At 34.4% G+C, this 66,580-nt stretch overlaps 3 protein-coding genes and 1 pseudogene across 4 annotated transcripts; 2 read left to right on the forward strand and 2 right to left on the reverse strand.

Annotated features, from left to right (window-relative positions):
- Nucleotides 1–3,545: 3,545 nt before the first annotated feature.
- LOC133184810 (uncharacterized) lies at nucleotides 3,546–32,890 on the reverse strand. The gene is made up of 34 exons (XM_061319886.1): nucleotides 32,158–32,890; nucleotides 31,577–31,682; nucleotides 30,098–31,191; nucleotides 29,639–29,810; nucleotides 29,305–29,478; nucleotides 28,422–28,564; nucleotides 27,940–28,050; nucleotides 27,376–27,681; nucleotides 26,922–27,092; nucleotides 26,228–26,308; nucleotides 25,680–25,803; nucleotides 23,411–23,526; nucleotides 22,387–22,489; nucleotides 21,939–22,117; nucleotides 21,740–21,853; nucleotides 21,246–21,416; nucleotides 20,255–20,365; nucleotides 18,948–19,079; nucleotides 18,480–18,675; nucleotides 17,679–17,808; nucleotides 16,999–17,168; nucleotides 16,278–16,357; nucleotides 15,684–15,878; nucleotides 12,887–13,020; nucleotides 12,417–12,452; nucleotides 12,070–12,154; nucleotides 9,929–10,126; nucleotides 7,900–8,037; nucleotides 6,979–7,124; nucleotides 5,933–6,056; nucleotides 5,091–5,210; nucleotides 4,662–4,808; nucleotides 4,159–4,400; nucleotides 3,546–4,066 (listed from the first exon to the last, which is right to left on the reverse strand). The coding sequence occupies exons 1-34, from the start codon at nucleotides 32,620–32,622 to the stop codon at nucleotides 3,916–3,918; spliced, it is 6,165 nt and encodes a 2,054-aa protein (XP_061175870.1). The 5' UTR covers nucleotides 32,623–32,890; the 3' UTR covers nucleotides 3,546–3,915.
- A 4,385-nt stretch (nucleotides 32,891–37,275) lies between these two features.
- On the reverse strand, nucleotides 37,276–39,396 carry LOC133184922 (uncharacterized). Its single transcript, XM_061319990.1, has 3 exons — nucleotides 39,260–39,396; nucleotides 38,752–38,882; nucleotides 37,276–37,848 (listed from the first exon to the last, which is right to left on the reverse strand). The coding sequence occupies exons 1-3, from the start codon at nucleotides 39,276–39,278 to the stop codon at nucleotides 37,294–37,296; spliced, it is 705 nt and encodes a 234-aa protein (XP_061175974.1). The 5' UTR covers nucleotides 39,279–39,396; the 3' UTR covers nucleotides 37,276–37,293.
- A 204-nt stretch (nucleotides 39,397–39,600) lies between these two features.
- LOC133184805 (tumor suppressor candidate 2-like) lies at nucleotides 39,601–48,022 on the forward strand. 2 transcript variants are annotated; one of them, XM_061319883.1, is made up of 3 exons: nucleotides 39,601–39,826; nucleotides 42,386–42,494; nucleotides 47,059–48,022. In XM_061319883.1, the coding sequence occupies exons 1-3, from the start codon at nucleotides 39,687–39,689 to the stop codon at nucleotides 47,134–47,136; spliced, it is 327 nt and encodes a 108-aa protein (XP_061175867.1). In that variant the 5' UTR covers nucleotides 39,601–39,686; the 3' UTR covers nucleotides 47,137–48,022. The 2 variants fall into 2 exon arrangements, with proteins under 2 accessions (XP_061175867.1, XP_061175868.1); XM_061319884.1 differs by lacking the exon at nucleotides 47,059–48,022 and adding an exon at nucleotides 43,455–43,499.
- A 5,377-nt stretch (nucleotides 48,023–53,399) lies between these two features.
- Nucleotides 53,400–66,580, forward strand: part of LOC133184807 (uncharacterized) — a 14,268-nt pseudogene continuing 1,087 nt past the window's right edge.

Raw genomic sequence — 66,580 nt, forward strand, 5'->3', positions numbered from 1 at the left:
AAATGTATGAAAACAACAAGAAACAAGAGGCCCATGGGCCACATCGCTCACCTGAGTAACTTTGGCCATTCTGTTCTTTACCAGATTTCCCCCCTTTTAATATACCTATTGTGGCCCCGCCCAACCCCCGGGGGTCAAAATTTGAACAATTTAGAATCTACACTACCTCAGGATGCTTCTAAATATGTCTCAGCTTTATTGGTCGAGTGGTTCTTGAAAAGAAGATTTTTTAAGATTTTTCTTATATATTTCAATGTAAAACTTGGATTCCCTATTGTGTCCCACCCTACCCCCAGGGGTCAAGATTTGAACAATTTATAATCTACAGGATGCTTCAATATAAGTTTCAGCTTTTCTGGCCCAGTGGTTCTTGAGAAGAAGATTTTTAAAGATTTTTCTTATGTATTTCAATGTAAAACTTGGATTCCCTATTGTGGCCCCGCCCTACCCCCGGGGGTCATGATTTAAACAATTTAGAATCTACACTACCCCAGGATGCTTCCACATAACTTTCAGCTTTTCTGGCCCAGTGGTTCATGAGAAGAAGATTTGTAAAGATTTTTCTTATGTATTTCAATGTAAAACTTGGATTCCCTACTGTGGCCCTGCCCTACCCCGGGGGGTCATGATTTGAATAGTTTATAATCTACACTACCCCAGGATGCTTTCAAATAAGTTTCAGCTTTTCTGGCCCAGTGGTTCTTGAGAAGAAGATTTTTTAAGATTTTTCCTATATATTTCAATGTAAAACTTGGATTCCCTATTGTGGCCCCGCCCTACCCCCAGGGGTCATGATTTGAATAGTTTATAATCTACACTACCCCAGGATGCTTTCAAATAAGTTTCAGCTTTTCTGGCCCAGTGGTTCTTGAGAAGAAGATTTTTTAAGATTTTTCCTATATATTTCAATGTAAAACTTGGATTCCCTATTGTGGCCCCGCCCTACCCCCTGGGGTCATGATTTGAACAATTTAGAATCTACACTACCCCAGGATGATTCAATATAAGTTTCAGTATTTCTGGCCCAGTGGTTCTTGAGAAGAAGATTTTTTAAGATTTTTCCTATATATTTCAATGTAAAACTTGGATTCCCTATTGTGGCCCCGCCCTACCCCCGGGGGTCATGATTTGAACAATTTAGAATCTACACTACCCCAGGATGCTTCCATATAAGTTTAAGCTTTTCTGCCCCTGTGGTTCTTGAGAAGAAGATTTTTAAAGATTTTTCTTATGTATTTCAATGTAAAACTTGGATTCCCTATTGTGGCCCCGCCCTACCCCCGGGGGTCATGATTTGAACAATTTAGAATCTACATTACCCCAGGATGCTTCCATTTAAGTTTCAGTATTTCTGGCCCAGTGGTTCTTGAGAAGAAGATTTTTTAAGATTTTTCCTATATATTTCAATGTAAAACTTGGATTCCCTATTGTGGCCCCGCCCTACCCCCGGGGGTCATGATTTGAACAATTTAGATTCTACACTACCCCAGCATGCTTCCATATAAGTTTCAGTATTTCTGGCCCAGTGGTTCTTGAGAAGAAGATTTTTTAAGATTTTTCCTATATATTTCAATGTAAAACTTGGATTCCCTATTGTGGCCCCGCCCTACCCCCAGGGGTCATGATTTGAACAATTTAGAATCTACACTACCCCAGGATGATTCAATATAAGTTTCAGTATTTCTGGCCCAGTGGTTCTTGAGAAGAAGATTTTTTAAGATTTTTCCTATATATTTCAATGTAAAACTTGGATTCCCTATTGTGGCCCCGCCCTACCCCCGGGGGTCATGATTTGAACAATTTAGAATCTACACTACCCCAGGATGCTTCCATATAAGTTTAAGCTTTTCTGCCCCTGTGGTTCTTGAGAAGAAGATTTTTAAAGATTTTTCTTATGTATTTCAATGTAAAACTTGGATTCCCTATTGTGGCCCCGCCCTACCCCCGGGGGTCATGATTTGAACAATTTAGAATCTACACTATCCCAGGATGCTTCCACATAAGTTTCAGCTTTTCTAGCCCAGTGGTTCTTGAGAAGAAGATTTTTTAATGAACCCACCCTATTTTTGTCTTTTCTTGATTATCTCCCCTTGTAAGGGGACTTGGCCCTTTATTTTAACAATTTACACTCCCCTTCACCCAAGGATACTTTGTACCAAGTTTGGTTAAAATTGGCCCAGTGGTTCTTGAGAAGAAGTTGAAAATGTGAAAAGTTTACAGACGGACGGACGACGGACAACGGGTGATCAGAAAAGCTCACTTGAGCTTTCAGCTCAGCTGAGCTAAAAACAGATATAGTGTGGATGTGTATATGTACATATATGATAATTAGTATTATCAATATAAAGAATGAAAAAAAAAAAACAACAAACAAACAAGCAATGATCAAAAACTGTTGTAAACAAAAAATGTCAATTTGGCATTGCCTGAATAAATATATTGGTCATGTATACTTGCTATAAATTTCAAAATATGCTTCCGTTAATGTAACTTGCACTTAGACATTATATCACAGTTGAATAATGAAAATAAAAAAATATTAATACATCCAAAATGATTGTCTTACTGTGCCACAACTTCCAAATTTTCATCAACAGAATTTCATATAATTAAGACATTATCACAGCAGAAAAATCTGAGACAGTGAATCAAATATATATATGTACAATCATTATCTAATAAAACAATAAAAATATTTAAAAGTTCCTGAAAAAAGTCAGGAACGTATATACCCACCTTTGTTAAGAAAATCAAAATGTAATACTTTTTCTAATTGATTTCTCTGCAAACCATCTATCTATGATTGGTATCCTACATACATATTTACCCCCCCCCCCCCCCCCCAAAAAAGTGGTAAATAGATAGAAAAAGAATAGAAATAAATTTAAAAAAAAAAATCCATACAATAGTGTAAGATGAACACCCACTTTGTATATTACAAAGAAGATCTAAATATAGAACTCAATTCATTGGAGTATTTCTCTTGTAAAACATGAAACACAAAAGCACAAAAACATTAAATGACTGGACAAAATATTGTTCAGAAAAGTTGACATGACTAATCAAACATACTAAATTAAAACTGCCATCTAAGCTACCATTTTTTCCCCAGAAAATCATATTTCAGAATCCTCATTATTAATCTTTAAGATGTTCAAAAACCATGGTGCATACAACGCAGGAAAATACATGTACTTGGAATGACTGAGCAGAACTTGTACATGAAACCCTCTTCAATACACAGAATCAAATTACAGTGTTTTCCTGTGCCATTGTCTCACAGCTGGGTAAACTATTAATAATTAACCAATTTGCAATTTTTTTAAATATGAGAATGAACAGTTAGTAGTTTGTTGGGTTATTCAACCTGTCTTTTTATTTTTTTTAATCATTTTTTTTTTCATACATATTAATTGGGCATTATGAATATGCATCACCCTGTCAATATTTGTCAACATATACAATCTACCTAGAGTAAATTTTAATCAAGTTTAAATATTGATATGTACATGTATATACATGTATAAGAAATAAGGGTAAACAAAATGTCTTAAAGTGAAAAAAAAGGGAAAAAGTAACAGTCATCTACATTTATAATTAAACATGAATCTCAAAGCTTTATCTTACATATTCTCAAATTTAAGAGTCTAAGCTACATACATGTAAATGTTTGGATGCTAGGGAGATTGAATGAAATTGTCTGTTAACATATCCATTACATTTGTTTGTTTATGGTTGAGCAAGCATGACACGTAACAACAGAAAGGTTTACACATCACACGGATAAGGTTAAGATATAAATTACAACAAACAAGGACTGCCTTTGGTTAAGTTCTGTTAAAACAGGCCTTCCTTCCATTTTAAAGGCACTTCCCCTGGATTTGTTTAAGGCAAGTGTTCTCCCCCCCCCCCCCCTCAAGGCACTGCCTCGAGGGCCTGCTTTGCTGCCTTGGTGTCTGGATGATCCTCAGACAGGAAGGCCTGGTAAATGTTGCAGGCCTCCTGGAACTGAAACTTGGCCTTAGCATAGTAGTTAGTGGCAAAGTAAAAGGTTCCAAGGTTGTATCTAAAAAAGAAAAAAGTTATGGGTATCTTTCATTCTCTTTTGATCTTTAGACATAAAAGGAAGTTCTCTGTCGAGTTATATGTTAAACCCACCTGACTGTTGCCACATCAACATGAGCAGATCCGTACGTATCCAACAACATAGCCAGACTGCTCTCGTACAATTCCCCTGCCAGTTTGTCGTTCTTGTCATCGTACACCATTCCTATCGACCCCAGGATACGGGCCACCCTGGGGTGATTTACGCCAACCTCACTGCGAGTCAGCTTCAGATCCTGGAGATAGTATGCCAGGGCTTCATCTACACGACTCTGTGTGTATCCCAACACTCCCAACTGTTAAAGTACAAAATTTATTCCTTTACAATTAACTCTCATAAAATTGACAGCTCTTACATTGAATGGTGCAATCTATTACAATGTGTCAAAATATTAAATATGGTTAAACATAAAACACCTTTATTAATAACACAAATGTACACAATAATTATTCCACATTTTGGATTGATAAATTATAGGATTGTTTTATTAAGTCCATTCATTAAAGTAAGAAATCTAATTTTGCATTTCAAGATTCATTTATGAAGAATTTAATACCTTGTTAAGAATGGCTGCCACAAAATGATGCTGTCTTCCCAACACCTCTGTTGCCAGCTCCAGGGCTCGTATCAAAAGTTTCTTAGACTGTGGCATGTCATTTTTGAGGTTCATAACAGCAGCCAATCCCAAAAGGCCTTCACACAACTGTCAAAGATAAAAAATAAAGTAATTTTTTATCACTAGTACATTATGCATTTTTCAGCTGTTTGAGAGAAGAAGCTGAAAATGTTTACAACATATAGACGACACAACAGGTCTCAATTACGATGCACAATCAAGGACAAAATCCAACACAGTAAGATAAACCAGACCATAGTCCTCAGGTGACCTAAAAGCACTATTTAAAAACCACTGGAAGTTAAAACACACAATGACATTTATGTTCCTTATGTTACAAAAGTTTACTGAATAAACTAAAACATTTACCTGTAGTTTTTGTGAGGGAGTAACAGCTCTGTTTTGTCTAGCAATGGCATCTTCATAATAATAGCGACTGGCATCTAGTTCCATCAGCTTCTCACAGATCAAACCCAACTTCTGCAAAGCCTACAATGACAATATTAAATATAACTATTGGTTATTATTCAAGGAAAGATCCTGGATGAGTTCAAAGCTGGAAATAAGTGGATGCCATTGCATTGTCCCAATTAATTAAGTGTGGAGTAAAATTCTTCCCCGTCTATATCTTGGACAACCCAGCATAGTTTATTTAGAAGCATCTACTTCAAAATGAAAGCTTGCAGATGCAAAGATGGTAGAGTAAATTGAGGATGAATTACAACTTGAAACATCTGGAGATATGGAATTTGCCTGCTCCTTTACTACATGGAGATGAATTTTGTAGGATTTCATCTTATTATCTTAATACTGATAATGCTACTGAAATGATAATTAATACGATTAAAGCACAGTAATCCTTGGAATACATTTCACTTCTCTCATTTTGTGGTACAATGCATTATGGGGTGGAAGGGGTAGGGGAAAGAGTTAAGAGAATCAATAATTAAGCCAAGCTGAATTTTGTATTCTCTCTCGATAACTGATGAGTGGCCTGCAATATGACAGGTTTTTCCTAAGACTCTCTTCCTGAAATGGTGGACAAACAAACTTGGATAAGAAAACTCTCTTCTGATTTCCTTTTAGATTAAGCTAAATGGATGACTTTAGCTAAAATACCAGAACTTTACCAGCAACATGTATCAACGTGAATGCTGGTCAGCTGGCTTTTATGTAATAAGTGATGTTGTAATACTGTATTTACTACTTACATTCAGTACTTCTGGGTGCCTGGTCCGATACTTCCACTTTTGTGCGAAGGCACTGTACACCACCGTCGTATAGTCTTCCTTGTATCTGGCTTCTATGACGGTAACAAGCATCTCATACACTTTTCTACAATGGAACACACAATGGACATTAGTATTTTTTCACTAAGTTTATTTTCTAAGACATTTATCTTTAACTTTGCTTTCCCAAAAGGCAATTAACCACTAAGAAACTTTAACACATAAAACAGTTGTATTTTTAGCTGATTTTCACAGCAAATAAACGAACTGTGCAAAATTTTGCACAGTTTATTTATTTGGTGTGAAGTTTTTGAATAACAGCTTGACTCTTACAAATAAAGATTCCTAATGAAATAGAAAGGGAAGACAAAGTTTATTACAAGTTCACAAAGGACAAGGTAGGCTAAGACTCCTATTTGGCCCCTAATTTAGAGTGTCTCTTTTAGTTCATAATCAAAAACTTTTTGTCATCCCGGTTTCAAAATTAATATTTATTTAAGTGATGGGAAACCAAGTCAAAAGAAGGTCATAAAATTTGTCAACTTTCAAATTTTCTCATCTTTATTCCAATTTTTATCAATATTTAGGAGCATTTTGTTTCAGAAAACACAGAGCACAAGCGTGCCTGTCTACCAAATTTACATATTTCATGCACTACATGTAGTATCAAGTAAATCTTGTGTATGAAGATCTCAGACAGGCAAGCTTGCACTCCAAATTTCCTGAAGGAAGAGCATATTCGGAAAATGTTTGAATTTGTCACCTTTTTGAGGCCTTCCTGTATACTTTGAATTAAAATCTATGCTGGTTTTAAAACAAGCATTATTTAAAGATTTTAATTGCAAATAATCAAAATTTTATCTGCATTTTGATTTTTCCATTCAACAGGGTCAAAATTCATCCGTAACCATACCTTGTTTTGTTCAAATGTTGCTAAAATGATTCTGCTTCATAGTAAAGTTTAAAACCTGCAGGTGTTTATTTTGGGACTAGACTTATATATTATATATAATATATATTTATCTTACCTGGCAGCCTTATAGAGTCCAAGATCCACAAAAAATCCTCCCAGGTCATCCAGAAGGGCGGAGTAGTTCTCAGTCCCTCGCTCAGATTCGGGGATCTCTGACAGTTTCTTAAAATATTCCTCTTCCACTAGCGTGTAATCTCCTAACTGGTAAACAATACCATAACTGTACAAAACTGTTATATGTGATTGTATCAAAATCTGACAAAGGTTTTAAAAATCAAAACAATATCTGACTAAATACAGTTGAAGTTCGGTATCTCGAACACTGATATCTCGAATACCTATTTTTGTAATGTACCCCCTGTTTCTAATCTTTTTGAAAGCTCTGTAATAGCATAATTCATGTCGACCAAATTTGAACTTATATAAGGACAAAATTTTTTTTAAAGATACACTTTTGACAGTGGTTCACTGTTGGCATCATTGTGAATTTGTGAACCATTATTATTCATAAAACCACAAGTAAAAACACTGAAAATATTTCTGGAAGTAGTTTTGAGTGTAATGCATTGTACTCTAAATTAAATCATGTATCTGTTCAGAATATTAAGGATGCATAACACAAACAAAAAAAAATTGATGCATGGATTGGTATACATGTATATTTTTTGACTTATTTTAAATAGAAATGACATAAATAATAGATTCCCAAAATATAAAGCAATTGTTAGATTCTTTGATGTTCAAATATGCAACTTGTGTCATTTGCTATATAAGTCTATAAAAAATTTTGCACACCTTTTATGACATATTGCAAAATCTTACAAAATTTTCACACTTACTTTGGCAAACATTATTCAAGTTATCTAAATGAGCATAAATCTAATATATTGCTGATTTCTGAAAAAAAGTCTGTGTTATTTATCCTTAATATAAAAATTCTTTTCACAGAGAATATCTGAATAAGAAATAGTCTTACCAGCTGCCAGGATTTGATGAGTTCAAATGTCCTATCTTCATCCTTAATCAGCCTCTGGAACACATCAAAGTTACCAATGGTCTCCTTAAGCCTGTCTAGTTCGCCTGCCTTGGCCAGAAGGAAGGGGAGCTCATCCACCTGTGGAAGATACAGAGAGGGCTTCAGTTTTAGACCACACATACACCTTTAACCCTGTCTGACTGGTTAATCAGAGTCATGGTTAAGGTCTAGCCAACAAACTTATCAAGATAAACAAAACTTTTCTTAAGACTGATTTAATGTCACTCACTTGTATGCCATGTACAGTAAAATAAAACTTGGTTATGAAAACTCACTTATCAGGAATTCTAGGGAATCTTTTATGAATCCTGTAGGAGACTTTGCAATATGTTTCTTATACTGTAAACCAACTTTTATTCCCATGTGAGAAATATTCGTGAGTTTCGCAACCTACTTTAACTCATGAATATTAATCGCCGCGAACAATTTATTTTGCTTTGTATTTGTAGAGAATGTTTTTCAGCCGCAAAAATTAATCATTGCAGATCGATTTCAAACTGATGAATCACAAATAAAGGATGACGCAAATAATAATTGGTTTACAGTATGCTATTGAATATCAAGGGTTTTGGTTATAAAGAAGCAAAATTTGAAGTCCCTGTGACTGCCTTTTCACAAAGTTTTACTGTATAATATTAAAAATTAATTGATAGCTTGGACTTTCTGTAAGCAGTGACATGCTTTACATTGCATCACTTCTGAAATACATTGATGAATGCTGTACATTTTGGATCTTATAAAAGTGTTAGTATTAGAGTGGTCATATATTTTTCTTGGAATTCAGTTCCTGCATGCAACATTTTCTACTATAAATATATTAAAATTAATATATTATCTACCGTAGTTGCTCATCAGAAACACCAGAGTCCAAACTATTGATGAAAATAGAAATGTTCTATTTCTCTAGCATACTAAAACTACCAAAATTAATTTTATAACCAATTTTTCTGCCACTTATGACTGTCCAAAAACAGTAAGTACACTGGTTCACTGAACACTCTTTATGGTCAGACCCTCCAGTAGAGCTGTCCAGTTTTAGACTCAAACATAACTTTTATCTACAAGTGTAGACATTAGTATTCTTCAGATAATTCACGTACCACCCTGTCTGTTAGCTCCTTGGTAGAGAAGTAGTTTGCCAGCTTGAGATAGGTGGCTTTCTTCAGATAATTCACTTACCACCCTGTCTGTTAGCTCCTTGGTAGAGAAGTAGTTTGCCAGCTTGAGATAGGTGGCTTTCTTCAGATAATTCACTTACCACCCTGTCTGTTAGCTCCTTGGTAGAGAAGTAGTTTGCCAGCTTGAGATAGGTGGCTTTCTTCAGATAATTCACTTACCACCCTGTCCGTTAGCTCCTTGGTAGAGAAGTAGTTTGCCAGCTTGAGATAGGTGGCTTTCTTCAGATAATTCACTTACCACCCTGTCTGTTAGCTCCTTGGTAGAGAAGTAGTTTGCCAGCTTGAGATAGGTGGCTTTCTTCAGATAATTCACTTACCACCCTGTCTGTTAGCTCCTTGGTAGAGAAGTAGTTTGCCAGCTTGAGATAGGTGGCTTTCTTCAGATAATTCACTTACCACCCTGTCCGTCAGCTCCTTGGTAGAGAAGTAGTTTGCCAGCTTGAGATAGGTGGCTTTCTTCAGATAATTCACTTACCACCCTGTCTGTTAGCTCCTTGGTAGAGAAGTAGTTTGCCAGCTTGAGATAGGTGGCTTTCTTCAGATAATTCACTTACCACCCTGTCCGTCAGCTCCTTGGTAGAGAAGTAGTTTGCCAGCTTGAGATAGGTGGCTTTCTTCAGATAATTCACTTACCACCCTGTCCGTTAGCTCCTTGGTAGAGAAGTAGTTTGCCAGCTTGAGATAGGTGGCTTTCTTCCAATAATTCACTTACCACCCTGTCCGTTAGCTCCTTGGTAGAGAAGTAGTTTGCCAGCTTGAGATAGGTGGCTTTCTTCAGATAATTCACTTACCACCCTGTCTGTTAGCTCCTTGGTAGAGAAGTAGTTTGCCAGCTTGAGATAGGTGGCTTTCTTCTCTTCTGCTGTACTGAGGTATTTTCTTTCCACTGCCTGTCGTAGATGGTCGTGGAAGAAATTGAGGATCCCGTCCTTGTTTACGAGGCTGTCAGATAGGGACATGTAGAATGGGGACCACACTGCCATGGGGACCTAGATAAATTGTTAACAAAATTACTCATCAAAGCAAACAATAAGGACATTACTGTTTCACAAGGATATAAAAAATCTTTTAAACAAGAGGCCCAAGGGCCTTAACAGGGTACAATACAACAATTTAGAGGATCCATAAACTGATAAATGAAGCTTTGTTGCCCAAAAGCAAGAAAAAAATAGTATGATTAGCATCAACAAAATAATTTGGTCTAGTATCTATCTGTCCTCCATTTATCACTATTACCATGCAGACTATTAACAAAATGTCTATTTTTTAACCCCATATTATACTGTATATCCGGTTTTTTGTGATGATCTAATTTTCGCATTTTTTGCAATCATTTTTAATTAGCAAAAAATAAAACATGCAGAAATTATATTGGATATTGTGTGCCATAAAAATGTTACTGTTTTTTTTTTATTTTTTTTTTAAATTGCAGAAAATAAATTACGCAAAATAAAAACTTTACAAATCTACCCTTTTTTCACAAAATTTGCAACACATGAAAAAAAAAACAGATATACGGTAACTTCTCACATTGGCCTCTCTTGGTTCTTTGAAGAATATTTAAGAAGATAAGTTTTTTGTCTCATTTTTATTCATCCATTATGTCCAAGTCTGCCTGATCATTAAAACTAAGAAAGTACTTTTTGTATTATACAATAAATATTCTTGCATAATTCTTGTATTCTATTAACCTTTCAAATACATTGTTTACAGTAATTAATTATGAAAGGTTAATGGCAAAGGGGAATAACTTTGCTCAGCAGAATACAAGTTTATAGAGCCCTGGCCAGGACCAGAACACTTGACTAAATGGTCCAGGTGTTCAAAATTCTGGTAAAAATACCTTTGCATATTAAAACTTTTACTCTGTCACCCTTTCACCAGAACATCTGACCCAGGGAAGAAGCACCCTTGCTCATCATAACTATACACTTGTTTCTATACACTATACACAGTAGTAGAAAAGAAATATTTTGAAAGAAATTATGCATTTTCACTAAATGGGACCATGAAATAGATACTGATACGTAGCCGCCATCTTGGTGGTCAACCTGGTAATTTTTCCTCTTTGTCTTACCAAATCTAAGAGGGTGTATCAGAAATATTTGGGGAAAAAACTTTATAGAATAAAAATTATGAAATAAAGGAGGCTTTAACAAATGTATTTTTTCAGAAAAACAATGCTTCCTACCCCACAATGGCCAGTATAAAAAGTTAAAGTTGGTTGAATAATGAAGGAATATGAGCATGTTGACCTCCAATATGGTGGCCAACGGGAAATAACTCTTGCTAATTTGGGCCTACTGAAAACTATCTATTCATAAATTTTGTTCCCCTTCACCCATAGATGCTATATGCCAAATTTGGTTGAAATTGGTTAAGTGGTTTCAGAGAAAAAAGCTAAAAATGTTCAAATGTTAACACACGATGCATGCCGATGGATGAAAACGGATAGCATTTAGGTCACCTGAGTAACTCAGGTGACCTAAAAAGAAGACAGGAAGTTCTTCAGTGAATACAACCACCACTTAAAGGCAGTTTTTATGTCAAATATACATTATTTGCATTTAAATTAATCTCAGTGTGACAGATGGCTTTTAGTCTTATGCAGCAGGCATAATAATTAATCTTCAAAAGTTATTGTTTTGCCCACTCATTCTTAAAAAGTTTGAAATCTATCCACATCACCCAAGCACCTATCTGTGTGGCATACAAAATCAACATTGAGATCAAAATATACCTTACTACCTGCTGAAATAATATACCAAATTTGAACACTACATATATATGAAAATCATGAAATAAGTTATTAGGATAAAACATAAAAATTGTGGATGGATGTGTAGATATAGACAGACAGAGATTACTAAAGGGCACCCACAAATCTTTGCAGGGCTCTAATTATCTTAGATCTGACAGGAGTGAACAGTACCTCAAGGAGTTCCACCAGCTCATTTTCAGACATTCCTCTGTTAGAACACCAAATAGCAGTAGTTGTTTCACGAATCATGTTTGTTCTGAAAACAGAAAATATGATTCATTGCCATGAACCTGGTTATTGTGAGCATCCACTGATGGTTCAAAAGAGCCATCAATTAAACAGACTTGAATTTAAACTATATGGGAATTCTTACATATTAATTTCACTTCATCTTTTAATGCCATTTAAGAAGCTGACTAAAGATTATTTCTGTACCATCTTATGCAAGTAAAAATTTCACATCCCATTGTTGCCAGATAAATGTGCTAGGGGTACATTACTCATATATATAGCATTACCTTTGTTTTTTCTTCAACAGAATTCCAACTCCAGATCTGAAAATTTATAAATATTTCAAACTGTCAACATTAAAAATTCTTAGAGCTAATAGTATTAAACACTATCAAAGTCTAAAAGGAAATATCAGTAACACTGAAGGTATTTTCATTATTTTTTTTCAACAGAACCATTATATCTAAAAAGCTATCTTCCTCAATATATTTGATTAAAATTTAAAAACATCTGGTACATTGCGATACAATTAAATTGATTAATGATACCAAAATAAAACTGAAAATTTACTTTTATCATAAATTTTTGAAACTACAATAAAAAATCAAAGAAGTGAACAATCAAAGTACAAAATATAATCAATCATGAGTAAAATTTTAATATTTTACTGAATTATAAAAAGCCCATCATATGCCCTAACTTTACAATATTCTATTAGTAAGACTAATATATAGAGAAACATGGATGGAAGACTTACGTTGATGTATCATCCAAATTAAAGTCCGACTCCAGACGCTCCAGAATTTTTGTGAACAGTACACCTGGGCTGTCTGCTTGAAGATAGTCCTGGATCTTCTGCGTCAACATTCGGAAGTTACCATACATTCTCACCTACAAAACAAGAAGTTACCATACATTCTCACCTACAAAACAAGAAGTATCTGGGTTAGAGAGGACAGTTTTGGAAGACTATATAGTCATTCATGTCAAAGTTGCAAGCACTATATATTATTAAATAATCGAACAAATTTGATGATAACTTTGAAAAAAAAAGACATGGGCATATTAAACTTAGTTTTTTCTGTTTTGTTTCAATAATAAAAATGTCTACTATAATTGAAATTCTCTGTTTCTAGTGTTCAGAAACATACCTGCAGCATTTCAATGCAAAATGTAACCAGAAGTCTCTGATGAGACTGTAGCTCTACTGGTCTGTACATATACATGTAACAAAGAAAAAGTAGCACTTGGATTCAAAACTTTGCAACATGCAGCAATAAATAGAATTATATATCTTCATATAGTCTACTTGTGTGCCAAGTTAAATTGAAATCAAATAAAAACTGAAGGAGGAGTAGCGTTTTAAAAGAAATTCACAGAAATTTCTATTTTTTGTAACCATGGCAACATCGTTCATCGAAATAAAAAACTGATGCTCTGAATTATGTATCATAGTGTAGTCTACTTGTGTGCCAAGTTATATTGAAACCAGACCAAAACTGTAGGAGGAATTTCATTTTGAAGGAATTTCACAGAAATTTCTATTTTTAGTAACCATGGCAACATCGTTCATAGAAGTCAAAAACCGATGCAATAAATTATGTATCTTAGTGTAGTCTACTCTTGTGCCAAGTTATATTGAAACCAGACCAAAACTGTAGGAGGAGTAGCATTTTAAAGGAATTTCACAGAAATTTCTATTTTTAGTAACCATGGCAACACCGCTCATCCAAATCAAAAACCGATGCAATAAATTATGAATCTTAATAGAGTCTACTTGTATGCCAAATCACATTGAAATCAGACCAAAACTGTAGTAGGAGTAGCGTTTTAAAGGAATTTCAAAGAAATTTCTATTTTTAGTAACCATGGCAACACCGCTCATCTAAATCAAAAACCGATGCACTAGATTATGTATCTTAGTGTAGTCTACTTGTGTGCCAAGTTATATTGAAATCAGACCAAAACTATATGAGGAGTAGCATTTTAAAGGAATTTCACAGAAATTTCTATTTTTAGTAACCATGGCAACACCGCTCATCCAAATCAAAAACCGATGCACTAGATTATGTATCTTAGTATAGTCTACTTGTGTGCCAAGTTATATTGAAATCAGACCAAAACTGTATGAGGAGTAGTGTTTTAAAGGAATTTCACAGAAATTTCTATTTTTAGTAACCATGGCAACACCACTCATCTAAATCAAAAACCGATGCACTAAATTATGTATCTTAGTGTAGTCTACTTGTGTGCCAAGTTATATTGAAACCAGACCAAAACTGTAGGAGGAATTTCATTTTGAAGGAATTTCACAGAAATTTCTATTTTTAGTAACCATGGCAACATCGTTCATAGAAGTCAAAAACCGATGCACTGAATTATGTATCTTAGTGTAGTCTACCTGTGTGCCAAGTTATATTGAAATCAGACCAAAACTGTAGGAGGAGTAGCATTTTGAAAAATTGTTTACAGACAGACGGACAGACAGACAGACAGACAGACAGACGGACGGACGCCGGACACCTTACTATCGCATAAGCTCTTCTGGTCTCTGACCAGTAGAGCTAAAAATTACAAAAAAAAAAAAAATGTAAAAAAAATGAAAAAAAAGAACTCCTGATGGTGGTTCATTCCACATGAATATCAGACGTGACGTTCCATGTGACAGACCCTAATAGTAACAAGTGGTCAATACAGTGGATTGTTGGTCTGTGGACCTTACTCATCTAACAGAGATCATAGATACAGTGGATTGTTGACCTTACCTCATCTCACAGAGATCATAGATACTGTGGATTGTTGGTCTATGGATCTCACCTCATGTAACAGAGATCCTAGATACAGACCTTACCTCATCTAACAGAGATCATACACTGTAGATACTTTGGATTGTTGGACAGTGGACCTTACCTCGTCTAACAGAGATCGTAGATACTGTGGATTGTTGGACAATGGACCTTACCTCATCTAACAAAGATCGTAGATACTGTGGATTGTTGGACAGTGGATCTTACCTCATCTAACAGAGATCGTAGATACTGTGGATTGTTGGTCTGTGGACCTTACCTCATCTAACAGAGATCGTAGATACTGTGGATTGTTGGTCTGTGGACCTTACCTCATCTAACAGAGATCGTAGATACTGTGGATTGTTGGTCTGTGGACCTTACCTCATCTACCAGAGATCGTAGATACATGTACATGTACAGTGGATTGTTGGTCAGTAGATCTTACCTCGTCTAACAGAGATCATACAGTGCATTGTTGACCTTACCTCGTCTAACAGAGATCGTAGATACAGTGGATTGTTGACCTTACCTCATCTGCCAGAGATCGTAGATACAGTGGATTGTTCATCTTACCTTGCCTAACAGAGATCATAGATACAGCGGATTGTTGGACAGTGGATCTTACCTCATCTAACAGAGATCGTAGATACAGTGGATTGTGGGTCTGTGGATCTTACCTCGTCTATCAGAGATCGTAGATACAGTGGGTTGTTGACCTTACCTCGTCTAACAGAGATCGTAGATACAGAGGATTGTTGATCTTACCTCGTCTAACAGAGATCGTAGATACAGGGGATTGTTGGTCTGTGGAGCTTCTACTATCATCTCCTTCTGTTCCTGACTGAGTGTTTTACCATAAATTCCCTCCAGGTACCCTGTGATAATCTCCATCTTCTGAGAATTCTCCAGGGGGGATACCTTCATTGTTGGCCAACCAAAGTTAAGCACAGAGTCCATTGCCTACAAAAAGCTGAACTTTATGAAAAGTTGATTTTACTATCAAATCATTTAAACAAATTAGAACAAAAAAAATAAAATCGAAAAATCAGTAAAACATGAAAAAAATTGAGAAACGTCATATATGCACCCCCTTGTGGCAATATTAAAAAGGGAACATTTAGAATTCTGTTATGATAGTGAAAATAAATGGTCATCTACTTGTCAGGGCAAACTTAAAAGAAAATTCTTATCTTTTCCAAAAATGAAATTGTTACAGCAATTTCTTATTAATTTAAAATACAATCTGAAAAAAAATGTTTATAACCTATTGTAATTAATCAAGAAGGAGAAGAAACTAATAGCAGAAAAATTAATGAAGTCAAATATTATTTTGGACAAAAAAAGGTAAGGGGAACTTACTCTTCCTGGTAAAGTTGACAACAAAATGAAAATATTCTTTGGCAGATTTCCAGGTATCCATAACAAATTGTGCTCCACACCTTAAAATACAAACTAATTCTCACCTCTTCGATATACATGTAGATTGTAACAACATTTAGGCTACATAAAATTGAAATTACAGTTCTCTGACCCACAAGGATCCATTTTGAGGTAGCCGCATTGCAATTTAAATAAAAAATTTAATAAAATAAAAAGTTGGTCATGCAGAGACCAAATTTCGCCCTCATTTTCATAGTTTCACACTTTATTTTCATTTCCGGTAACCATTTAATACAAATTGAGGACATCTACAGCCATTCAACATGGTAACTTTATTTGCAAAAAAATGAAAAATATGCACATATTTAATAGTTTTGTGAGATGTTAAGTATATTTACACTCTACAGAAATACTCCAGTGTAACTATGAACTTCAAGGAAGAATTTTCATCAATATTTTACAGAAAATTCTGGAATAAAAAAATGCCTCTCACATCTAATTTATCAAGGGAAAAAAGTCTCCTGTCTGCATCTGTTTTAAAAAAAATTGTCCTTAGAACCATCATATGTATTTTACTTAGTCTTAATTACACACTTTTATCCTACTGAATAAGAAGTTAAAACAAGCTTTATTTTACCATTTTAAAATTTGCACATCCTCTTTAAAAATTCAAATGATAACCTGATGGACTGATACTGACCATCCTCTTTGGAGCCATCGTCCAGCTGGTTGAGGGCATCCAGGACAATGACACACTTCTGTCTGGTACTACAGATCTTCAACCATTTACCCAGTTCTCTCACCAAGGTCGTGTCCGAGTTAGGAATGTCAAGGTCAAGGTGAAAGAAAATCTTCATTTCCTCGTACAATCTGTCAAAATACAACCCTGTCTTTGTGTTCTAGTCTTTACAAAAAAGAAGCAAAGTTGAACAAAGTTGACTACTTTCATTTAAATGCCATCAGCTCAGTATGTGATTTTATGAACTTTGAAAACTCTATCTAAATGCATATTAGAACAATGGCCTATCTTATAAATGACATTTAGTGACTAAGATTAGTACTTTTAGCAAATCTTGTAGGGACATATTATACTTATTCTTTTATTTCAAATGACTTGCGCATTACACTGAAGTAGATTTAAGCAACTTTTAAATAACCAGTGTATTCATTTAACTTCTTTATAATTCTAAGCAACAGATAGGTCATCCAATTAACATTAAGTGACTGTTATGTGACCCTCTTGTAATTTTCAATCCCTGATTCAATAGTTTCCCAAATTTCAGCTGATATAATTCCTCTTTTTGTTATTTTTTCTTTAGCAAAGGTAACCAGTATAACAACTCCTTAAGTAATCTTTAGTAACAGTAACTTGCATGTTACCTCCTTAGTAATTTTAAGTAACTGGAACTTTCTGCAGAACTTCCAATAAAGTGAACAAAAATGAAGGCATCTGGGTATTTATTCTGAGTTCTTTTCACCCAGTTGGCTACCAGAGCAGATTTTCCACAGCCTGAAATTCAATAAAGAATACAATAATGACAATATGTAACTTAATTATGAACAGTTGAATTTTCCCTCAATTTCAAATTTACTGCTTACTGATTATTCATTATCTAATTTCACCACAGTGAATAGTTCAAAGACTTATTTAAGGAATGTTTTTTATATGATCGAGTTATTGGTAAGTAAATCACATAGACTTGTCACGTAGGCATATTTCATGAAGCACACTTACCCTTCATGAAAAATAGGCCTACATGCAAGTCTGTGTGACTAAACACCAATAATTCACACTAAACTTAAAAACATTCCTTATTTTACATTTTATATGTTCAAAAGCACCAAAAATATACTCAATGGTTGAATTATTTGCTGTCCTATATCGTTACATTTTTATTTACGTCTCTGTAGCTCATTGTGACATCACTTTAGTGCTAGTTTCTCCGTGCATATTTCTACACATACATGTAAGTATACATGTAAATGGCATTCAAATCAATTTCACAGTTGACTTAGTAGCAAATGTAAATATTTTGTCATGAAAACAGCAAAAAATAAAATTGCAGGAAAAATGAGGTTGTATACAGTATGACCTACATTTTTTCTAGACTGAATACATTCTGACAGTTGAAATTGCTAGGATTTTTAGAGAAAATCAGGCATCAAGATAAATTTCTTTACCAGACTCTCCCAGTAGTACCATAGGCTGATTAATTCCCTTCTCCATATTGCTATCAATCTCTGTAAAATATTCCTCTCTCCCTATGTAAACCTGACAGCGGACATCAGCAAATGCTTGGTGAGCCTCTCTTTCACGTTCAAGAGGAGTTAACTCTGACCCAATGGGAAAATCTTCATCAATGCATACTTGTAAATCCTGCATAAATATAACATTGTTTACAGAAAGTAGCATAGTGGAATAACATAATAATAATTACATCAGTGCTTCCCCCCCCCCCCCCCCCCATTACCAAAAGAGAGTATGAATTGAGTATACAGAAACATAGAAGATGGAAGATTTCTATGTATATTATTTTATAGACTTTTGATGAAAATCTGCTTTGCTGCATTGATTGTGACAATTTGAAGTCCACTGTATTTATTTTAATGATTACTTATTCACAGAGAACTCATTTAGGGTGTATAGACCTCTTTGATCATTTGGGAAACTTCAGTTGGTTGAGAGAAGGTTCGGATGTTGGCTTTTTCTCCCAGTTGTTCCACCATGTTTCTCAAGGCCATCTGTCTCTCCATATGCCACTCAGATTCTGATTTGAATTTCTAAATTGAGTACAAATATTTTTAATATTATAATTTAAATATCATACACTCTCGCAGACATTTCCTCCATACAATTAACTACATTGCAAGTTAAAAAATCATTCACATCACAAAGGACTTCAAGGTTATTTTTCAGATTTTTTTCTCTGGATATTTTTGTTGATGTTTTTGCTCTTAAATAGCATTTTGGTCTCTTTTAAAATTTAAAAAAAAAAAAAAACAACTTCAAGACAAACAGTAGAGATAGGAATTTTAAAAAGATTAAAATTTACATAAGGAATTCTTTTTATTGGAGTAAGGGAATGGAAGGATAGCTTACCCTTAATTTATGAACCTATATAAAGCTTGTAAGCTATTTATTGGTACATGTAAATGGGTTTTTCCCCCCATTCATACAGCTGCATGTATTTTTGTTCTCTAGGATCAGCCTAGAGATTGTATTCCCATTTCAACCTTTTAATGAAAATCTGACAATGCAACTTAGAGTTGTCTTTCTTCAAATGCAAAATTAAATTATGAAAGGGCTTTTCTGATATGATGCATCATTCATAGAAATAAAAAAAAAAAATCCTGTATTTTTCAATAGAAGCTTTTGCAAGCCTTTCTAACTCTTCCTTGTTAAAAAAAAATACCCACTTTATAAATAATCAGCAAAAATCATTGACATTTGTTCAGATATCTTCTAAGAACTGTTAGCTGAAGGAGGGAAATCCATTCTAGCCTATATACAGATGCATAAAAATTTAATTGATTCAAATCTATCCAAGGATACACTACATAAAATTTCATTAAAAATCTCTTCACAACTTTTAGAGATTTAGACATTTTCTGCTGACAGAGAGATGAACAGACAAAACTTAACACCCCCACCCCCACCCCTTTTCATTGACAGAGGTTATTATTTTTACCCTATAGAGAAATTCAACAAAATCTGACATGCAATGTAAATTCTCTTTGGTGAGTAAACCCTGTTTTTCAGTTCCTTCCAGAAATTTAGAATGAGAAATGTGCAAAATACAAGGGAGAGGGGTTGGGGAATCCCTATTCATCTAAATCTAACATATTGCTCTGAATATTCTCAGATTTCACTGCAGATTCAATATCTGAAATATCTTTAATTTGGATGTTTTATCAAACCTTACTGGTACTGTCTATCATTGCCTCTTAAACATTACCTTGTATTCTTTCTCCTCCATGTTCCCCATTTGTACTGGGTCTCTGAGGTAGAAGAAGCTCCTCTTAGTATTCATCTCTATGTTATTTAAAACTCCATGTAGGACCTCCAGCTACAAAAGATTATAAAGCATTAATTCTCATACTGATAGAATGCATATATTTATTGTACAAGCTAGATGCTGCTTAAGTTTAGTACATCAGTATATTAAGTTCAACATAAGAGCAATTTTTTATAAAAGGCATAAAATAACATAAAATAATAGATTCAAGTGAACCTCGATTATCATACATGTACCTAAAACACTTACAAATTCATGTATACAAGTGCCTTATTTTTTTTTACCTGATCTTTAATTATGGGATTGTTCTTAACCTGATTATCTTAGTCTTTCAGTTCTTGGTAAAAGTAAATGACTGAACCTTTTATTAGAGTGATACTGATGTTGAATCTATGCTAATTAATTCATCCATTTTAAGAAGTCATCCACAATTCCAGCCTTATCTGAGAAGTTTTCAACTGAAGAACACTGATGAAGAATTGATGCTCTCCTAATATGGGCTGGTCTCACCTGAATACACAACCACTACTGATGCTAAATTTCCCACTCACTCACTCCATCGATACATTGTCTGAGTGTCACTGGTGTCGTATCAATGATATACACCGATATCTTACCTGAGTGACACTGGTGCTGTATTATTGCTATACACAGATATCTTACCTGAGTGACACTGGTGCTGTATTATTGCTATACACAGATATCTTACCTGAGTGACACTGGTGTTGTATTATTGCTATACACCGATATCTTACCTGAGTGACACTGCTGCTGTATCATTGCTATACACCGATATCTTACCTGAGTGACACTGACACTGGTGTTGTATCAATGATATACACCGATATCTTACCTGAGTGACACTGGTGTTGTATTATTGCTATACACGGATATCTTACTTGAATGACACTGGTGTTGTATTACTGCTTACCTGAGTGACACTGGTGTTGTATCGATGCTCATCAATCCACTTTAGAGATGGGTAATTCTCTACAGCATAATCGTAGGTCTTGGAAAGCAGCTCATCATTTGAATCACTCTTCTGACTCCATCCAAACCTCTCTCCCATCAGACACAGGAAGTATGGACGGCAGCGCTCAATCTGTTTGAATACAATTCAAAATCCTTGCTTTAACATTCCAAAACCATAATTCAATATACGTTGAACATTGAAAATAATAAATTGAGGATTAAGGATTATTGATTTTAAGCTGGAATCTGAATGCTAGACCCACTGCCATTCTGCTCCACTGGAGCCTCAGTAGCAAGTTAACTAAAATTTTTGCTTAATAGCTACACTACATGTTTCAATTCTAATAGCAAACTACATGCTTTACATCATTTTAAATAAAGTTTATTGAGGCACTCTAAAGTGTATTATAATTTACAGAAAGGTGCATGAATTCTTATGAATTAAGTAGGTACCTCTTTCAAACAGATAGCAATAGTTTTTCCATCTGATGATTGTTCGGAGGATATCCCCCATCTCAGGTCCACATAAGTAAAGAAAACACCCCTTTCTGCACAAATCCGATTAATCTAAAAAGAATAAAAACAAATAATGAACACTTAAGTTTATGAACATAAGTGCAGAGTTTATCTTGAATTAGCCATGATTCCTAACCTCTCTGAAACTTTTTTTGATTATTTCCTCTCTTTCTCGAGAAAAATCCTTGAAGGTGCTCGACACAAAGACACGAATCTCTCTCTTCTTACGCTTGGCCCTTGGCTTCCGAACTTGAACAGCTGATGCTGGGCTTAATTCCACTTGCTTTTCAAACTTTTCATCAAATTTGGGTACAACTGTTAACAATGTAACATTCCCTTATTAGATAGGACATTAAGGTATTTGAAGCGACATTACAAACATAAGACATTTGACCACACTGGCATTACCAGTCTAACCCATTTGAATCTGAGTTCTACTCTACAATGGCTACACACTTAAAGAAGGAAAGGCTGATGAAATCATTTTAGTGAGCTGTCCATCAAAATGATTATCTTCCCACCCCCTCCCCGTGAAATCATGTATTTGAGCTGTCAATCAAAACTTTTATCTCCACCCCCTTTACCTTCCTCCTCTAGATATTCCTCCAGTAATTCCTTGTTGTCTTTTAACACTTTTCCTACCAGGCTGTCCACAGTGTTGGTCAATTTTGAGGTATCTTCTGAATCCTTAAAAATGAATCATTCAACTTTTTATCTTCCAATCCTCAAAAAGAATCATTCAACTTTTTATCTTTTAATCCTCAAAAATGAATCATTCTACTTTTTATCTTCCAATCTTCAAAAATGAATCATTCTACTTTTTATTTTGAGGTATCTATCTTCAAAATCCTTAAAAATAGACCATGCCTGCCACCCATTAGGGATGTGTATTGTGAGAAAAAAGTATCACAGTGTATCACAATATTTTAAAAAAATATCACAATATATTAATATTCATGTATCAATTTTTTTTAATTTACAGGTTTCTCCATAATTTTTTTTTTTGGGGGGGGGGGGGGGTAATTAAGAGAAGAAAATGTAGATATCATCAGCATTCTTTTTTCAAAAAAACTTATTCTATGTCTCAAGTATTTTCAGAGGCTAAGTTTTAACCTTTTTTCCTTTTAATTTATAAAAAAGAAGACATTGAACTTTTCTTCTGGCTTTTAATGAGTTTTATCATTTTTATTTACACAAATACTCTAATTTTACTGAATGCATCATATTGACTCCTTCTGTATTGATAAATCTTTACATTGTTACATCCCTACTGCCCAATCTCATCCACTGTTGTGAATAAAATATTGTTTAGATAGAAATTTTAGGCACACTTGCACTGCAATATTCTCTGTCCACATTAGTTTCTTTTCTTTTTTATTTTAATAAATGAGCTTTTTATTCAACACAAAGACACATTTGCACATCAGATATTTTCCTGCATACTGAAATAATAAAAGATTTTCAATATTGTAAAATTCCATATATGATCAATTTTTACCTGAATCTTTAAGACAAACAGGAAGACAGAAAAGACAGACACACAGACAAAGTGATCACTGCTGTGCTCTGCAGGTGACAGAAAGTTAGAGAGTGTGTGCAATTGCTTACCAGTTCAATATCTTCAAACTTGTCCCCCTGGGCTGGTTTGGCCTCTCGTTTGACACGGACGACTGAGCTAGAAATAATTGGTCCATAATGGCCTCCCCAATACTTGTCATCCTTTCCTGTAAAATGTAAAAATTCAATTAAACGATGCACTTCTTCTCAAGGAAATAAAATTAATAAAACATTCAGAACATAATTTGATATGTAGATTCAGAGACCAACAGATTTGTTCTGTCTGCACTGCCTGACATGTGACTCAGTGACTTTGCCTTTTTTCACACACATACAAAAACATGGTTGGGGGATTAGGGGACTTTGGCACTAATTATGCCCTTCTTTGCAAAACCTAATCCACCTTTGAGTACAATATAAATTTAAATACTTCGTCACCAGTATAAATATATTTCATGTTTGAAAATCATCTAAAACTTTTTCCTGAAATCTACTTTTCAAATGCAGAAAATTTTGGAATTAACCAATCAGAATAAAATGAAAAAAAAACATAGCAAGTAAAAATTCCAACAAGATGATGTCCCCATCTCTTCCCAACCACTCTCACCTTTCTGCTTCCTGTTCTCAAAAAGAAGATAATCAAAGAAATTTTCCTATGTATTCCAATGTAAAACTCATCCTCCCTGTGAATAGTTGCGATACAGTATACAAAAAAGATGTGTTTGTTAAACTAAATTCAAACTACGATGCCCCTTGTAATGATGTGCTGCAGCTCATGGCCAAGGTTAAAGTTTTTCAAATGTAAATTAAACTTCGAGGTCAAGAGGTGAAAAATGTTGGTAACCAAAGAAAGATTTTATCACCAGGAATACACATGTGAAATAAGAAAGCCCCAGCACTAACAATTCAGAAGTACAGGTGACTCTTGATGGCTCAAACTCCAATCTCTCGAAGTGAGCCTCCAGTCCCTTTTTTCCTTCTATATAACTAAGCAAATTTACTTCTGATCTCTCAAACTTCCGATCTCTCGAAGTTCTCTATCTCTCGAACCAAGACCTGGGTCCTGTTACACCACGCTGACAGTTGCTTTTCAGGTTTCATGTTATCATGAAATGAGAACAAATAAATATTGAAACTTAAAGAGATCAATTGATTTATTCAAAATACGATCATTGTTGTTAAAATCAAGTGAATTACCTGTACAATGCGAATGAAACATGCAATGACATTATCAACATATACTTCTGGTATTTATAACGGTAGAGCAAGGATGATCGGAACTGAAAATTATGGATTTATTCACTTTCTATCCCTTGAACCCCTCGATCTCTCAAACTTTTCTTGCAGTCCCTTGAACTTCGAGAGATCTCGAGTCACCTGTATAAACTTTTTAAAATGTTGGTCAAGGTCTGGAGTTAAAATATGTTGGTAAGACCCAAAAAAGAGTCTTGTCAAAGGGAATAAACAATTAAAATAGGAGAGCCCTGGCACCAATCATTCAGAAGTTATGCTCAAGATTAAAGTTTGGTTAAAGTTTTTCAAAAGTAGGTCAAATTCCAAGGTCAGGGTCAGGAGGTAAAAATGTTGGTAACCAAAGAAAATTCTTCTCACAAGCTTAAGGAAAATGCAAGTAAAATACGAAAGCACTACCACTAACTGTTTAAAAAGTTATGGCCAAGGTTAAAATCTTTCAAAAGTAGGTCAAACTCCAAGGTCAAGGCTATGAGATCAAAAATTGTTGGTACATAAAGAAAGGTCTTTTCATAAAGAATACACATGTGAAATATGTGGCCCTATAACCAATTGTTCAAAAGTTTTGGGAAAGGTTAAAGTTTCTCAAAAGTAGATCAAACTCCAAGGTCAAGGTCAGATCAAAAATGTTGATATCCAAAGAAAGGTTTTGCCACAAGAAATTCACATATTAAATAGTCCTAGTACCAATCCTTCAAAAGTTATGGCCAAGGTTAAACTTTAGCAAAAGTTTTTCAAAGGTAAGTCAAACTCCAAGGTCATCAAGAGGTAAAAAAAATGTTGATACATAAAAAAAGGTCTTGACAAGAAACACACATCTGAAATCCTTAGCTCCAAACATTCAAAAGTTATGGGCAAGGTTAAAGTTTTTGTGGATAAACAGACACACGGACAGACAGACAGCTAGACAGAGGGGCAGGCCAAAAACTACATGTATATGCTCCCCAATTTTCGATGCAGGGGGCATAAAAATATATGTACCTGGTTATAACATGCCAATATCATCTTTTCCTAACTTTCCTGTTAGTATCAAACCACAGAGTTAATTTTCTGTTTCAGGAATTCTCACCTGAACTTTCTATGGAGACAATTCTTGCTCCAGGTCCATAGTCTTTGAATGTTGTTCCTACTTGTTCCCATTTGTTGTTACGGTATATTCTACCAGTTTCTGGCAAATTGTAACGCTGCATTACCTAATTAAAAAAAACACATACATGTATTTAGTTTTACCTCCTAAAGCAAAGTCATATGTTTCATTTCATGCAATTTTTAAAATTTTAAACAAATTACTGATACACAAGGGTTATCCATAAAATTAGTTGACAACTCTTATTTTTTCCCTTTTGCTTTTATTATTTTTTTAATAACAAATTTTACATGTAGATTTTAAGGTTGTAGTCTGCAGAAAAAGGGATGATCTATAAAAAAAAATGTTTTCATGTTGTATCAGCTGTCAACCACTATCTCACTGAGAGCTTGAACTCTTTCAATAGATAAAATCTCAGCCATACATTTTTGTAGATTTAAAAGGGAGAAAATCTAAAAGTTTTGGTTATTAAAAATTCTAAGTGAAAAAGAGAGGGAGAGACAGAGAGAAAGAGAGAAAGAGAGACTTACATTGCCATCTCCATCCATAACAAGAGCTGTCATTTTGTAATGCCCCCCGCCACATACTCCTTCCCGGTACCATTCAGTAACCTGTCAACAAACAATGGTCAGAGAAAGTCTTGTATACAGGTCACTGAATAATTTACATATTACTTAAGAGAAAGTCTTTGGACTTAAGTCCAAAACTTCTTCATCATCCTATAGCCTGTATCTCTAATTGTGAGAGGAACACAAACAGCAATTTTATTCCAACTTAAGCAACATTTACTTCCTATTTCCAACTTTAAATATGCTAATAGTTATGCAATGAAAAGTTATTAGCTTAAACATTTCATTAAACTGCCTGTTGTGATGACATCAACTTCAAATGGAATTGCATCAAGATTTATTAAAACATACAGGCATCTCAGGTGAGAACATACCTGTATCTCATGTGTAAAGTATACCTGTATGTTGAGTGTAGAGTATACCTGTATCTCAGGTGAGAACATACCTGTATCTCAGGTTCAGAACAAACCTGTATATCAGGTGAGAACAGACATGTATCTCAGGTTCAGAACAAACCTGCATCTCAGGTGAGAACATACTTGTATTTCAGGTGAGAACATACCTGTATCTCAGGTTAGAACATACCTGTATCTCAGGTGAGAACATACCTGTATCTCAGGTGAGAACAGTTCTGTATCTCAGGTGCAGAACATACCTGTATCTCAGGTGCTGTATCAAGATACTCCTCAGAGAAGTGCTGGGTAAGGTCCACCTCCTGGTACTTGGTACACCACATGTGGGAGGTTACAAAAGCTTTCTCTGCATTGTATCCCCCCTCAATTATTTTCCAATCTCCTGAAAAGTTCCAGAAGGACAGCTGTCCCTCCTGTGGAGCACAATTTTTTTTTAAAAATAATGAAAAGTGTTTAATATGTAAATGCTGATTACCTTTTTGTTTGTAAAATACTGATTTATGATGTATGGTACAAATGTATATTGCAAATATAAATTCTGTCCTCTTTCCTTAATTTGACAAGATATTCTTGGTAATTTAATTCAAAACAATTATGAAAAAATGAAAGGAAAGCCAGATTCATAATGACAATTTCCACTACAAAATCTTAATCATTTAAAAAAAAAAGTAAATATCAGAGTATTGTGAAACCTACTTCACCACTGGAGTTTTTAATCAGGTTTTGAGACCACCCCACAATCTCCATTTCCTTCCTCATGACTGTCCTCATTACAGGTTCCACCTTGTCCATCAACCGTGACTTCTCCTCGCTCTCCTTCTTCAGCTCCTCCTCTGACCTGCTGGGGTCTTTGTAAGCCTTGTTTAGCAGAGCGAAGCCTGCAATGGGGGCATCTGTGTTCAACACAAAGTTGTTGTTCTGAACGGTGACCTGGATGTCTGCATGGAAAGCTGTCAGTCCTTGACCACCGACGTCGGGCACTTTGTCTCCAAACTTGGCCACCTGAATGGAACAATCTTATTAATAACGCAAAATACTCTGATAAAATTTTTTTAAAAATTGGCCAAAGGAATCCATCTTAATTAGGTTGTTGTGCAAAAATATTTTAAATCATTAAATGTAAATATATCAGCAGTATTGACAACAGTATTATCAGTGTCTAGAAAGACAGCAAGTTCGTTTTCTTTATAATTATGCATTCTACACAAATTTGAAATTCTGAATAAAATTACTGTACATTACAGTGCTTTTGTTCCAAACCTGATTGTTTATGGATTTTCCATTAAATGAGATAGAGTGTGACTTGTAGCCTTTCCCAACATAATGAAGCCTTAGGGTGTATTCACCATCAGGAACATCTAATGTCTTCACCTGCATACATACAATGAAAGGTTCACAAAATTCATCATTTATCATATCAAAGACATCAGACAAGACTTACCGATACAGTATAAACAGAAATTCTATCAAGCATGCACACAGCCTCAAACATTAAAAACATGATCTAGGAATTTGACCGTATATGCTAGGCCCATGACTCTTCAAGTGCTCTGCATAAAAATAATAAATCTAACCTCACTTTATCACCTGTAAATGTGATACAGAAAGAAGTAAATTTCTTACTAATTCCTATCACAAATTTTTGCTAGGGATGAAAGACATTTGTTTGAAAATATGCTTTTAAAATGTGTGTGTGTGGAGGGGGGGGGGGGGGGGGGGGGGGGGGAGGGGGTTATACTTACAGTATAGATAACTTTTTGTTCATCAATGGGCTCTGTGTATTTAGTTCTCACTGAAGCATACAAGAAGCCATCATGAGTGTTGTTGATCAGCTCCAAAATGTTGACCAAGTTATGATTTTTCCCATAAGCCAAACATCTTGATCCTGCAAAACAAATGCATTGGTTATTAAAAATCAACTTCAAAAATGCTAATGCTAATGACAATCATATTAAATTCACATACGTGCATACATGTATTACATGTATATGTTATTTCTAGTCTTTTCTCATTTTCAGTCTCAACAATTAGCTCTGGACACTGGTCCTGCCCCTTTTCCAAACTGTTGACTCATGCAATTATTTTCATTACATTTTCTTTCCAAACAACAGACAAGAGTGTAGGAAGTGTGCTTTACTGAATATCATTAAATGATCAGGAATTTGAATGCTCTCTGATTGGTCTAAACTTCCTTTACTGAGGTTTACCTCAGAGTGAGTTCACCTCAAAAGGAAGTTCCGGGAGGTTTAATCGGTTTCTCCCTCTTGAGTTGTCAAATCGGACAATTTTCAACCATAGATTCGGTCTACTCGTGACTATACAGACCTGGTCAGGTATTGTGTAACCTGAGCCTTCAGCCTTGGTCAACCAATACCTGACCAGGTCCATATAGTCACGAATAGACCTCATCAAAAGTCAATAATTGTATAGTAATACAATCAAACCTCGTCATCGCTCTATGGGACTGATAAAAAAACTGAGATATCAGAGGATTCGAGATATCCAGGGTAAAAAATTTAAAGAAAAAGGGGTTAGGATTTCCAATCATTTTGACATATCCATGGTATTCAAGATAAAGATACAGAAGTTCAACTGTATGTTCATAATTATAGAAGAAACACCCACCACAGTTGAAATCATATGTGAAGCTGGCAAACTGTCTGTGTTCACTGGTGTATGTGATGTCATTCACTGCTGTGTAAGTGGGGCCTCCACAGTTCAGGGCGTAGTGGACCAAGTCCTTCTGGACCTCCAGTTGTCTGGGGGAGCCATCCAAATGGACACATTCTTCTGTACCCACTGTAAAATTAAAATTTTCAATGAAAGAGATATGTGAATATCGGAATCAAGCATTTAGACCTATTTCTTGACACATAGATTCTGCAAGGAATTGGTCCTCACTTAAAAAAAAAAAAAATTTTCTCTGGGATTGAATTTTATGAAATCTAATAATACATACATGTGACATGTTTGTTGATGATCTGGACTCTAACCATGTTTGCACCACATGGGAGCTCTCCAGACTTCCACAAACGTTTAAATCCATAGCCCTCTTTAACTTTTGTAAGGTCATCAGGATCAAAAATGCGTATAACTTTCCCATCAACTTGTATGCACACTTTGGAAGCTTTCTGTAAAAAAAGTTTTTAATGGGTACAATTAATTCTACAAGACTACCCTGATTAAATTTTTTCACTGTTTGAAGAAAAAGTTGAATTTCTAAAATATCATGACATTTCATTTAACACCTTAATTTATAACACCACATTTTAAACAGTCAACATTATTTATATCTCTAACATTTTGTAGAAATCCATAGAAAAAATGGCTGAAGTTAAAACATCAAATATATTTCATTTTGACTTCACTGTGAGATTTTCTTGAGAAAAAAGGATTTGATAAAATTATCTAAACTGACCTCAATAATACCTTGTACACCCTCCTTGTTAATTTCCACCTGGCTTCTGATTGGCTGAGGGGAGCCAGTAGCCAGACAGATGTCCTGGAATATATACTGCTGGTCCTTGTACTCCTCATTAGACAGGACAGTATAGCGACATGGGCCTTTGGGACCAGTCACAATGATGCTGTTTCCTGACTTCTCAAACTTCCACAAGTCTCCAGTGGTGTATCCCTCTCCATGAAGTTTACTTATGACCTTAGTCTCAATTCCATCTGCTCCAACAGTCACAAGGTAAAACCCAGCACAAGAATGGTCATCTGCTCCTGAAGTATTGGAACAAAGAATCACAAAACAACCATGAGCGGGAACATTGTCCACCATTACTGTGGGCTCTTGCCCATTCCAAGCCTGGGTCATCAGAACGTTTGACTGCTTTATTCCTGTTTCCATCATAACAAGCTCCTCCCTGTTGTGGTATACTGCATAGCGACTATCACTAGGACCATTAACATGAAGAGACCCGTTTTCTCCCACACCGTATGTCCACTTGTCACTACCAGACATTAAACAACTTGCCATGTAGTTGTCTTTGCCACCAGTACTAATCATGTACATGGCAGACACAGGCTTATTTTCTACTGTCCCGCTACATAGAATCAGTGTTGTTCCTCCTCCGTTTTTATTTCCGGACCCCAGGCTTCCATTAACATTAACACACAGATTGGTTTTGTCTTCAGAGGCTTCTACCAATATCCCATTACCCAGTCTTCCATTCTTGGAGTCATTTGTTAGAAGCATCACATGGTTGTTACCCATGTGAAGATCCCCTAAGAAGCCTCCCTCCTCGTCCACTCTGTACCCTTGCTCTGGCCCAAAATGCTCCCCCTTGCTGTCTTTAAGATTGGCACAGTTGAAGTGGTTACAGTCAAATCCACATCTCAGGAATGTGATTCGTGAGTTGCAGCATTTTCCTGCTCCCCCGTAAAAATCAGACGCCAGTAATAGGCCAGCACAACCCCCATGCCCAGCATTGACATTAAAATCAAATTTGGCATAATTTCTAATTGGCCATTTGGAATGGCCAAAGGTTGAGAGACACTTGAAGTTAGCTACAAAAATATCATAAATATAAAAAAAAAAATTCAAATGTATCAATATATGATTTTCTTTTATTCACTTCATTTTCAGCAACAAATTATTTTTTGTACCACAATTTTTGTACTACTTTAAAATACTTAACTCATAGTAAATGTTGCATTATACAGTAAAACTTGTCTCATCTGGACACAACAACATAAAGATTTGCTGGATTAGGCAACATTCTGGATTAGACAACATTTTAAATAGTTGAATGTAAAGAATTTCATCCTAATAGACGATATTTAAAAAAAAAAAACAGCATCTGAATTAGACAAGTTTTTCTGTATCCCTGATATACATTATACACCTATAAATAGATACCTACAAAATACCTGTCAGGTACACTTAGCTTACCTGGCCGTGCCCTCTGAGGAAGGGGAGGTAACTTGGTGTTCTCATCGCATTCATTGTCATCTATTTTCTCCTTTGGACTAACATCTTTAGTTTCAGAATCTTCCTCCTTCAAAAAAAAAAAAAAAGATTTAATATAAATTATATTAATTTATATTAACTAAGGTTACAGAGTTTTCAATTTATCTGCATATTGTAACATTTTTGTAAAAATATCCTCCATATACAGTAATAAACTAAAAAATAAAAAGTAAATTAAATAATTTCATTTTGACATTCCATAATCATGATAATAAAATATATTATAGCAGTGATTTATGGTAAATGTGCAATAAATCACACCAAAAGATTCACTTCATATTGTTATAGTGATGGCAAATTAGGAAAGACAGTTCAAAGTATTTTCAGAGGTTAGGAAAAACGGCAAAATCAAAGTGTTATATTGTTATTGTGTGATTTTTTTTTTTAATTTGTGATAATTTTAAGACAACATTAATTTCATTCTAAATTAAACTCCCTAAAAGAGTAAATAAATATCACTCCTGATTTCCTTTCCTTTGCAAAATGAGTCCAAAGGTCCTAACCTGCTTTTCCTTAGCTTCTTCAAGCACTAAGATTTGTTCTGTACTTCCAATCTGAGTAGATGCATCACTTGTTTTATCTGACTTGTCTTCTAAATCTCCGTTCTGAGATGCCCACTCCTCATCTTTCACACTTTGAACTGACCCCTCCTCGAGGCTGCTGTCATTTTCTCCTTCCTCCATTTCCTCAATCTGATGAACATGTTCTTCAGCCATTTCAATAACATTAGCTACCATTGCTGCTGATTCTTGTGTGGCTAACTTCTGGTCTTCAGTCAAAGATACATTATCATCTGTTTCTGCTAATGATCCCATAGTGTCATGTGATAGCATTGACAGCTTGGAATCCTCTTTTTCCATTGGCTGGCTGTCTTGGTCAGGTGATTGGACAACAATGACAGCACTGTCAGTAGTAGACAGTGGTCTTTCTTCCATCTTCTGTTGATTTTCTTCTGATGAATCATTCATTTTGATATCTCCTGCAGTGTCTTCCTTGTTATCTTGCTCCTGGACTTTATCACTCTCAACATTTGACAAACTTGCAGATTTTAATGAGTTATTATCATGAGGTGAAGATGTCACATTGTCTTTAATACTCTCTTGAGTTTTCTCTTTAACAATCCCATTGCCAGTCTCAGATGCCTTAGAACTTTTCCTGGATCCTGCAGATTTCTGTGAAGACGTCACATTGTCCTTTACTGATTTAATACTGTCTTGAGATTTCTCTTTGACAATCCCATTGCCATTTTCAGATGCCTTAGAACTTTTCTGGGAAGTGGCAGAGTTTCCTCTACGTGCAGAATAAGTCTGTGTGTTGCTGGTGGTCTTTGCCTGGTACCCTGACCTTTCACTTGCAGGATTTTCTGCAACTGGGCTACTTGTTCCACAACCCATGATGATGAACTATTACTGTGAACTAGAAACTGAATTTGATCACAAATTTGTCACATACTTTATTGTCAATCATAAAAACCTTTTGTTTTTTAAAAAAAGTGCTTTAAGCCAACCCATAATCTAATACGATAAAAACAGGAATATTTTTCAATATGTTGAATTCCATTACTTATCTTGTGCAAAACAGTAATAAATGCCCGGGTATATAAATTTAAAAATATGATATCATTGTTTCAAACATAAATGTACATATGGAATCACTTAAAATGGCACCTTAAAATATCAGGCTCGTTGGAAGCAATTTCAGTTTAGGGGGCATATTAACCAAATAATTTTAGGTTGGGGGAAGGGGGATACTACCAAGACATTATTATGAGGGGCCCCAAGCATACAGTAGCTATGTTTTTATAGCATAATATATATCTGCAAAATTACTAGGAAGGGGGGGGGGGGGGCACGGACCCCCTGTTTTCTAGGGTCATGAACATAATGAATACATGTACTTATAGACAGAAAATTTAGCTAATGAATCCTTTTTTTAAAACTTTCATTCTTATCATGGAGGATACATAAGACAGGGTTGTGGATAACCACTTGCCCACTAGCAAATGTGAGTAAAATTTGCTGTGGACGATTAGATATTAAAAATCTGGTCGCCCACATGGCGAGCAATTTTTTTTTGGAATATAATCACATTTCAGATTTATATAGTAATCTATGTACTTTCAGTTTTAAGAAATCGCTCTACTAACCTAGACTATTTGTGTCGCATGCAAGCATATTAGTCAAACATGTACATGACTTTGATCAAACATGGCAATTTATCGAAGCAGTTAAATTTGCAATCTCCGTTAAATTTGATGATATGAGGCAAACGTTTGAGATTGTTCCTATAGAACTATTGTAACAATCAGCTATGGTTGTCAGATACTCGATCCAGACTCGTTACGCATAGAATTTGAATTATCGTGTCAAATGCACAACTTCATCACAGGTTGTATGCAATGTATTATTTAATATGCCCCCTTGTTAAACCATAGATGTTTCTGAATCAGCTGTATGATTAAACACTACAAAATGTAATGAATGTATTCTTGGATATTAGTTTTTAGAAAAGAGAAAACCTGAGGAAAATTCAAAACATATTGATATACCAGGAATTAAAAAAAACTCAGTTAAAAAAATTTAGGATTTTGTTGTTATTTTTACTTAAAATACAATGTCACATTAAATGTGGGCCCGTGGAACACATTGTGGGCCCTTAAAATTTGTAAAGTTAGGAGCCCACATGGCCCCCTAAGGTTTCAAAAGTTAACCATAACCCTGATAAGACCTTTTTGCTATATAACACAATACAATTTCACTGGCTTCAAGCTTGTATTGTACTGGAATTGTACAACATAGGTAACATTTTTATGGCCCATAATAACTGAATTATTCTTGAAATAATTCAATAGAAATAAGTCAACTTGTACATGTGGCAGAGTAGGACTGATTTTAAAATAATAAATAAAGAATATTTATCATGTTTATAATCTCAGATTTTGTTATATAGTTATCATTCATCATTCTCATCATTGCACTTTTAGCTATTTCACTTTGCATGTTACTACTAATTATTCTGGCTGGCTGACCATGTCGACCTTTGACACATGTTGTAAGTAGTTTTATTGGGCGAAGGTTTGGGTGGTAAATTTTCTATTGTTCAGGGTAGTGCGTGAGGGTACTCACTTTTCGCGCAGACAGCCAGCATTTCAGCTGGTAGACAATTTTGTTTTGATCTGATTTTATGATTTAATGATCCTCAATGACAATCACAGCGCTAGCATCAGTCCAGTCTCTAGACATTTTGTGCATGACTGACTGAAGGATGAGGGACGTAGTGCTCTTTCAGTTCATTAATACCTAGCATTCTACGGAATAAACTAGAGAGTTTTGAGCCACTTAGTAGTCAGAATGTGACACTCAATGTGCACTGTAATAAGCACTTCTAAAACATGACAAAGTTATGACAGTTGCACAGTTGTTGCATGGATACATTACAACAAACAGCTAGCATTACTTCAACATATAAGGGTTTAGACATTGTTTTGCATATTTACATTATGATTTATTAATTCTAACAAATACATATTTTATCTGTAGAAAAATTGGCAAATTAACAGCTAAATAAATTACTTTAATTAATACGCAACTTTGCACTACTTACTGCGTAATCCGATAGTATTTTGCAAGACAGCTAATGATAATTAATAACTGTGATGGTTAACGTCGACCGGCAATAAATGGGATCTCAGGGTGACAAATAAAATATGCTGAGTCCATGCATGATATAGTTTTCATTTACTGAGATTGTCACAGTTTACATGGTTTTGGATCCACCATAATTTGGCAAGCAGTGAAGCACGACTGTGCTCCGATGTCATGCCACCATTCATACCTTCTATCATAGAAGAGCTACGTATTTGAGGGAGATGTCATTATTTTCCCATCCTAGGGATAATTTCAAAATCTGTTATTTATAAACAATCTAGGAGACGCTATAGTTGAATCATTGCACTCCGACTTATCATCGCATTCCACTATGTGTTGTACCCAAACTTAGGTATAAGTTTTCTTTAGATTTAAGTTGACAATATCTTATGAAACTTATAAGTAGATAAATTGAAACGATTTTTTCATTATTATTATCGCCGGGGATATGTTTTTTTTTTCCTTTTATTATTGCTTTATTTATCATTTTATTTTTGCCGAATTGAAACAATTTAAGTTTTTGTAACTATCCTATATATACATATTAAGTTGTTGTTTTTTTTTTTGTTGTTGTTATTTTTTTTCAAATTTTTTTTTTATTTTGTTGTTGTTGTTGTTTTTTTTTTTTTTAATGAAAAGGACGTCCGTTAAAAGTAAATTTTTATGATTGCAATTTAGCGACCGGATTAAGGCTGTGCACATGAAACAGGTTTATTGCTGAAATAGCAGCCGTCTTATGTATGGTTGAGTGTAAATATATTTCATCGAACTTCCCAGTGTCTTTACGGAAAACAATATACATGTACCATTAACAACAAGCATCACACTATTTTAAATTCTCAGTTCAAAGAAGTTCCAAAAGTAGATATATGTCAAAAAAATAAGTGCAGCGTTTTACCAAAGTTCAATTGTAACCCTGTTACATGACTATTCAATCCACTTACAAAGGTAACGTATCTCTCATTTTAAGATGCAAGTTATTAAAACCCAGCAGGAATCTTATTTTTGAGGTTACAAATATATGTCCAAAGGTCTTAAGTAAGTCAGAAGATCGGAGTAATTTGTGTAATAAAAGTATTTTAAAGCAGTGTATCCCCCAGACCTGACATTTTCAAACATTGAATGGAAATGGTATTCGATCATGACATTTTTGTCAACACTTTTTTTTGCCAATGACCTTGACATCTGTCCCAATTTGGCTGTCATTTATTATCTCTGTATTAAGTTGGGTCCACATGAGTCTTGAATTGTGTCTACATTATAATGATCCTTTATAATACCTTGTGACTCTCAACTTACGTGATAGACTTTCTCTTTTAGTGAGTTATCAACCCTGTAGCAATTCACAGACTCAAAGATCTTCAAGGCTTTTGTCGATCATGCATATATTTTTAATATGTATATTTATCACTTTTTTTTTACCTGGACCCATAACCCTAGATTTAATTTATTTTCTCCCGCCACATATAGCTAGCGATCTTCTAGCATGTGCGAAAATGAAACGTCAAATGGTATTCTTCAAATGGTCTACAACATCGCTAATAATTAAGCCAGATGAGAAACCCACTTGCAATCTTGTTGTATGCAGCTATAACAATAACTGACGTATAAAAGACGTAAAAACATATTATAAATATTGTACAAGTACTTCATCATTATTCTGACATTGTGTCTCGGATTTTACACATAGGTTTGAAATTGCACAGGTGATGCCACCCTTAGTCCCATGTAAATACCGGTATATTTAATTCTGACGATAGATTAGACACAACTTCGTATGTCTTAAAGTTATGAAACTGTAGATTAAATAGTGTTATTTGTATACAATCCGAACGGGTGAACAAAAAAAAAAAGTAAATCAACATAAATGTTGAAAAAAGATAGGAACTGACCATTAAACGTCTACATGAATAGGGAAATAAACAACTTACGGTCAAAGAAGTGAACAAAACTTAAGTAAACAAGAAACTGTTTCAATATTTATTTTTCTGTTCAAGTCAAATCGTTATCGTCAAACAGATCACATTGAACGTCACGTAGCATGTGTTTGAAAGACTGGTGGACAAAAACTGGTTTTGAAGGATTACCAAACAGCACTGAGTCCTCAAAACCTTCATCGTCTGTCGTGTAAAACTGTCCCCTGTGAGTCTGTGACGTATTGTCGTCATATTCATGCTCTTGCGTCTTTCGTATCGTTCCTGCAATTTCTGGTACATTGTTCTGAATTGTTGGATTGCTTCCTTCAGTTGGTATCGGTAATTGCCCACTTTCATCCAGCCCCAATTTTTGATAAGAATTTTTGGTATGTTTTGGAGAGAATTTTTCCGTATGACTGATTTTTGAAGATTTCTCCATTTCTGCATTTTTCTCCTTTTTCTTGTCACTTTTCACCTGAATCAAGGACATTTCATTTTCTAGTCTGCATCTTGAAAGTCTCGACTTTGTAACACGTGTCCCGTAGCCATGTCTTGGTTTCAGAACTGTAAAAGCTGGTCTCGAGAAGGTTGCTTCTGTTCTTGCTGCACAAGTTGCAGTGTTGCGTTGCGTCTGTTGTGAAGGAAAAACCTAGCTGTATTGGTAATCCCTTTTTGATGTTTCAGTGTTAAATTCAGTAATTAATAATATAAGAGAAAAAAGGACAAGATAAAGTAAAGCATAAGTTAATCCTGGACTAAACATATACTTAATTTTTCCCCTTAAAACTACCATGCATTTTTTCTAACCAAAGACATAAAAAGCCTGAGAAGATCGTACAAATGTTGAAGGGGGTGGGGTGTTAAATTCTATAATTACAAAAAAGAGAGATGTGGTTGAGGAAGGGCTACCCTGGAACCTTAGGAGGGGTGTGCATGCATTATTGCGTTTGGGAAGAGCTTTATGGTTTTGGATAACATAAATCAAACAAACTTAAGCTTATATATTCATCGCATTTAGATTTGAGGTAATTTATTCACTTTTTTAATTTTTCAAATATGATTCAAATGAATTAAAAATTTCAGCAGAAAAGGGCGAGTTAACTACAACCTCCACCTTTTCTTCATGGGCCGATGAATAGAGGACCATGGTCTTACTTTTTATTAGATTTAGTATATTATAGTCCACATGAGGTGTACTTATCAATTTCATCAGTTAAAAAAAAGTACCAAATACCTACATTAAAAATACCCCGTGTCTAATGCAGATACTTGTTTTACCACAGATCTATAAATAGTATAGCTAACAAAAATATTTTAAATGTTATTTATGTCTTTGGTATCACGTAGTTTTTAATTATAATTGTTCAAAAATTGATAAGCACACCGAATCCAGTAGTTACAGAATTAAGATTAGATTATTACGAATATATATCAAAGGTATAAATTGAGCATAAAATTTAAATGGATTGGGATCAAGACAGAGAGATCTACTTCTAAGTGGTTTGTGCTATCTACATGTTTTGTTATGACTTACCGCAGTGTTGTACAGCCGATGGGCCAGGTAATCTATCGGGTCTTCAGGCCTCTCCTTCGCGACATCTGCTACAGCAGACGACAAGATGTCCCCCAGCTTCTCCCGGACATAACCACTGTATCTCTCCGCCTCTGTTTATTGGAACAAATTTATAATGGGAGTTATAGCAATTTTTTTTTATTTTAGAAAGGCGTGGTTAGGAAGGATAGGGTTCACGTGCACAATCCACGATTTAAATTTTAAAATATATATTAGGCATGTGCAAAAGATGCTGAATACTGATAAGCTATAATCTCTGTACCAATCTGCTTAGCGACATCCTGAAATGTTGCACATATTTAAACTTCAAACAAGTCTTGTATATGTACTTTCCTTTCTTGCTTAATTGACTGCAGGCATGCAGCTAATTATAAACTTGCATAAAAGTTAGCTTTTTGAGGACAAAGGCATAGTTAAAAGGAAAATGTCAAAAATTATGAGTATTATTTTAAGTTAACGCACGCTGTACCTTCTTTTACTTTATCCATCACATGAGACAACAATAATCAAGTTGACACACAATTCGGGATAGCTTTGTTGTTATTTCTCCACAGCTTATTTTTCATTGGTTGTTGCTATCAATAAAAGGGAGTAGTCATTTTATTGTCAAATGTAACGTATGGATTTTACTATTAAAGCATATTTTCATACTTTGAAAATTACTTTTTTCTCCTTTTATATACAAAGTATCCTATGTGCTATAAATACTTTTGCTCTTTTAATTCAAATAATCATATTATTTTGTTTTTAATATATCCAATTTTGACATTTTCAAATAAGAGCCTTTCCGGAATTGAAATCATTTCCAGCTCATTCCATAGGTAGACATATTGAATTTCCGGAAAATGGTGGCCAGAGTCATGATGTAGCCTTGTCATCTCCTAAAATGCCAGAAAATGGGTCAAAAAACATCTTCTATGGCACGAAAAGTGTCACAGTCGGTATCATCAATGTTTGGTTCAACCAATGATAGCGAGACAGGCCCAGGGTTTTCTTCTGCTTTGGCGATAACACCTTTTGTATACACTAAAAAAGGGTAATCATCTATAAAAACGTATAATCCATAGATTACGTGTTCGTTTATTTACGTCTTCGTAAAATTTTAAGCTTATGATATGTAGATATTCTTTTGTTTACTTTTATACAGTCTAAGCAGCCCCGTGAACAGCTATATGAAATTTGATACGTGTATGACATTTGTCCTTGAATCTTTTCCTTCATTCGAGAAATTGTAGTGTCTGATATGTATTAGAAATATGTGCACAGACAAGAAAAAGTTCCCATGTTGCTTCCATTCATTTTATGGAGAGAAAACTCATATATATTCATAAACTCAAACACGCAGGGCTTTCAAAAAAAAAAAAAAAACAGTACCTTAACAAAAATAGGAAGTACCATATGGAAGCTATTTCAATTAAAAATGTCATCGAATTTTTCTTCATCAAATATTTTTGCTGGTACAATCATGATTTCAGTCGGGTAAAAGTACCAAGTACCAGCAGATTTTGGGTAGACTTTACTTTACCAGTCCCCAGATCAGTCTATGCGAAAGTCACCAGACCGTCAGTTTTTACCGGTAAAATTTGGTTCGGGTCGGTAAAAAAATTCAGGATACAGGACCAATTGTCCGATAAAAAATTAAGGCCTAAAAATCTGAATTTACATGTACATATGGTCTTATTCTCCATACATATCCTTAATTTGATCCATTTAGCAGTAATACATGATTAATGTTAATCTATAAGAATCCTGTCATGATCGTTTATTTCTAACTCGAATTTCCTCTGTCATGGAAAATAGGTCTATAGATAGCTCATACGTAAATTTGGGTGGGAAAATTATTTTCATTATAAAACAAGAGTAACCATAATGAGTTACTTCAGGAAATAAATAAATATATTTTAAAGTGCATTTTAAGGTTTAAAAAAAGTCTTTGAAAATGTGTATTTTGTTTGTATGTGTCAAATAACCAGAAAAAGAGAAAATTGTATGGGTTAGTCATATCCCTTTAAAAAGGAAAATTATTAATAGTAAGCTCATTCATTTCAATTAAGTAATTTTTTTATAATCTCAAATCTGGATCTATTTGAGATTAAATTTAATAGCGAGAATCCCCCCGCCTTTTTTCAATCTCTGTATGATAATGATGAATGACTGAATTTAAAGAAAAAAGGTCAGTCTGGTAAGTAAATGCTTGGTCTGGTAAAATATATATTTTTACTAGACCTAATGGCCTGTAAAAATTTTAGACTTTCGCATAGACTGCCAGATCCGCAAGATCCGCGTGCTCATTGCGCTATGACGTAAGATTTAAGTCATTCAACTGATAAGGGTTAGTCTTGCACACTACTAGACTGGTTAGGGTTAGTCTTGCACCCACTAGGGCTGAATGATTCACCGAAATATCGATATTGTTCAATGTTCGATTCACTATCGCGATTTTCGGTTCGGTACGTTTTTTTGGGGGGGGGTTTGGTTTCTCCTTGAAATAGATCAGGTTTGACCTCATTTTAATAGTTTGAGACACACGAGGGAGAAAATTGTGATGGAGAAAGTTTCACAGCAGGCTGCCACTCTAGTATTGACACGAACAAAGTGCTCTTTTAATCTACAGAAGCATAAGTAGTGCTCTTTATTGTATCACCACTTTTTACTTGCCTTTTGAAATCTGAATACATGTTTTCTTTAACCTTATGATTTGTTTCTTTTTTAAAATGTATTGAAAAAATTGAATTGTGACACAAGTATCGTGATATGTACCGTATCTTGAAGGGGGCGTATCGTTTCAGACCTAGCACCCACCTGAGAGATTAGGGTTAGTCCTTGCACAAGTATTCGACTAATAAGGGTTAGTCTCGCACCCATCCAAGAGTCCTGGCACATTATTTGACTGATTAGGGTTAGTCTAGTGTCCGCCCGGGAGATTTGGCTTAGTCCTCACAAACCATCCGAGAGATTAGGACTAGTAGGGCTAGTGATTTTTTCTCTTAGATAAATTAAGAAATTCAGTTGCTTCTGTATTTTAATTCAGCGTTAACAGCATTTCGTTGGTTTGTTTAAATGAAAAAATGGCTAAGTACAAAAGAAACGACACTAAGCATGCGCCACAGGCGCTTCGTTGACAATGATTTTTTGTAGATTTTTCAATGATAAACAATATTTATTAATTTTTTTTAGAGAATGAGGTTTGAAAACTTCATTTTAACTAAACTTTTAACCATAGAATTCGATTTGGGGGTCAAAAAGGCCAAAAACCTCGTACTTTTTATTTATTTTTTATTGCTCATGCGATCTCACATATATTGAAGTCGTCTAAACGACACTATATTTTAGCACGTTTTTCTGGGGACAGGTAAAGTAAAGTCGTTCCCAGATTTTGATATTATACAGGATTCTTTACAGGATATATTTATTTGTGTGTTTCAATGCCTTAGCATCATAATTCAGATTTTTTGTTTTGTAATTAATTAGATATTCTACATGTTGTGGAAAACATGACATTAACTTTGGCCTCCCAGAGCTATACTAGTATTGCAGAAGTGACTTGACATGAATTATCCCCAAAAAATGTCAAATAATATCCAATATATTTTAGATCAAGGTTTTATGATGAGGATGGGGACTTAGCCCATGAGTTTTATGAGGAAAAAGATATTGGAGGCCACACAGTAATGGAACAACACTGGCGAAACCTCACACCAGAGGTAAAGGTTAATCTGATATGTTTTTTTTTAAATTATTTAAAATAAAGTTAAAGAGGCTGATCCTTAAAATTAATATAATAGATAAGAGTATCACTTTACAATATGGTCTCAGTCTTCAGTCTTGGTATAAGTTCAAAAAACAAAAGGAGCTGGCTGATTCCACCAAAGGGCTGATATTTATTGGTTATGGACTAAATACTGGAAAATATGCCAGCCTGAGTTCTTGGTGTGGTAAAGTGGACCAAGCTTGTGAGATCCACCACTGCACAAAGACCTGGGGCAGACATAATTCCTAATATTCAGTTAATAACTCTTTTGTTACATATTTAATGCCAATACATTTTTATTGATTCAATGAAATCTCTCTAAATTTTTGTTCATAAACATCTTTACAACATTAGTAACTGCCAGTACAACAGATTATTTGTGATGTCAAATATATATGTATAAGATGTCATTAAGAATAGAGAGATGGGGAAATACATTGTAATGTCACACACAATTGTAATCCCTGGTCATTGTAAGTGTGGGAAGATTTGGCTTTGTAAATGCCTAGGTTATATCTATATATTTACAAGGGCTGTTTGGAAATTATTGAGACATTTACTCCATTAAAGAAAGAGATAAATTCATGAAAATTCGTCAACATCTTATCAAGAACAGTTGAAACATAAGAGCAAAATCCCTGTGAAAACACGAACTTGTATATGTCCGTTGAACTCATCTGGAGCAGCATTGCTACATCATTTTAACGTCACGTTAGCCGTAGATTTGTTTTCATGTTGAATCAATCGGGAAGAGTTAACTTTTCTTTTTCTGTTATCACTTACATAATACACTGTATTCTATAAATCAAACTCTCTTTTTTCTTAACAATTCTTTAAAAAAGTAAAATAATGTGTTTTTGCTACCCCAATGTAAAATTACTTGACGAGCATCATTCAGTACCTTCTTTTGCAGTGCAGGTCAACACTACTTGGTCCATATTAATTGATGGTCATCATGAGCCTTTGTTTTCACTCTTGTTGACTCAATAAATACCAAAGAAAAACAAAAAAATCTCTACACATGTTTTTATTAATTTTTCCACTTAGTACGGGTCCACCAGAGCTTAGTACGAAGTAGATACTGATTTTCATTATCTGATTTTGTGACTGCGCCAGGTAACCATACTTTCAACTTAATGATATACCATAGAAAAATTTTTTTTTTCTGAACTGTTTTTTGCTTTTATTTATTGCTAGTGTATATGCCAATTTTCACCAAAAGACATTAGAATGTAGAATAAACACAATGTAATTGTAATTTCTGAACAGCCCTCATATTGAGAAATATATATATCAAAAACAAAATATATAATAACAAGAGGCCCATGGGCCTCAACACTCACCTGAGTCAATATGGCCCTGTTGTTCTTCGTCAGCAGATTTCTTCTCCTATATATTCATATGTAAAGCTTTGATCGCCTGTTCTAGGTAGTGTTAAATCTAAAGCAAACTTGCATGGCGTGGCGCCATGCCCTTTTTCCTTGGCGCCATGCCCTTTTTTCCAGCGCCATGCCCTTTTTCTGCTTGCCAAAAATAAATAATATGCCCAACAGTGGAGATTGACTAGCTACTCTGTTTATTCAGTGCATGCTGATTAGCCCTTTTGTTTATTTAATGTATACTCAAAGGTGTGAATTCACGGCAGGAAATTACTTCTCGCTTGAACGCACACAGCCACCTGGTCAGGTAACATGCCTCAGGCTGTTAGGGTATAGGAGATAACATGAGAAAAACATCATTTGATTACACTGAATATGCAAGAATTAGCCCAATGTCTAAGATATATGAACTTGTGAATTAAATGAATTAAGACAGAATCGTTTTTTTTTAAACTGAAAGTAGGAAAAAAACATAGTTGATGATGAAAAGTGTAAAACAGTCTGCTCATTTAATCTAAATAAACTCAACTTGTATTGCACCAAAACTGAATATTATATGAGAAATGGGCCTGGAAACAACAAAGTATGAAGTGTATTTCTTTGAATGATGTTTTGTTCTTTAGAGTTGACACCCTGAGGTCAATTAAAAGTATTTAACAAAATTTACAAGATTTATTTCATTTAAAGTTTTATTTTATTTTATTTTATTATTTTTTTTTTTTTGTTTAGATCAGAATTTTCACTTCATAATATTGATAGATTATTTTCCAAATAAAGAAACTGCCAATAACAATTATTTTCTAAGTAACCCCCCCTTCCCCCTTGGAAAAAAAATTATTTTTGTTTTTTGCATGTCATACACCAATAACACTATTCCAAACAGGAAAAAATCCTGGGATGCCTCCAACTGATAATTCTTGGTGCATGCAACAGCTAGATTCACACCTATAATGGTTTTTAAAATAACCTAATATCTAATTCCTTGTGTAAAAATTTATATATACATGTATATTTTTTAATTGTCATCTCGGTATGTGAATGGTACTATGTTGTTTTTCTTTTTTAAAAATGAATAATTGAAAACAGATTTATAAATTTCATTACCTTTTAATTACTTGTATACAATGTAAATAAAGATTTTAGTATAATAATAATTAAGTACATAAAGTAAAAGTTTATAATTTCAAAGGCACGTTAAAGAGTGCCCCTATGAAAACTTGTCGCGGAATAAAGTCCCCTTTTGATTTTTTGATTACCATGCCCTTTTTAGAGTCTAGATTTAACACTAGTTCTAGGCATACCCTTAGCCTACCCCCAGGTGCCATGTTTTGAATGAAATTGAATCTAAACTTTCTGAGGATGCTTCTATATTCAAATAACTAATCATGGCTTTGCTGTTCTTGAAAAAATTTTAAAGATGTCGGGGGGGGGGGGGGGTTCATGATTTGAACGAACTTGAATCTACATTACCTGAGGATGCTTCTGTACCAATATGACTAATCATGGCTTTGTTGTTCTTGAGAAGATTTTTAAAGAATTTTTCTATATATTCCTATGTAAAACTTTGATACCTCATGGTGGCCCCACCCTACCCCAGGGGGTCATGATTTGAACAAACTTGAATCTACACTACCTGAGGATGATTCCATATCAATATGACTAGTTGTGGCTTTGTTGTTTTTGAGAAGAAGATTTTTAAAGAATTTTTTCTATATATATTCCTTTGTAAAACTTTGATACCCCATTGTGGCCCCACCCTACCCCAGGGGGTCATGATTTGAACAAACTGGAATCTACACTACCTGAGGATGATTCCGTATCAATATGACTAATTGTGGCTTTGTTTTTTTTTTGAGAAGAAGATTTTTAAAGATTTTGTCTATATATTCCTATGTAAAACTTTGATCCCCCATTGTGGCCCCACCCTTCCCCTGGGGGTCGTGATTTGAACAAAAACTTGAATCTACACTACCTGAGGATAATTCCATATCAATATGACTAATTGTGACTTTGTTGTTCTTGAGAAGAAGATTTTTAAAGATTTGTCCTTTATATTCCACTGTAAAACTTTGATCCCCCATTGTGGCCCCACCCTATCCCCGAGGGTCATGATTTGAACAAACTTGAATCTACACTACATGAGGATGATTCCATGAAAATATGATTAATTGTGGCTTTGTTGTTCTTGAGAAGAAGATTTTTAAAGAAATTTCCTATATATTCCTATGTTAAACTTTGATCCCCCATTGTCGCCCCACCCTATCCAGGGGGTCATGATTTGAACAAACTTGAATCTACACTATGTAATGAAGGTTTCACAAAAGTTTCAACTTTTCTGGCCCATTAGTTCTTGAGAAGAAGATTTTTAAAAGATGACACCAAATTTTCACCAATTCTTAATTATCTCCCTTGGAAGTGGGCGTGGCCCTTCATTTGAACAAACTTAAACCCCCTTCACCCAAGGATGCTTTGTGGCAAGTTTGGTTGAAATTGGCTCAGTGGTTCTGGGGAAGAAGTCGAAAATGTGAAAAGTTTACAGAAGGACGATGGACAAAATGTGATCAGAAAAGCTCACTTGAGCCTTCAGTTCAGGTGAGCTAACAAAAGTGCATTGTGTTATCAAAGATTTTATAGACATACATGTAGTTTGAGGGTATATTATATGTTGCTTTAACACTTTCATACAAAAGTTTCATCTCTGAATAATCACATAAAATCAAGAGAAATAATACTAGAGCAATACAGTCTCTGGTTACAGGGTGAAGCAGAGAAATCACGATCTTAAAATTTGTGTCAGGGCTGATACATTACTATTCTAAGTGTTAGATATATATAAAATTGAAGTGTTTAATTTTTCATGAAGAAACCTTTCAAGATATAAACACTGTAGACATACTCTTTTCCATGGGGTCATAATTCCGCAGAATCAGAATTTCTATTAATCAGCGGTCAGAATATTACCCGAATTTCTTGGATTTATGACCATGTACACTAAACATGAAAATTGTAAATTAATCCCACATGGGTAAAAAATGTCCACAGTATTTAAGGTAGAACTCTCCAAAATTAGGGTCTGTTCATTTTCAATCTACAACTCCAGTAATTTTTTCAATCCTTGTCTTGGACAATTTTTTTCAGGGTGAAGTCAAACTTCCCATTCCGCGGCTTCATATGGATTTCCCTGTTGTAATATGTGAGGCTCCATATTCCAGTTGACTTTAATATTGATGGCAGTGAATATGTGGACCTTGTCTCAGCAAATGGAAACGTTCATTCCATATTTTGTAAGGAATTACTTTACATTAAAACTTAAGAAGAATAGTTCTGAATAAACATTGAACAAAATTGTACAAATGTATACAAAGGAATATTTCTATCAAGCAAAAATGTATGTGTAATGGATATGTATATAACTTACTTCATAAATGTGATGATTGTGTTGCTTTATTCACTTGCACAACATATGGACTAACTTAAGGAATCTGACTGCTTGTGTTTTCTGAAAAAGAGCATTCCCTGTTGTTACATTTGCAGTGCACGTGCCTCAAAGTTATCCCACAAGGATGAGCTTATTGAGTTAGGATTAGTATATTACAATCAATACATGAATTCCTGTTTTTGTCTGGTGTGTGGAGTACGAGATATCAAAATGGAGTAGGACAGAAGGGTATCAGACACAATATGTAAAAAATACTGCTGTATACTGATAATTACTGAAGTTTTACTTGCTAGGACTACGATGTATGTAATCTGTGATTGTGCAATAATTGATTTTTTTTTTGTTTGCAAACATATAAAAGTGTATGTTGTGTTCCAGTCTTGTGAGTTTTATTTCTGGAGATATTGGTAGATGTATAAAATGAAGATTTATTTATTAATACAGAGAGGAGTAAACCTCAAGTATTATAATGTACACAGTATACCCAAGTTTTCTTTATATGTAGTACTTTATCATTAATTTTAAATCAAACATGTTGATTGAATCTTGGGTGTACAATTTTGAATGTAAATTTTACATCTAATTATTACCAGTATGTATCATACTGTGAAATGTTTCATTGATAAATGTTTCAATAAAATTTATTAGGTAAGCATTTTTAAATGTGTTTAATTCATTATAATTTCTTTTATCATTTCTTACCTTTAAAGTAAATAGGTCCAAAGAGAACCAATATCTCAGCATCTGGTGCATTGTCTTCTGAGTTTTACCACTTGACCACACTTTCTACAAAGTATCCTGTATGTTTAATTAATTGAACTTGGAAAATATGTGATGGTACAATCCATCCAATGTTTGGCAAAGAACTAGTACCTCTACCTTAGAAAGCTGCTCATATTGATGTAGAATGCTAAATGTAGGCTCTGCTGTTTGAGGATGAGAAGAATTTATCCCTTCTCTACTTGCATGTGAACAACATTTCAAAATGCTACTCCTACTACAATTTTGATCTGCTTTTAGTAACAAGGCACACTAGTACACAACATCAACATATGCATAATTACCTTTCTTAGCCATCTGAGTGGAAATCTTAAGTGAGCTTATTTGGCCTCTGTGTGACTGTTAACTTTTCACATACAAAAAGAGTTAAGTTATTGACAAACAAGTTGATGAAACAAGAATGTCGGCGGTCTCGTTTGGAGTCATCATTTCGTAGGTTCTATGGTCGATATGGTGAGCTTGTCGGCCGGTGCAATCTATCATTAGGTCAAATGCTGACTGACTTTTTTCATACGAATTGTTAGGCCATTGTTTACACACTGAATTGTCGACGTATTTTCCCGTTATTTCCCGATCATGACAGGGAGCACACGGCGGGTGTGGCCGGTCGGCGGGGGATGCTCACTCCTCCATGGCACCTGATCTCACCTCTGATGTCTTAGAGGTCCGTGTTTGCTCTGCTCCTATTTTGTAATGTTTAATTGACTTTTGGGCTCGAGTGCTGTTTGTTATCCCCACATATTTCAAAATGTATTTTATTTCTCCTGAACCAATGGGCCAAATTCAACCAACTTGGCACACAGTATTTTTTGTTAAAAGTGATTCAAATGAAGGGCCACATCCTTTTTCAAGGGGAGATAATAAAGAATTTTTGAAAATTTGGTGGTATTAAAAAATCTTCGTAAGAAACACAATCAAAAGATGAAACGTGAAATTTTCTTTACATATAGATTAGTATAGATTCAAATTTGTTCAAATCATGGTTCTCATGGATAGGATGGGGCCACAATGGAAGATGAAAATATATGAGAAAAAAATCTGATGATGAAGAACACCGTGGCCATGATTAGATCTTCTCTTTGACAGCTAGTTTTGTTAATATCCTTGTTCCATGCATATGCATGCACTTTTATATTGTGTATCGTTACAGACTTATTTATTAACTGTAAGTATAGTGCTTTATTTTCCTTTTAGAAAGATCTAGGTTCACTTTATGCATAAAATAGCCCTGTCTTTATACAAATTAATTAGACTTAGTGCTTTCATTTCCTATAACAAAGTTTCTTTCGAGAGTTCAGGTATTGGGAAACAGGCTTTGTGAAATTGCTATGTTCTTGAATTTGGCGGAAAACAGACATATTTGAGTACCTTCAGCAAAGAAATAAAATATGAGCAGACCCCTTGATTCAACCCCCCCCCCCCCCAAAAAAAAAATGAAACGTTTTTATTACATGTATAATCTTCAGAATTTTGCGTAATTCTGATCAGAGGCGCTCTATATGAAATGTCGAAAAATATTAAAACTTGGCCCTTTTTGAAGGAATTTCAGTAAATATTGGAAAAATGACGCATTTCAGGACGTCATAATGCATTGACTAGAAAACGTCATTTTCAACAGATACACAGTCACAAAGGGTCCGAACAAGCTCTTGGACAGACAACTCAGTACTACAACTCGATATTTTATTATGTACATTTGAAATTCATTTTTTTTAAAAACTGCCAATTTCGGTGATTTATGATTTTTATTAGCCCAACTCAACGAAGTTGGGGGGAGCTTATGTGATTGCCTCGACGTCTGTGTTCCAGGTAAAAGTTTTTGGTGCTTCTATGCCCTACATTAATCAGAGATGCATAGAAGATGCTTCTAGTGTGTTTCATTGTACCAGTCAAGGTTTCAGATGCTACAATTTCAGCTAAGAAATGACCAGGTTATTGTTTTTAGAACAGGTTAAAGTTTTTGGTGCAGATATCGTTTCCAAGTGACTATAAGCCCTATGTTGATTAAACTTGCATGAATGATACATCTAAGGATGCACACTACCAGGCTTGCTTCGGATGCTGAATGAAATATAGTAAGATTACGAACAGTATTCAAGCTCAATCGTCCATTAAACAATACATAATAGGAGCAGAGCAAACACGTGTAACAGGGTTTTTTTTATGGTATTAAAGAAGAACTCCTGCGTCTAAGGTTCGATCATTTTATTTTGTCATGTTGAATGTTGAATATTAAATAAATACATCAATAAAACCCTGAAAATATCAATAACAAATTATAAGTATTTAGAAAACAAACATATTGCATTTATAATGATATTCATGAATTTAGGCATGAATTACTTTATAATGATAGATCATAAAAGTATTACACATTATACTGAGCATTGAAATAAATACATGAAAAAGTAAGTTATTTCCCTTACATCAACGTATTGAAAACGAGAATATAAATCGAACTATTCCAGACAGAACTATTACAATAAAATGAATAGTTCACAAATCTATTTACAATAATATATACACAATAAATAGAAAATAATAGTAGGTATACCTGATTGTGGATCAAGGCTCAAACAATGGGCCACCCGAAAAAATAACGGGTCTTGATATATAGACTCCTATTACACAATAATTATATTCTATATACACTTCTGCATAATTGATATTTTATTTACATACTTATACGTTAAGCATATTTACATATTTATACGTTAAGCTTCAGTTAATAATGATAAAGTTGAACTCAGTATATCTTCATAAAATTACATTAAAAATCAAAGACGATGAATTATCGGAAAGTATAGAAATAAGAATTAGTATAGATAAAAGAAATAGAAGTCAACTTACAGTCTCTGTCCTGAGGTCTTGTCTCAAAATTAATACTGTATATAATGATGACCAAAAATACTCATCTCACTTTCTCAATGGTCTATAGATGTCTGACCGATACACAAAGAGATCGGCGGGAAAACGTCCCTAGCCAATCGCAAGCTTGGTTATTAAAACTGACCAATACTATTAAATACCCTCAGGATAAGTAAGAACTTCTAGAACATAAGTAAAGATTAAAACCAAATGAAATTGTAATATTTTATTAATTTTATTAACGGTACGCGCAAAACTCCGCGAAAACGAAATGCTGCGCGATGCTAAAAATAAAATATATACACGTGAATATTAAGTCACTGAACTATATAATATAATATTCACTTAATAAAATAAATTAAAATATCACTCTATCACACACGGACCTCCAAAACATCAGAGGTGGGATCAGGTGCCATGGAGGAGTGAGCATCCCCTGCCGACCGGTCACACCCGCCGTGTGCTCCTTGTCATGATCGGGAAATAACGGAAAAATCCGTCGACAATTCAGTGTGTAAATAAGGCCTTAGGGCCTTACAATTAGTATGAAAAACGTCCGTCAGCATTTGACTCAATAATGATAAATTGTATTTAATTTGCTGACATGGTCATTGTATCGACCATAGAACTTACGAAATGATGAGTTTAAACGAGACTGCTGATATTCTTGTTTCATCAACTTGTTCGTCAATAATTTACCTCGTTTTAGAAATTGTACATACGTAGAGCATGCTCTTGCGTATCGAATCAACTGAGAGATATCATCCCCGTATGCAGGTGATAAAGGTATACTGCTGCATAAGTAAGGGAAGTTGACAATTGAAAAGTAAAAGTCATCACGTTTATCATAAAGCTTGGTTGGTAGATTACCATTAACGTCTTTTTCAAGCAAAATATCCAAATATGAAACAGATGTGTCGGACTCTGTGGTATCTTTTATCTCAAGCTCACCGGGATATATCGTATCGACATAAGAATGGAATTAACCATTGTTAATTGACAATACGTCGTCGATATGTCTAAATGTCGAGTTGAAGGCCACAGCAAGTGTTTTCTTCTTTTCTCGTATAAGATTTTGGACAAATTCTGCTTCATATCAATACAAAAAAAGGTCTGCTTATAACGGGGCGCAATTGGTATCCATGGTAATTCCAAAAGATTGTTGGAAGACCTCCAAAAACCACATAGATATTGCCAGAAACTCAAGCATCTTTTTAATGTCAACTTCAGAGTACTTGTGTGTGGATCTGACCTACATTTTCCAGATCAGTGAACAGGTTAAAGTTTTTTGAGCAGCTTCTTTCTAAAGTAACTATAGAGTTGATTAAACTTGCATGGATGATACATCTAAGGATGTACACTAATGGACTTGCTTCAGATGCTGGATCTGACATACATTTTCCAGTTAATGGATCAGGTTAAACCTTTGGATGTAGGTCTATTACTAAGAAACTATAGGGCCTATCTGCACCAAATTTGCATGGATGTTGCATCAAGGGATGAACACTCTCAAACTTGCTTCAGATGCTGGATTTGATTTACATTTTTCTGGATGGGTGACTAGTTCAAAGTTTTTGGGTAAGTCTATTCCCAAGTAACTGCAAGCCCTATCTGATCAAAAATTGCATAAATGTTGCATCTTTGGATGTACACTACTAGATTATTAGTTTAATGTGGGATTTTGCCTTTAATACTTAAAGACAACATTCATTGAGGTGATCGAGCTCTGTAATCTCTGATTATCTATGTTTATTATCAGGATTCGGTTGTATCAATATCTAATGAATAATTAAAGGTTCATTAAAGTGATCATAATCTTTTATAATGAACGAGTCTGTGCATCATTTAAAGCCTTCATTAATTTCCTCAGCTTTGATTAGGGTGAGGGGGCTTCATTAAGTGTCATTAAGTATGACAGCTAGTATGTTTAGGCAGACATAGAAATACACAGAATACACAAAATACACCATCCTCAAGGCTTGTAATTTTATGAAATGAAGTAAATTTTATTCATTTATGGTGTTATTTACATTTATATATTTACATCCACTAAATATTATCTCCTTTAATTTTTAAGGGTTCGTCCATCAATGACATGCGCTGATCTAAGGGGGTGGGTGGGGTGGTGGGGAGATCCGGACCCCCCTGGAATTTGCAGAGTTATTAAAAGTATATACTGAAGCAAATAAATTTTTTTTCGCTTGTCAAAAAGTTTTCTGGGTTCTATACGTTTGGGAAGGGAATTCAGATTTTTTTTGCTTGTCATGAAATTACGGGGTTGGAAATTTTTTGACGGGGGTGTCATGCATCATTGTATAGCTATGCACTAATGCAAGAGAGATAACTCTAATTTTGAGAACGACAGCAAACGCTGAACTGTGCTACTTGCGAGACATGGTCTAGCAGAATTAAAAAAGAATAAACAGAAGAAGACTGATGAATGTCATTCCATCACAGTAAGGCAAGTTTCCTACCTCGGTAGAAAATGCTGAAAATCCATTATCATAAAATTAATAGAAAACTTTTGTGGCAAATTTTACTTTCAGTTTGTGTATTTTTTATGATGATTTATCACAAGGTCATTCCACAGGAGTTCGCAATTTCATCAATAAAGTCAATAAAAATCACTCGATTGACCCAGCCATGAGCGGTATTAAAAACAAATGATTTTTAAGTAACATGTACATATTAAAAAATAAATGTAATAACTTTTTGAACAAGGAAGTAATATTATGTTAGTATTCATTCAAGAAAAAGTATTCATTATAATTCACTAAATGGACGTTTAATTTCAATGTCAAAACAATTCTTTTTTTTATTGATAGAACTTCTACAGAAACCATGGACCCTCACCTCAGTGCCCAGGATGTGATCAGATGTGACTTATGTGAGACAGCTATAGTACAGATGCACTGTGATTTCTGTCATGTCAACCTTTGTAAACCCTGTATTGGAGAACACATTTCTGATGAATATGACAAACATAAAATTGTCCCATTCGATCAAAGAAAATCTACCTTGATTTATCCAAAGTGTGCAACACATCCAACCAAATCTTGTGAATTACAATGCAAGGAATGTGACATTCCTGTTTGCGCCTTATGCTCTGCATCAAAACAGCACGAGGGGCATAAATTTGTAGTCCTCTCAGAAGTTTACAACTCAAAGAAAAAAGTTATCGCAAAAGATAAAGAAGAATTACAAATTATTATCTCTCCAGCATATAATGAAATCACTCAAGACATAGAAACACAGATAGCTAACTTGGATGGAGAATATGAGAAACTTACAACAGCAGTGACAGAACATGGAGAACAATGGCACAGAGAAATTGACAAAATCATCAATGCCATGAAAAAAGAAATTGATGATTTTAAAGTAAAACACTTAGACATTCTGAAGAAACATGCAGAGGATGTCAAACTAATACAGCCCTTTATTGAACAAACTCTGCTCAACCTGAAGAAAATTGAAGAATCAAACGAAATGTTCATGACCATGGAATACAGCTCCAGAAACAAAGAATTCAGAAAACTCCCTCCCAAAGTACAGGTATCAATGCCCATGTTTAGTCCAAAACCAGTAGACAGAGAACAGATTAACAAGTTGTTTGGATCTTTTGCACCATTTTCTACGACAACAGAAGAAAATGGCTACAAAATAAAGAAACCAGAGACACTAACCAAGGAATTTCTGGAAGATCCAGAACTTGTCATGACTATAAATACTGGGTATGAAAAACTCCGCAGTGTTACCTGTCTTAATGAAGAAGAAATCTGGACAAGTGGATATGAAGTCAGTGATATGAAATGCTTCAACATTAAAGGCTCACTTATCAAAACAATCAAAACAAAATCAGAGGCATGGCCACGTGATATAGCAGTGACAAGTGATGGGGATCTAGTGTACTCTGATGGGAGAACAAGGACTGTTAATAAAGTAAAGAATGGACAGATAGAGGAGGTGATCAGACCACAGGGCTGGGTACCTAAACAACTCTGTGTCACCTCCTCTGGTGATCTCCTGGTTACCATGCGCAGTGATGATAAAACACAATCCAAAGTTGTCCGTTACTCAGGCTCCACAGAGAAACAAACAATCCAGTTTGATGATGAGGGTAAACCTCTGTATTCAGGAAATAGAAAAATTAAGTACATCAGTGAGAACAGAAACCTGGATATCTGTGTGGCTGACTTTGGAGCTGGTGCTGTAGTAGTGGTTAACCAAGCTGGAAAACTCCGATTTAGATACACTGGTCATCCTTCTGCTACAAAGAATGAACCATTTATACCCTATGGAATCACAACAGACAGTCAGAGTCAGATCCTGACATCAGACTATAATAACCACTGTATCCACATCCTAAAACAGGATGGACAGTTCCTCTGTTATATAGATAACTGTGATCTGAAGAGTCCATTTGGATTATGTGTGAACAAAAATAATTTGTTTGTTGCTGAGTGGGAAGGAAAGGTTAAGAAAATTAAATACCTTGAATAGAGATGTATGTCTGTGTATATTTTTTTGTAGATAGAAACTACTTTTTAACTCACTTGAGGTGTGTACATTATACTGATGTACATTTCTATGTTCGACAGAAGAGTTACCATGGACATAAAACTGAATTACTTTCAAATTAATGATACTCTTCCTTCAGTTTTTGGCCTTATTTATCGTTCAAGGTCCTACCCATTTTTGATCGAGTCTCTTTTGTTAAAAAAAATTGAAATCTTTCATTTTGTTGGGTTTTAATTTTGTCCATATTTTCATTCTCTCACGTGAAGTAGAATGCATCAATATCATGACATAATATTCTCAGAGCAATTTATAATTTCAATGAAATGTTGTTACATTCTTAAAAAGGGACAGAATAATGAAGCTAATGATTTTATTGTCTGCTGGTTTTCACGTTAAAATTAATTTTTTCTTAGAATTAACTTCTGTTACTTCAAAGTGAAGGACATATGTTAAATAGATAGATAGATACTGTATACAATGCTTTTGGTTTAAATGTTTGTATCAACTTTTGCCATATTTTAGCTCACCTGAGTTGAAAGCTCGAGTGAGCTTTTCTGATCACTTTTTGTCCCTCTTCTGTCAGTCCATCTGTCTGTAAAATTTTCCACTTCTTCTCCAGAACCACTGGGCCAATTTCAAACAGACCTACCACATAAAAGCATCCTTGGGTGAAGTGGATTCAAGTTTGTTCAAAGGAAGTGCCACATCCTCTTTCAAGGGGAGATAATTAAGAAATTTTGAAAATTTGGTGGCATCTTTTAAAAATCTTCTTCTCAAGAACCACTGGACCGGGAGTAGGGTGGGACCACAATGGGGGATCAAAGTTTTACATAGGAATTGTAGGAAAAAATCTTTAAAAATCTTGAAGAACAGCAAAGCCATGTCTAGTCATATTGATATGGAAACATCCTCAATCTGTAAATTCAAGTTTGTTCAAATCATGACCCTGGGTGGTAGGGTGGGGCTTATCTGGGGATCAAAGTTTTACATAGGAATATATAGGAAAAAAATCTTTAAAAATCTTCTCAAGAACAGCAAAGCTATGTATAGTCATATTAATAGGGAAGCATCCTCAGGTAGTGTAGATTCAAGTTTGTTCAAATCATGACCCCTAGGCCAAGGGTAGAATAGGGTTACAATGGGTGATAAAAGTTTTACATGGGAATACATTGGAAAAATCTTTAAATATCTTTTCAAGAACAGCAAAGTCTTGATTGGTCATTTTTATATGGAAGCATCCTCAGGTAGTGTAGATTCAAGTTTGTTCAAATCTTGACCCCTGGGGGTTGGTTGAGGCCACAATGGGTATAAAAATTTAGCTTTAAAAGTTAATTAAAAGATGATGTTTGAGTAATTTCAAAGCAAATAATTTTCTTTTTAAAATGATTCTTTGAGCCGATTGGCTTGCAAATATATACATATATGGCACTTTGCATACTTAAGGAAAAATTACACTTGATGCAGGGCCTAATGTTTACAAAAGAATGTGGGGATTTACCACTGTCACCAGTCATGCTGTATTTAGGTGCGTAGTGTCAGCCCTATCTTACATGTATATCGGTGTTCAGCCTCCGACAGCAGAAGACACACCAAGTTGTCCTCATACAGGATGAACAGTCATTCACTGTGCCCATGCATGTGGTATCCGGGGGGGGGGGGGTGTTCCAAACAATACCTTTTGCTACTGATAATGTTCATTGAAAGGCTGGTTAGTAATTCTGTGGTTAGTCATAACAATGTACTGCAGTAATAACATAATACTTCTAATTTATTGTGGCTGGCCCACTCCGGCAGGCAATTCACTTAGAACTGCAAAAATAAGTATGGTATGCCTCAATATTAAGCCCTAAATCAACTAACTATCTCCGAAATGAAATCATAAGACTAATAAATCCAACAGCTTAGCTGCACTCACTTATACATGTATACCTTTTGCAGATCACAAGCTTCTAGAGTCACACTTGCATATTCTGAATACACAGTTACAAATTGTTACAAGTACATAAGTACTTCAAACTTTGTTCCCCTGCTGTGGACCCGTCCCATGTAAATCCCCCAAGGATGTGTTTATCAAGATTGAATATAACTTATGATAGAGTTTTCAAGGAGTGGAAATGAGGACAGATGACGGTGGAAAAACATTGGATAGAGAATCTCACTTGAGCCTTTGACACAGGTGAACTCAAAAACTGGTCTACAAATTGTCAGTGGTATAATTCCACTGTAATATTACACAATAATATATGCCTCGTTATGGGAAGTAGGGTGCATCAATGAACAAGAACAAGATGATTTCCCAAAACATTTGAAACAGTGTATTGTAAAACCACAAACTACAAGCGCATACCGTGGTGTATATATATATATATATATATATATATATATATAAAGCAAATTTTACAACAACTCTTAAACTAACATAACTGCCCTAAGTGAAGAAATATTAATACAGAAAGCACAAAGAAATTCACCTTTTATAAGGATACCCACTTCCGCCACAGCCCGGGGTTGAACTCTCGACCTACGCAATCTGTCTCCTAGCAGTACAGGAACAGCGCGCTAGACCGCTCGGCCATCTAGGCAAGTTAAAAAACTTGCTTTCGATGCCGATGGAATTTCTCGCGGCGCTGTGTAAGCCAATAACAAAGTTTATAAGTTTTTTGAAAAGTTTATTAAACAACCGTGATCGTATAGAATTTTAAATGCTTGTTTCTGAAATTTCACCAGAATAGACCAATACTCTAGTTGTAGGAAAAGTTTTAAGGATCCGTCCTAAATATTTAAGGAGAGCGTAGAACTAAAACTCCAAAAACAATAATTAAGGTGAGGTCAAAAAGATTAGAGTCCAAACAGTATTCCAAACGAGTCAAAGAATAGAGTCATAGAATAGAATAGAATGCCGTTTTCCGGCAAAACAGGGTATTTTGTGCTCAGAGGGTATTCATGGTCCCGGATATAAAAGTACTTTTCATTGGCTGACTTAACATTACCATACCACCTACGCTTAGTCCGTAGGTCTGTCCGTTGACCTATGAACCCCAACATGGCACCACCCTCAAATGCAAGTAAACACTCATTACTAATATTTATGGGCTCAGTCCTCATCTCTACACCCCAGGAGTTCTAGCCCTAAGCTCTTTTACTTATTTACTTCAAAGTTCCCTATTTTATTGCTCTTGGTCTAAAATCTTAATAATACCATTGCATTTCCGTTCAAATTTTATTACTTACTATCGATGGGCTTGATTAGTCTATTCGGATCAATTTCAGTACAAAATGATTTACCAAATTATAGTACATTGGAACAACAACAAAATCCAATTTGTTTTAACAAGATAATAATGGTTCATAAAATTAAAGTCCTTTTTCCAATTATAAAGTCATCGAATTTGAGGTACAAATAATATACATTCTGATTTAACAAACTTTTATTTCATTTTACTTTCACTACTAATAACTAAAAATGATTATGATATTAATATTGTCTAAGTTTAAAATGTTCAAATAATATGTCTGTGCTAAACCCTATAGGTTTACAGCTGTCCTACACTACACGGTCATTGAGAATGGAAGTGAGATACAGTTATTTGAACATTAGTTTTATTAGAGGATCGTTACCAATACATGTTGTAATGAAATCAATTTTTATTTATAAAGCACATTTTACAAAAACTCTTAAACTAACATAACTGCCCTAAGTGAAGAAATATTAATACAGAAAGCACAAAGAAATTCACCTTTTATAAGGATATATATATATATATATATATATATATATATATATATATATATATATATATATATATATATATATATATATATATATACATGACAATCCTCTTACACACATACACATTCATTTTTTCCCTCGCATACACATAAATTTACATTACAAATGTCTTGCACACACCACAGCAAAGAATTTTATCATGCATATATATGCAAATCACAGTTGTTTGTTTGTATTTTTATAAAATGAGGTCCTTATATATTGAGTCGTTGGCACTCTTTGATAACTCTTTCCGGGGGAGCTTCGATTGACTCCAAACGTTTCCTGCGATGGGGTGGCCACACCACGTGTGTTGCTTTGGCAGTGATAAGTCCTATTGAGATCTGAAAATATGAGAAAGATGACATTGTTAATTACTTCATATAAGACATTATTGATTGTCTTAAGAAAGCCCAATGGTCATTACTTTTAAGCCACTTAAGCCTCCAGAAAAAGAAGAGTTCCTTGTGGGATGTCACATTTTTGCTTTATCAAAAATTTTAATTTTGTATGAAAAACTGCTAATATTTTTAATTTTTACTGATGAGAAACAATGAATTACTTGCACTTCATTTAAATATTTAGTATTTCACACAAGAGATCTTTCCTGACCATGGAGCCTCCTTAATTTTGTGTGGTGGATCCAAGTTTTGGTCATCTGTCCAGAGGCCAAACAATGTGTGTGGCTTTAGCAACAACATTTCCCAAGCCCACTAGATCCTGATAATGAAACAAGGGCATAACACATCGTATTAAAAAAAAAGAAATGCACTTTCTCTAAATAGGAACAAAACACATATTGGAATGTTCCCTTAGGAACATCCAAAGTTCTTCATTGAAACTATTAAGTTACAACCTAACAAGAAATTGCTAATGACAGTTTGACCACACAATGAATAAAGTGCACAAGATATGCCCATCAGAAAAACCTCAACAATGAGGTTACAGTGACCTATTTTTTGAGACATTATACACCTCCGATGATTCTAGATCTCACAATATGAAAGATAAGACCCAGATAGATGGACTAATCACATGACAATTGAAATTGGACAAATGGTTCTAATAAATGTGGTAAAACATTATTACTTTATACATGAGGCATGTTATACATAGACATCAATAGCTTACAAGAATGACTCAAACAAACATAAATAAGAACTGTTTTTGCATATAAATATATGAACATTTAATTCATACGTATTTAATAATGTGTAATACATAAATGGATTAAGCAGCAGCAGGGACGTATATAATGTCCCTGGCAGCAGGCATTGCCTCTATAAGCCTTTTTTTGTTTTTAAATAAATAAATGCAATTACAGAATAGGCTGTTGTTCGGCAACATATGAGGCTATGTAAATGTACATGTACGTACACTGTACTGGTCCAAACTTTTTTCTTCACTCATCCTTGCATTATCCCCCTCCACGCAGCAGTGACCTTGAGGGACCTGTATTGTCCTTTTTGTGTGATTCACTTTCCTGAAAATATAAACAAATGAGTTTATTATATCGATGTAAAGCAGATCCATTCTCTTAATAATATATACATAGTGATAGTAACAAGATAATTGTGTTTGTAAAACATGAATGCCCTGAATATGGCCTTATATACTGACAATAACCATGACCTTGCCAATTTTCTCATGATGTTGGAAATGGTTCAGGATCAAGATTAACGTTCAACTCATAGTTTACAATCTCACAAAATACGAAGTCTTTATGGTGTTTTCCTTTACAAGGTATTGCAAGGTTAAAGTGGAAAAATTAAGAGACAGGTAGACACAACTTCTATCTTGTGAAAACAAAAAGCTCCTAGCACACTCAGTAGCACTAGCAAATTTGAAAGACAGCATACATGTAATATATCCTGCACACGAGAACCTCACACTTCTTTTTGATCAAATGATTCTGATTGAGCCCTTTGCTTTTGTTTGGAAGAAAAAATACCAGATTTCTGCAAAATCTTTATTTCATTTAAATTTATCATCTTCATATTTTACAGCATGACCCGCTTGGTTGAGGATTATAACAAAATCCCTAGTCAAGGCTACCTTTGTATTGAGCATAATTTGCCATTGCAACCTATTATTTGTTACATCAAATGTATATGTATGTGATGTCATTAAAGCTATAAATGGTATATCTGAGCTAAAAAATAATAATACGAAATAGAGTGTAGATGTACATGATATATGTTATGTACGTTCAAAATATAATTTTCATTTATTTTGAACTCCCATAACCTCTCATTCCTATAATTAAATTGACTTTAAACTTTGCTGTAATTGTGTTGAATATTAATAAGATCCACCACTCGCATGACTGCGGGAGAATATAGCACCAAAGCCATGATGGAAGACGATGTATAAATGAACAAGATGTTGTAAATACAACATAATTCTCTCGTTATTACCCTCCATATCTGCTTATTTATTCTTTTTTCTCTCTGAAACTGTTAAACCGCTTGTCTGTCCCTCGTTTTCATTTTAATCCATTATTTTTGATTGTCTAAACATAGTGTCATGCGATCAAATTAATAAGAAGGAGTTATTCAAATCTATTATTTTTGTGGAGTCGGTAAAAAATCGGTTATTGTTTAATATTTTTGATATCTTTGAACCGCAATTAATTTAAATTGTGTAATTTACAGAAAAATCCTATCATTATATAAAGAAATGAAACAAATAGAAAGCTCTTTTTAATTGTAGTTATTTGAACGTATCAAAAAATATGCCATATATGCATATATAGCTTTAACCTAAGAACAGAGAGATGGGAAAATACATTGTAATGTCACACACTTGTAAAAGTAATCCCTGGTCATTATAAGTGCGGGCCGATATGGCTCTGCAAATGCCTAGGTTATCTCTATACATTTATTAAGAAGTATATCAAATAATATAATAACAAAAGTGCATGGTGATATCAAACATTTTAGACATACATGTAGTTTGAGAGTACATTATATTATGTTGCTTTGACACTTTCATACAAAGTTTGGCCAAGAGAAATAATCAATACAATGTACATGTACTAGCAATACAGTGTCTGGTTACAGGATGAAGCAAAACTCAGTCAAACATTTGTATCAGGGCTGATACACTACTAGGTGTAAGATATATAAAGTATGAGTGTATTTTTCATGATGAAACCTTTCAATGTAAGCACTGTAAAAATAATTATTTTTCTTCCCATGTGGTCATAATTCTCGCGGAACCGGAATTTCTGTTCAATCAGCAGTTAGAATATAACCCGGATTTCTTGGATTGCCATTGTATATCTTAAATGAACTTAAGTATGCTGAGCAATCTAATCACAATTAGATCTTTGATCCGATCCAACTAGATCGCTACACAAAGATCGATCTTTGTGTGGCGATCTAATTGGTGCGGATTAAGGTCTCACAGCAACTATGGATGAGCTTCAGTTTGCTGTTGTTAAACTTAAATCATGCAATGGGACACGAAGCGTTTCATTTACCAATGGGACACAGAGCGTTTCATTTAGAGACCTCCTTTGTCGATATGAAGTTGTAAGGGATAGAGCAAAATGAAGGTCGTGTTTTTTTTCATTTTCATTAATGTTTAAGGAGGGTCTGGAATTTTTCTTTTGAAAGAAATTGATGGTATGGGAAGTGAAAAAAATTGGATCGTTGTATGAAAGAAGCTGTGTTGCGTCTTGAAAAAAGTTTTATGAAACAAAAGAATTTAATGAATCCTGTCTGAAAAGAGTATTCAGCATGAGAATGGGGAAAGAAACAACAGATATCACAAAAGCAGATATATGTACTACACTTGCTAGGAAAGTTGGGTCCAGGGAACTCCTACAAAATGAATGATGAAGCAAGAGGAAAAGGCTGTAGATGTGGATGTCAAGCAATATATACGTACCTGACCTTTGTGCTACAGGAATCGGACATGAGCATATTTAACATGGATTTATTAACATTGTCTTATCAAATCTGGCTGTATATCAGTCATAGCAAATACTGTACTATGTAAAATAGAAAGATTTACCTGGAAAATAACAATTATCTCCCTCAAGCATAGCTATGATCCTTCGACGTATTTGGCTTCAGTCTTTGACACCTTTTTCAGCTCTTCCAAGTCTTTTTTATTTAAATATTTTGGATTTCCAACGTTTCAGCTTGAGCTTTTTCTGAAGAGATATAATTTGTCGAAATGCGCATCTGGTGCATCAAAATTGGTACCGTATATGATTTACATGCTGATGATGATATCAGAGTGAGGATGAATCTCCTGATGGGAAAACAGAATTTTAAACATTTTAGAAACACTAAGAGCAAGCACACACTCACTCAAACCATTGCACAGACAATTGGTTTTTCTTTCATTGGTCCAAAAACAAAGACACCCTGAGTTTTACGACCACTTGGTGCCATATATTATGATTTCTCCAGGAAAGGTTTAGATAATAATGTACGACTCAGATAATGAAATTTTGGTGTGCAACAAATTAATTCTTTCATTCAGTTTAGATCGTACAGGTGATATACTTTGGATCGTGTTACAGAATGTTTTGTTCCAGATTTAGTAAAGCAAGACATTACTTACTTTTAAAAAAAGTGTAAATTAAATTTAGACAACTTGTTGCAAATAAATGGGATGAATATTCAAAATCTCTGAGTTCAAGACTCTTTGATACTAATTTCACTTCTGTACAAAGATGGCCAATAAGTGAAATAATTCCAGGCCCGTAAGGCAATTTCACTTTGAGGGGGCACAACCACACATTTTCAGTTGGGGGGGGGGGGCGCTATCAAGTTCCAAAATTTATTGACAAGGAAAAAAAAGGTCATCAGACGTTATGATTGAGGGGCACAAGCATAAATAGCTATGTTTTCTATATTATTCTATATATCGGCAAAATTATTGGGGCACGGCCCCTCCCGTGCCCCCCCCCCCCCTCGTTTCTACGGCCATGAATTTAATATATAATGATACTAGAATTTCACTCTAATGACTTTTAGAATCACAATTGCTTGTAATTTTATGAAATGAATTAATTTTTATTCAGTTTTTGTGTTGGTTACATTTATGGTTATTACAACAGTTATAATAATCTATTTTTATCTAGTTTGTATATATATATATATATATATATATATATATATATATATATATATATATATATATATATATATATATATATATATATATATATATATTAGGGATGTCAAAATATTTATTTTCTTTAGTCGAATAGTCGATTGCATTATTCGAACGATAGTCGAATATATTCGAAACTAAAATTTTATTTCAAACTCCACTTATTTAACCCCAAATCCCCCTTTTTTTAATTTATTAAAAAGTTACGTCAAATGTTACACACAGATGTTCACATGGACCTAAAATGTGGATAGTGTGTTTTTATTTACTTAATATAGACCGCTAATTTCTCCAAAATGCATGATTTCTCCGTCAATCATGTTCATAAATTGGTCTGTTAAGTCGGTTTTTTTAGGAAGCATAAAAAATGACTGTGTAATATATCTTTTTAAAGCTTATTAAAATGATGGGGGGGGGGGGGGCACACGGTGTCTGTGATAATGTTAAATATTTGAATATACTTTTTGTACCAACTATCAAAATGTCTTTAAAATATGTAAAAGAATATTAATTTTATAATAATTACCGTAGTGTCCAAACATGTCACGGCTATAATGGGTACATGGTATGGTTTGTTCCCATGATATGAGATCAAGTCCAATTAATAATTTTACAAAGAAAGCGCAGTATAGTGAGATAATTTTAGTACAAAAACAACACATTAATTGACAAATAATTCTCGCGGAAGTAAAGCATTTCTAATCACTGTACTTTCTACATGTAAAGTCAGCAGTTTTTAATGAGGAAAATTATCTTATCGACTGTGTCTGAGGAAAGACGGTTTCTCAATTTTAGGATGAGAATTCCATCCCTTTATCACTCTTTTATTGAATTTAATTATTCGAATGTCGTTTTGTTATTCGATCGTCGGCCCTTTCGACTGATAGTCGAATAGTCGACTATTCGTTGACATCCCTAATATATATATATATATATATATATATATATATATATATATATATATATATATATATATATATATATATATATATATATATATATATATATATATCAAGGTCATGCATAGAGACGCAAGAGAGATAACTCTAAATTTTCAGAACGACGACAAACGCTGAACTGTAGCGACCTTGGAGTCCTCTAACAGAATGAAAGAAGAATAAATAGAAGAATACTGATGAATGTCATTCCAGTACTGTAAGGCAAGTTTCCTACCTCGGTAGAGATTATTATGAAAATTCATTATTACATAGAAAAATTTTGTTGCAAATTTACTTTCAGTTTGTGTATTTTTATGATTTAGGCCCTATCACAAACTCAAGGTCATTTTAATGCTGAATATAAAGTTCTTTAAAACTATGGATATGTACAATAAAGTCATCAAATTAACTGTGATGTATTAAAACACATAATTTTTAAGAAACATGTACAGGTTAAATAGATGTAAAAACTTTTTGTACAAAGAAGTAATTATATATGAGTATTCATTCACTATTCTATTATCAAAGGTAATTATTATAATTAACTAAATGGGTGTTTAATTTCAATATCAAAAGAAATCCTTATATTTATAGAACTGCTGAGTAGGCATGGACCCCCGCCACGGTGCCCAGGATGTAATCAGATGTGACCTATGTGAGACAGCTCTAGTACAGATGTACTGTGATTTCTGTCATGTCAACCTTTGTAAACCCTGTATTGGAGAACACATTTCTGATGAATATGACAAACATAAAATTGTTCCATTCCAACAAAGAAAATCTACCTTGATCTATCCAAAGTGTGCAACACATCCAACCAAAACTTGTGAATTACAATGCAAGGAATGTGACATCCCTGTTTGCGCCTTATGCTGTGCATCAAAACAGCACGAAGGGCATAAATTTGTAGTCCTCTCAGAAGTTTACAACTTAAATAAAAAAGTTATCGCAAAAGATAAAGAAGAATTTCAAATTATTATCTCTCCAGCATATAAAGAAATCACAAAAGACATAGAAACACAGATAAGTAACTTGGATGGAGAATATGAGAAACTTACAACAGCAGTGACAGAACATGGAGAACAATGGCACAGAGAAATTGACAATGTCATCAATGCCATGAAAAAAAAAATTGAGGATTTTAAAATAAAACACATTGACATTCTGAAGAAACATGCAGAGGATGTCAAACAAATAGAGTCCCTTATTGAACAA

Source organism: Saccostrea echinata, unplaced genomic scaffold (assembly GCF_033153115.1).
Source record: "Saccostrea echinata isolate AGI-Se365-2 ecotype Australia unplaced genomic scaffold, CSIRO_AGI_Sech_v1 ptg000011l, whole genome shotgun sequence".
NCBI lineage: Eukaryota > Metazoa > Mollusca > Bivalvia > Ostreida > Ostreidae > Saccostrea > Saccostrea echinata.

Coding starts and splice junctions, on each gene's coding strand:
- LOC133184922 (XM_061319990.1), bottom strand. Junction 37,849..38,751: donor ATCGGCTGTACAACACTGCG/GTAAGTCATAAC, acceptor CCTTCACAACAG/ACGCAACGCAACACTGCAAC.
- LOC133184805 (XM_061319883.1), top strand. CDS start 39,687: ATGGGTCAAAAAACATCTTCTATGGCACGAAAAGTGTCACAGTCGGTA. Junction 39,827..42,385: donor TTTGTATACACTAAAAAAGG/GTAATCATCTAT, acceptor AATATATTTTAG/ATCAAGGTTTTATGATGAGG. Junction 42,495..47,058: donor GGCGAAACCTCACACCAGAG/GTAAAGGTTAAT, acceptor AATTTTTTTCAG/GGTGAAGTCAAACTTCCCAT.
- LOC133184810 (XM_061319886.1), bottom strand. CDS start 32,622: ATGAATGATTCATCAGAAGAAAATCAACAGAAGATGGAAGAAAGACCA. Junction 29,479..29,638: donor CATCAACAAACATGTCACAT/GTATGTATTATT, acceptor TTAATTTTACAG/TGGGTACAGAAGAATGTGTC. Junction 12,155..12,416: donor CTGTTGAAGAAAAAACAAAG/GTAATGCTATAT, acceptor TTCTGTTTTCAG/AACAAACATGATTCGTGAAA.